We start from the raw sequence: 70,323 nt of genomic DNA on the forward strand, positions 1-70,323 counted from the left end.
CCAAGACTCAAAAAATGTGGTTAAATTATCTAGTTGGACCCAACTTACATTCCACTCCCTGCACCATTTAGCCTAGATACGCCATGATTCAAATAAGTAGATGAAAATGTGGTTAATTGTTTTAATAACCTAGTGGCAGAGGGGGCAGAATGCTAAATTCGTACTCATCAGCCCCCTCTCATAAGCTTCGCCTTAACAGCAGCTCTTCCATGGCGGATTTGCCATACGAACATCTCGACTTTAAGTGGAGCTAGGTTAGTCCAAACTTGTCTCCATGTGCTTCTACCACCACTATCGTTATCCAATTGGTGTCTACAGAACTCTTTGACAGAGAAATCACCTGAGGGGGTACCTTTCCATATAACAGTATTGTGTATTTCTGCAGACAGATGATAATCATTCACCATTGCCGTGAATTTCTTCCATTGTTCTTCCTCCCATCCGAACACCCTTCTACGCAACATTATCTCCCATTTCCATTCATTGTCTTGCCAATGTCCAAACTCTTGTATCTTCCCCATTTTGTTGATAGCTAAGATTGGGAAAGTGTTTTTAAGGATGATTGCTTCGATCCACTCTTCAAACCAAAATAAAACGCTACTGCCATCACCAATCAGTCTACATAAGTTGCTGAAAACCTATATAAAATAAAGGTTAGTAGGGGAAAGGGGGGATAAAATATTTTTCAAGACTTAACAGCCATGGTTTGTTTGTTACATTTTACCGTTGAGCTATTCATTGGTTAGTGTGAAATTTGTTACTCGATACGGTTCATTTGAGTTGTCAAAGTATAAATACTGGAAGAAAAATGAAATCTCTACTTTTTGACCAAATTTTGTTCTACTGCTCTGAATGTTTCTTTGCTTCATCTTCTTCTTTGCTTTAGTAAGATACTGTTTCCATTGATTTACCTGGAAAACTCAGCTTCTATTTTCTTCAATAACAAAAGGAACTTGGCCAAGCTGTCAACTACATCAAACCGTTGAAACTTGTTGAAATTGTTTGATCTGAAGCTGTTAGATTGTAGCACCTTCCATCTGAAAAAAATTTCATTTCCAGTGATGAGAGGGATACAGTAGCCAAGAGCCTGGATAACAAGCATGACAAGAGACTTCACTGCATGAAACAGCATTCTTGGAGTAACGCATCTAGCTATGTGTGCAAAGTATTGGCAGAGTGAGCATTAGAATTCGTAGTATGCCCTCAAAAGTTCTTCGGAAGACTATGTCCTTCGTTTTTTTAATGTAAGAAACTGGATTAGTTTTTAGGCTGAGTTGACTGAAATAAAGGGGGTCTTCCTCACTTCTTTTGCTGCTAAAGGAGATTTTTACAGTTGGATTCACTAGCCACCATGCATTTTCAGGATTATACTCTACAATGACTTCAAACTGACAATCCAGTCCTCTTGCAAGGTTAGTTCCCAACTTTGAGATCTTTGGAAGATATCGAACATCCCTGAAACCAACTAAGTGCATCTTCCCCAAAATCCGGTCATATAAATCCTCAAAGGACAGTGAAATATTGTTGTAGTGTTGACTAGTAATTGTGAGATGCCCTGAAATTTCAATTGTTTCAGTATTAGAATTACATGACCCCTCAATTTGTTTATCAATGTTCCTATTGTGCTGATACCAGTATTCTCCAAGAAGTGAACCTATGGAGTAACAAACTTGGCAAACAATGGAGAAGTTGAGTTCGGACTCATGGATTCCTATCTTTCCATTTTGGTATGTAAAAGAGGATCCCTTATATGTTCAAAAAAGTTCACAAGCAGCCTTATTGAAGTAAATCCAAGGTAATAGGCTTCCATCAGGGATCTAACATGTGTTGGCATCAATAGATTGCTAAGAATCTGAGGAAGCAGAAAGTAGTCTTGAAGAAAATAGAGATAATCCGCTATTACGATTATCCAAGTCTGCTGCATATGCACATTTTTTGGTCCACGCATGCCCTCTCCAGGCTGTAGGGGCACATCAGGATTATCACGAGCAGCAGGCCAAATAAGAAATCCGAAAGTGTGCATAGCCATGGTACTCAGTAATACCTGTTAATCTTTAGAAGCATATCTTAGTTTGAAGGTACCTTTAGACTGAGGCTTGCTTCGAGATTCTGTTACCATCTGAAAAACTCTTGCAGTACGTAGTAAGGCCACTAACAAAAGAACATTTCCGAAACTTTCAAGAACTTTCAACATTCCAGACGCAGGATGACCACAGCCCGCTCTGTAAGCTTCAGGATCCTTTGATTTGAACAGAACTTTGGCACCACAGATCAGTGGAAGACTATATCCGAGGATCTGAAAGGCAAGCATGGAAATAGAAATGTAAGGAACAATGTTTGCTTCTTTCTTCATGTATAAGAGCTGGCTCGATATGATTGCAATTTACCCAGCAAGCATTAGAATGCAAAGAATCCCTTTGAGAGATTCTCGATTAGCAACTGTTCCAAGATAATCTGGATAATGAGTCAAAAGAGCATGAAGGCTAATCGAGCTAAAATAAAGGGGATCATCTTCCTGCCTCTAGCTGCTGATGGTGATCTTGGCAGTTAGATTTCTCCACCACTGTAAATTTTTTGGTGGGTACTGAATTTTCACTTCAATTAAACAATCTTGGCCTCGTTTTATGTCAATGCTCTCAACCAAAGCCATCCTACATCCAATCAAATGCATCTCACCCAAAACACGATCATACAGACCTTCCAAGGACAAGCTGAGACATTTTTGTAAGTTGTCTGCTTGTGTTCTCTCGGGGTTTTGAAGACCAGACGCGAAGACACATTCAAGAACCGGCAGCTTGTGAGATCATCTTCTGTAATGACTGGTTTCTTCTTTAGATTTCGCTTGTCCATATTGGGTTCATACCGTCTAAATAATGGACCTAAAGAAAGCACCTCAATCTCAATGAGGATCCTTGATTTCTGTCCATCAGTTAATTGATCAGGGACTACATAGCCATTTGTAGCAAGACTACTGGACAGTAGGCTTAACTGAGCAAGTGGTTCTTCTGCATCTTTTATTGCCGGATACTGGAAGAGCAACAGCTTGACCATAGCTAAAATTTGATAAGGTAGAGTTCTTCTCCCAAACACGTTGATCAACTTGATTTTCGAATAATTGTATGATCCATTTTCCAAATCTCTGGAGCTTTTCATTGCATTAAAAAATAAAGGATTGTCCAAGCTTATATCCTTTTTCACGCTGGATATGCTTCCAAACAGAAAGCTTCTCTGCTTAATGGAAAATGCACGTGGAAAGTACATGGAAATTTCATAATCACATCCTTCCAATCCTGAGTCAACCGTCCCATGACATCCAACCATGAAAGCTGTCCAGAAGAAGAGTTCCATATCCCCTCAGCGGCTAAAGTCAACCCTGAAAGACCAGTTCTTAATACTTCGAAATGTTGAAAACTTCCTGTGGGAACAGCTCTCAGCACTGCAGAAACCTTTGCATTGCCAGTTCTGTTAGAAGTGGTATCTTGCTCACATTTGACATGTTGAACAATGAGCTTAATGTCGTCATAACTCATACCACCAGTGGCCTCCATCTCCTTCCCGAGCAAGAAAGAACCCAATTTGCCATGGATCTGGCCCAAATAATTGCCCTTGAACCTGTAATTTGGAACAATATTTATAATTTCTCCATTAAGATGGTGATGTCCTCGACAGAACTCTTCATCAGTAAACATCATAGCACCATCTTCCATCAATTCATCTTGGTAAGGGAATGGATCACAAGTTCTTGACCGGAGCAATCCTGAATTAAATTGATACTTCGAGTGGCCACTCAACTGAGAAGATACATAAACTTTACTGAAGTACTTCGACCCTCCTTGTTCATTTAGACTTTATCATTTCTCCCTGGATTGCTCTTTTGGTCAACTCGAAGGTTTTAGGATATCGTAGAACAAGCAAAATTTGATCATCTTCCAAAAAATGGAGCCGGTGGTTACCGTAAGCGGAAATATAGCTGCTTGCAAACTCCGAGAACTCATCACAGTCACACCTGTTAGTGGAAGGTGCGATTGACTTTGAACTTCCTAGCAAACACATCAAACGTTCTCCTCCATTCTCTTCGGTCTCCACATAAATCCCTTCAAAAGCAATCATCATGACAGATGAACCAGGATTCATATGAGGCTCTAAGCCGACACCATAAGGAACAGGATATGCCTAAAGATATAACCCCTCCGAGACTAAATGCGTTTTTAAGGTGCTGGAATGAATTGACATCCTTTACCTCAAAGGAGGCCAACTTTAGTGGGGAGGTGAGAGATTAGCTGCTCGCTGGAATGCCATTGTCATCCAATTGCATCAATGGTGCCCCATCATTTTCCTGCTCCCAATCTCCAAGATAGAAGGAGAGTTCATTCTTGAGTCTACCTCCCATGTTGTCATCAGGTTTCAATTCAGAAGCTGAAGTTAGAAAAGAGCTGCAATGCTTTTCAATCCCAGCAGATCGGTCGTATGCAATGACAACTGAAGAATCAGCCAGAGTTTGGTAGATGTCATAAGGAGATGCAAAACTACTGATAGCACTGGCAACTCTACCAACGGCCAAAAAACAATAACAAAAAGTTGAACCTTCATTTCAGGATATTTCAGTTGCCAAAAAAAGAAAAAGAAGAACTACAGAATACAAAGTTCGAGGAAGAAAGCTGCTAATATATATATATATTGGATAATTAGAAAAAAAAAAAACCCCTTTCAATTGGAGATGCCAGCAATTAGGGTAGCTAAAATGTAGTGCCAAAATGTCGAAGGATCGAATTAAATATTTATGCGTCTGCTGTAACTGTGAGTGGTGCTGATAAACTACCAGCAAGTGTTCTCAAAGCAATAGACTTTGAAGGGATTAAATAAAGAAATAAAGAAGGCTCAAGGGTTGAATGTAGACTAGTGATGTTAAAATTAGATCAAAGGAAGGAGCAGCATCTTCAATGGTGGCAATTTCGATGCAGAAAGACAGATATAACACTTGACAGCCTAGGTGGCCATGTGCTTGGTAAGAAACAAGCCCATGTAACCACATCTCCTTTCCTGATGCGAAAACAAAATGGGTACTAAGTTATAAGCGAATTCAACCCAAAAGGAAACAAAAACAGGGTCACCCTTTGGTTGGGAATAATCTTATAATTGGAAACTACTCCATTGAATTTTCTCAAAACCAATGCAGGGCATCTACTGTTTTTCAGAAGCAAAGTTAGTTAAGTCCGGTTTGACTATCTAAAAAAGAATATAATAAGCAACAAATTAAAGTTATACATATTATATCACATTACAAGTACTAGATAGTTAGTAGCCCCACTTGGGATATTACTTCTTTTTTATTGTTAACAATTTCAGAACTCTTCTTTCAGCTAGCTGACTCCTATATAAATGCATTCATAGCATTTATTATAAATGAAATAAATGAGAGAGAAAAAAAATTTTCTAAACGAACTTTTAACCTTTTCACTGAAAAAATTATACAAATACCTACCATAAATAGGTATGGCTTATGGAGGAGTTCCCTCCAAAAAACAAAAAAAATATTTAAGACCCTCTGTAATTTCGAAAGGTTTAAACTTTTATGTGCTTTCGGCCTATGAATCAGCCTACTCTTGCATATGGGCTTTTGACCGAATCCCTTGACCGCTAGACAGTGCCAACAGCCCACAGCCCATGGCTGGCTTTTTCTTGTTTCTGTGGACATGGCCAGTATCCTATACGCTAGTATCATAGTATTAAACCTTATAAATGAACTTATATGGTAGTGACATGCTTATTAGTTTATTATTTAAAGGAAAGTTATAGAACTAAAATAATATAATTATTAAATAGATACATGTTAATTTTATAAACCAACTTACTATTTAATACCATCTACATATAATATATGATTCAAGATATAAAGAAATTAATAGCAAATGGTTAAATTATTAGTATAAGTTTAAGTACTATATAGTAACAATTATCGAGGTCACTTCCAGGTGTTTACCTTCAAAATCCAATACATCAATAGGTCAAATGGCTTTCTTAAATAAGTGTAAACTTATCTAAACTTTAGTTGGTAGGAAAGGAAATGAGGTGTAGGCTATAGGGAGCTTTAACTGACCAAAATTCTCATTGGATCAGATAAGAATAAAACTGTTGAATTGAGTGGGATTTTATTAGATGAAGTTTTGTATAGACACAGCTGCACGTGTCAAAGGCGAGGTGACACATTTAGGTATATGGAATTTTTGTTATTGTAATTGAAAGTGTACTTTCTGTTGACACTCATGACAACAACAGGTCAAAAAAAATTAAAAATTAAAAACCACATTCCTGTCTTCAATGACACTCTAGTCCCTGCCTTTTTTTTCCGAGTCATCTTTTTGGTAAGAGGCCGACCAAAGATATTCTAATTCCATTCTCCACTCTCCTAATTCAGATGCTATATTTGCATTGTCTATTCTTATCTATGGTCAAACTACTCTATAGTATAGTTCTTGAAAAGGAGTGATGATTCTATGGCAAAATTACAAAAAAAGAAAAAAAAAACAACTTTAATTCATCATATAATACCCTTAATTATGTCATTTATGGATGCAATTGTGTATACCCCATGTTCATTTATGTTTATATATGTATTTTGTATATATGACACAACCAGGGGCGGAGCCTCCTTATGTGATGGGGGGCCATGGCCCCCCCAAAACTTTTAAAAAAAATTTCATAACATATAAAAAATTTTAAATTTTTTATATATTATATTACTAACTCCCTCAAAATAATGTTTTATTTAATAATTAATATAAATAAAAATAATAAAATGATTTCACTTATCTCACTCAACTTTAATTTTTTTAATTTATATCATTATTTTTATTTATATGTATTTATTTTTTTCATTTTTATTCTATTTGTTCATATGTTATAAGTTCTTATAAATATTCTTCCCTAAATTTTTACAAACCATTAACTATATTCTTTTTTTTTCTTTTTTGTTATGTAATATATGATATCTACCTTCTACTTGACATGTTCTTTTTTTTCATATTACATAAATTTTATTTTTTATGATTTTAATTTTTAAAAATTAATAAATTATTATATAATTCTCAAATATAAGTTATAGTATTACATTGTTAGTTAAAATTTCATCAACATATAATTTTTTTTATTTATCTTGATTATGTAAGAGGAAACTAACTTGAGTATATTTTTTTTATATGCTTTACATTTTATGTTTAGTTAAAATGAAATTCTCTCGAATATATAGTATTTAAATAATTCTGATTATATAAAAAAAAATTATTAATCTTATATATCGTTTTTAACTATTTATGTTTTACAAATTATAGTTTTATATTTAGTTTCATATTTCTATTATCAATATTTTTATTGTTGATTGAATTTAACATATTAATTTTTTAAAATTTTTAACTCTTATTCAACTATATTTAGCCCCCCCAATAAAATTTGGCTAGCTCTGCCCCTGGACACAACCGTTGCTATCTAATGATTGACTTCTTGTGCTTAATTATCTTGTTCTAGTTTATTCTTAGTTTTTTTCATTTATGATATAGAAATACTTTTTAATAAAAACTTATGGAATCGTTATAAAATTTTTACACTTTAGCACCTATGGATAAAAAAGGAGTTCAAGAGAAGCACGTAAAATCATTCAAGCTCATGCATGCATGTGTATATCGTTCACAGTAATACAATAGAATTTTCTTTTTATTCCAATGATGTCTATCTTTATCTTTTTTTTTTCTTTCCCCTTCCTTTTTTTCACCCTCTTTTCAAGTATTACAACTTTCAACGTCTAAAATAACTAAGAAACGCACAAACTTTACATTAAGATAAGCATGAAGCATCCAAATAATGCAAATCCTACAGCTAGCTAGCAAGCAATTATCAATCAATAAGCAAGTTCTGATGCTAAAGCAAACTACGACGAATCTATCCTAAATGAATTAGGGAATTTAGTAGAACAATCAGTTTCTCCATCAGCAATCACAGTTTTGATGATTCGCTCTCAAGGAGAAAACCTTACAACCCGTAAATGTAAACATCTTTGGCTTTCCGCAAAGCTTGAGAATATTTCATATCATGCAACATATAAAAGGTCGTTGTTCTTTTCGATTCTTTAATTGATATTTCTTCCTTGTTCTTGAACCAAGTTGAATGGAACTTTGAATTCTGATAATTTTTATTGATAACGAATTGAGTTTTGGATATATAATTGGATTCAGAAGAATAGAATCTTGTATTTCTGTTCTGCGTTTGAAATCCTTTGATTTCTTCATGTTAATAATTCTAAGAATCTAAACCCACTCTCAAAGCGCACTATATAGTTGCATTTATCTGGTCTTTGAACTCTCTTGATCTTTATTCTGTTTAATGAGGTCAATTACTTGATTTAATTGTTATGCATTAGATTAATTGTTTAATGCCTGATGCCAATTGAATTTTTTTAGGTAAGGCAAAATTAAGTGGATGAGCTAATCTCCAGTATCTAAGAAGTTAATTAATTAGGTTAAGACCTTACTATACTATATTAATTACGTTTGGGCTTCATATTCAAATGAATTTTACAACACAACCCAATACATTGCTTGGCAGCTGAGATTTAGGAAAGAAATGAAGAGAAATCAACAGAATGTGAGAAGAAAAAATGTTATTTGGAGTCAAATATATACTTCTATTTACTTTTTAAAGTTTGAGAGAAGTAACTAAGTAATAAATGAAATTAATAATTTATAGGGTAAAATACTCTAACACTCTCAAGTTTTATCCATAATTCTACGCAAGTTCATAAGTTTTCAAAATATATAATCCATCCCAAACGTGAAATGTCTAAAATACTCTTTTTCTTTCTTCATTTATTTTTACTATTTTTTTTCTCAAGCCAACCGATAGTGCTCCCTTATGCTAGTTGAGGGAGTGCAGATCTCGTGCTCCCCAAGGGAGCCACATCCCTTATCTCATGTTCTCCCTGAGGAAGATTCAACTGGAGCCAAATTTAGCGTTCCGATCGCAGGAAGAGAAAGGGGAGAGATTTTTTTAATAGGAGAAAAAAATAAAAAATAAAAATTTATAGTTTATATAGTGAGGTAATTTTCAAAATTAATGAAAAGTAAAATTATTCAAGAAATATTACTACGTCATCAAAATAACAAAAACATTAACGATTGACTAACAGCCAGACTTATGTGTCTAGCGAAAAATATTCTTTTAGACCAGTGTATATTTTGAAAACTAATAGACATGTATGAAATTATGACTAAAACTTGAAAGTGTTAGTTTATTTGACCTTAATTTATAAAATAGGATAACCCGTTTATAGATTAAAAAATGTTAATATGTATTAAAGGACATTCACAAGCACCAGACCACCACCATGCTTGAACTGAATCAATTAAAGGCACCAATCTCATAATCTTCAGTAGAACTTATTGCCATTGTATTAACGCTGAGGTGATGTTTGGTATCTTATAATGCAATCACATTGTAAGGAATTCAAATATAATTGTAAGAAATGTGATTTGCAAAAAATGTGGTTGCTAGAAAAATAATATTGCAACTTTTGGTAGATTAGGAAATTATTGATAAAAATGCTAGGAAGATAAAACTGCAATCTTTGGTTTATAAGCATTATATTGAGAATGTGATAATATTTATTGAAACTTTTTCATTTTTATTGTTTTAGATAATTTTTAAAAGTACATTTCAAATTTCATTATTTTATTATTGTTGTTTTAATTTGCCCTCCTTTTATTGTTGTTTTTCTCAATTTCTTCAAATGTCATTTGCTTTTTCTTTTTTTGTTAATCTTAAATTTTGAAACTGACTCATGACACTTGTAGACCGATTTCCTTTAGACTTAAACCCAAAAACCCTGAAACTTTATTTTTGTTTTAATTTCCAAAACCCCTAAACTCATTTTTTCAAAACCATTAAACCCGATTCATCATAAAACCTAAAACCCAATTCAATTCATCAAAAACCCTAAACCCAATTCGACAAAAACCCTAAGCCTAGTTCACCAAAACACTGAACTCAATTCAATAAAAATCTTTTACTCGGTTCATCAAACCTTACACCAATTTAAAAAGCCTTAAAACCGATTTGCTAAACCCTAAAATTGATTAACTAACCCTTAAAACCAATTCAAAAAACCTTAAACTAGTTCACCAAATCCAGTTCACCACACTCTAAAATCATTCATGAAATCCTAAAACCGATTCACTAAATCCTAAAATTAGTTCACCAAACTCTAAGCCAATTTAGACATAAAATTAATTCACTAAACCATAAAATCGGTTCACCAAAACCCTAAAACCTAGTTAAAAAAAGTTAAACTGATTTATCAAACCCTAAAATCAATTCATCAAACCCTAAAACTAGTTTGAAAAACTTTAAAACCGATTCACTAAACCTTAAAATTGGTTCACACAAAATCCTAAAACAAATTCTTTAAATCCTAAAACCAATTCACCAACAAGTTTACAAAACCTTAATATCAGTTCATGAAACCCTAAACCAATTCACCAAACCTTAAAATCGATTCACTAAAACCTTAAAATTAATTCCCTAAACTTTTAAATCGATCGATAATCCCTAAAATGAAGTTAACGATAGAAAGGATTTGGCCATCACAACTCCATTGCGCCTTGCTCCCACTATGTTGAGATTTGATACGATAGATTGCAAACAAAAGTCAGCTTCAAACATTGGATTTTACAGTGCATGATGTTCACAGGGCTCTCTTTGATGTTATTTTATCTTTTGAGGGTAATCTAGAGTGCAGCGATGATATGTTAAAATTTAGAGGCACAATTCATAGCCTTAAGGGAGGTTTTCCATGTTTTAGAAAAATTAAATCAATAGGTTCATAATAAATTTACTATTAATTTACTGAATTTGTATCATACTAGAAGGCTTGAGCAGTATACTTTAAACTCACTTCCTGTAACATTTGGTGATTCTTTGTAAGCTATAGATCAATAGAGTTAATTCCTTTTGTTAAAAAAAAATTAATCTAAACCTTTTCTGTGATTTAAAACGATAAGCTTTGGATCCAACTTTTTTCAAATCTTCATTGGCATAACATTGGAACGCTTGGCCTTTCAATTGAAGCAGACCCCTCGAACCCCCATTCCTCCCCCCCCCCAAAAAAAAAAAAAACATAGTGGTCCTTACTTCTCATAGAGGCTTTCTATAGTAAAAGGGGGGTTAAGGTAGGCTACAAAAAGTAGCGGATAGGCTGTTCGCAGATACGCTTTTGCCCCAATCTCAACAAACCCATGTGAACCCCCAACCAAAACAACCAATGCATGTACATCTAAACAAAAAGCGCACGTTTAGCTGTTTGTATGCTTACATAATAGCATATGTTAAAAGTGGCAATTAATTTACTCGCATTTTCATCCTGATTATAGGCTTTTCTATTGTATATATAGCACCAATTCAAAATCAATATTTTTACTTATCCAAAAACAAATTAAATCAATTGCAACATGAGCTAATAGTGGCAATTTGTTTTAAATCTAATTATCACAATTTTTGATAAACAAAAGTATAAAAAAATAATTACCTCTCATTATGCAACTTAATTAATCAAATTTTCAAGATAAGATGAAGTACGCCGCATTCAATCTTCTGCCTTCTCCAAAGGCTAATGACTTGACCGACATAACCACTTGCGAATCTTGATTGATCAATCGATACAAACATAAAGCTTTTAAAAAAAAAAATTTAATCAATGAACAAACAGCAAAAAGGAGGTTTACAAATATAGGATGAACTTTTTTCTTTTATCAAAATAAGTTTTTTGAGCTGATAGACTAGAAAACGAAACAATGTGGATGACTAAATTGACAAAAAAAAAGAAAGAAAAGAGAAAGAAGATTATAATAACTTCATGAGTGAGGATGCAAAGTCGCCAAGGAACAGCCGCAAAGGCAGAAGAATTTTATTCTAAATATGGTAAACTACATTGGAAACTCCACCAATTAGTGGACGACACACAATCCAAATCCAAATGTCCCCCTCCTAGAAGAATTTAGCTATGTATTGTAGCAGACGAGTTTCTCTTTTTTTTCTGAAGAAAAGCTATGTACTAGACCACGGTGCACACAACGAAGAACGTCGTGCTTCACGTTAATTAAAACCCCACCACTCCATTTTTATTTTTTGTAGTGGAAAAATTAAATATATACTAGTATTATGAATAACCCAATGTTGTTCTAATTTCGAGAGCCTATAGTCCATTTTTGGGTATTTTGATATTTTTAGTAGGATAATAGAAAAAGAAAAAGAAAGGAGAAGGGGGAGGGAATATTCGGGGCAACATTTACACCAGACAAAAGGGATATTCAGAAGGACGATATGGGGGAATATCAGCGACACGTGTCACGAGGAGAATCTCCTTTCCTTTCCTTTGCTTTCCGTTGCTTTCTCTCTCTTTCTCTCGCACATAATAACAGAGAAGAGAGAGAAGAGAGAATCTGCAGAAAAGGCATGGGTTGGAGTCTTGTACGAGAAGACTGGTTTTAGATTTTAGAAAGAGACCAACCATCATTATTGCCACTTCTTTCTTTCTCTTTTGCTGCTAAGTGCTAAGAACTAGTAAGAGAGAGAGAGAGAGAGAGGGTAAGGGAATTCGATGCAGTCTCTTACAGAGACTTTGCCTTTTACTTTCATGGAAAAGGCATTTCTTACAGTTTTCATCTTTCCTTTGGCTGCTCACTCTGGGTCGGGTCAGCTCCCTTATCTTTACCCGTTTCCTTATTATCCTCTCACTGTCTCACATCAACTCATGCCATGCACGCAGGCCATCAATATCCTTTTTTTTCTCCCTTCAACTATGCATGGAGCATGGTATCCCATGCATGCCCATTAGCATATTTTTTCAGCACTAATAAGTATATATATCTATATTGCATTGCATTATAAAAGTTGTTAATTAAGCCGTTGTGATTACTAAAGTTTTGGGTTGGTTTTTTTTTTTTTTCTTATTTATTTACAGGAGGAAATGGGATAAAGGATTGTTGGGGTTCGAACTCAAGATACATGTCTCACCAACGGTCATGGTGCCATCAAGTCAAGTAGCGAAAGGCGGAGTTTTGGAATTTCTAAGGAAGAGTTTGTTGTAATCTAAAGCCTTTTGAAGATGGTTTGATAATATAGAAACAAAGTCACAGTACCCCACTCACTTTCTCCAGCTTTCTTTTTCTTCTCACTAGAAAAATAGAAGCTTGAGTGTGGCAAGCATATGTGCTTGTCGTTGATTCATATGCTAAATAAGTTTATGTGCATTTAAATAAAATTAATACTCTGCTAACATCAAAAGGTGGCATAATTTTAACAAGGTATATACAGCTTGTAAAACTTCTAAAAAGGGTACTGGTGTGTTGAAGAAATATAAAACACAATGTAATACTGATAGATCTATAAAATTACAAAAGTTCTAGTACTAGTACTAGTATATTGTCTCTTTTTCTTTTTTAAGCTATACTGTTTTCTTTCTATTTTTCTATTTGGTCTTTTTCTTTTAATTTTGTTTCCCCTTTCACAAGTTGCTGCACTGTTACAAAATGAGGGCTGCCATGAAAAGTAAAGCAACGAACCAGGTTTGTTCTCCATTAGGCATGGATGGATCAAGGACAATAACAATTATCCAAGTTTCAAACCAAAAAGACTTGGAATTCTCCACTTACTTTCAGGTTGTGGGCTGGTCATGCATGTTAAGGAATATATATTATCAAATGAAAGGAACTGAAAAGAATTGCAAGAGTCGTCTGAATATATGTAATATATATTCACCAGCAGCTAAGGAATTACTTGAACTCATATCATATCAATCGGTTGGCCATGATAATAAATTATCTAGAAGAAGGAAAGTCATTGGAGAGTCCAAATATATTATGACCCGCCCGGATCCGAGCCAGGTTCATATATATGCATATATGACCCCACAAAGGAAATGTTCTAATTTGGGAGAGAATCTTCTTACCTTCCAACCCACTTCACTAAAGTTAGTAGCAGAAGAAGATTCCCAGCTCTTAAGCTCCTTTATCATTCTTTTGGGATGGGATTTTTGCCTTTAAGCTTTGTGGGTTGTGTTTAGAGTCGTAGAATTGGAACTAAGATATTCCTTCCTTAGAGGCAAATATTATATTCTTTTGTGATGAATGTTTCATTTTAGATTAGATATTCTCTTTCCCCTCTCTCTGAATTGCACTCAATTTTAGGGCAATTATGCAACTTTTGAAACCATAAAGAAAGTTGCATTGGTGGATTGATACTAAACACCTTCTGAATATGTCCTCTCTCTCTCTCTCTCTCTCTCTCTCTCTCTCTCCAATATGGTGGGTAAAAATTACTAGAACGTTAAAAAAAAAAAAAATTGGCCCTGGTATATGCTCCTTTGCAACCTTTCTCAATTAATTAATCATGGTAGAATCATTTTATTTTATTTCATTTTACTTAAAAAGGAAGATAGAATTCTTAGGCAACGATGCCCTTAAGTACTTTTTGTCCGTACACGTGTCTAACATCCAAGGTTTTGTTTGGTGATTAGGTGAGGATTTTTCTTGGTTAAGCTAGACAAACGTGTGGATCCTAATTACCATATAGCATTAGCGTTGCCCACGCAGAATTTCCTTTTTTGACTTTTGCCATCGTTTTTACTTCATTGGGGTCCCATTGGACATGGTTCTAACCCTTTATGAAGTAGAGTCTCAGCCATGCAAAGATTCATTAATGGTGTTAAGTTAAAGAAAATTTTGAGGGTACAGTTGAGCAATACAAAGAATTAAGAAATAGTTAAAATATTGAATTATAAACCTGAATGATGCTTTAAATATCCTACACCGTTAATGAAGTTTTCATTTTAAAAGTAGGAGAAGTGAGGAATCAAAGGTTTATAGCTTCACAACAATCAAAAGTAACAAAAAAATTAAAAAAAAAGAATTAAAAGAAAAAAAAAGTACAAACAGTAATAAGAAGAATCATCTTTTGTATTGGTGATTTTGAATTTCGTACACAGACTAAGCACATGACCCCTCTGCTGTCAGACCTTCTTGATTCCTTCTCTCTCTCAATTTTTAGCTTTTTCTGCCTTTGTTCTTTGCAAGAAGTTACCATCCCTCTGCTTTATCCCCCCCTTAGCTTTTCCTTTTCCTCTTTCTCTCTCTAAAACCCCTACTTTATTCCTCTTGAACTCACCCCTAAAAGACGATCCTCCCTCGATCCTCCTTGTGTTCACAAACAACATACCTTCGCTTTCTCTCCTCATCTCTCTCTCTTTGAATACTCAAAACCTAGAAAGCAAAGCCGACCACACACTCTCTCTTTTGCTCCTTCGTTTGTTTGTTTGTTTGTTTGTTTGTTTTTCCATAGAACAGCCTTATTATTGTTGCTATTATAGCATGAGCAATATTGTTCCAAACAACAACTTTTGCTGAGAAAGAGAGGTTTTCTTGCTGTCTTATACATCCAAAAAAAACAAAACATATATGGCATCACCTTCTGAACTAACCCTTGACTGCAAACCCCACAGTTATTCTATGCTATTGAAATCTTTTGGTGATCAGCAGATTGATCAAACCCAGAAGCTTGAAGAATTCCTTTCTCGTCTTGAGGAAGAACGCCTCAAGATCGATGCTTTCAAGCGAGAGCTTCCCCTTTGCATGCAACTTCTCACCAATGGTACGTATGATCATTTTTTTTTTTTTTTTTTGCATTCTTCTTGGTAAACAGAAAAGGTTTATCCAAGGATCTACTACATGCCAGGATTAATTTTACCTTTGATTCTTGAAATTGATAATATATTAATGGTTTAATAATAGAATCATCATCACCTTAAGATCCAAAATGACAATAAAGAAATTCTTTTCCTAGCTACTGGTGGATATTCATGTTCTTTGGGCTGATGTGTTAGTTTCCAACCTTTTTCTTTTACTACTATCTTTTTGATTTATAGAAGTTAGAGTTAGCTTTCTTATTTGTATATCTTTATTTGCTAGTCCAATCTGTTTGAATTGAGAGGGTCCCGACATATGCATACATTTTCTAAAGAACTAAAGCCAGAATGAAATGTCCAGAAGAAAAGGACTCACTAATAATTGTTTTTCCCTTCTTTGTTTTTCTTCAGCTGTGGAGGCTTCAAGGCAGCAACTACTGGCATGCCGAGCAAATCATGGATCAAGACCAGTTCTTGAAGAATTCATGCCCCTGAAAAACTCAAGCTCGGAGAACTCAGAGAAGTCACAAAACATATCTGATAAAGCAAACTGGATGACAACTGCACAACTATGGAGCCAAGCGGGAAACGAAACGAAACCACAATCTTCAATTACATCCCCTAAAGAAACTGAGATCGGTTTCAATGTTAGTCCCAAGCTGGCCTTAGATACGAAGCCGAGGAACGGAGGAGCTTTCCTTCCATTTACCAAAGAACGAAACTCATGCCCTGGTTCGGCTTTACAGGCTCTTCCTGATTTAGCTCTTGCTTCTGCCAATAAAGATATGGAAGATAAGAAATGCTCAGACACCGAAAATGGCATGTCTTGTCAACGGAGAGAGAACTCTGGCAAAGTTAGCAACGGCGTAGTTGTGATCGAGCAAGGAAGAGGAACGGCTAACACAATTGATGGGCAAACGGCAAATACTAACCCTAGTGCAAACACTACGCAACCTCATAGGAAGGCTAGGCGATGCTGGTCACCTGACTTGCATAGGAGATTTGTCAATGCTCTCCAGTTGCTTGGGGGTTCTCAAGGTATGACAAATTTCTTTTGTTTTCTTTTTTGATAATTGGTTTGATCATTGTTGGTGAAATTATGTAACTGAATTGATCAGTATGAAAGTCAAGCTATCATTATCAAAATCATTGATTCTCTGAAAGTAATGTTCTGATGATGGTTACAGTTGCCACACCAAAACAAATCAGGGAGCTGATGAAGGTAGAAGGTTTGACCAATGATGAAGTGAAAAGCCATCTGCAGGTAACTCTCTCTCTCTCTCTCTCTCTCTCTCTCCAGTACTGAGGCATGCAAGAAAGAGCTTTTGTACTGAACCTGACAAAGCGCAACAGTGCACACAATGTCTGATAAGTTAAAAAATGTCGGTGTAAATCTTTTAATCTTCTGATGATTTTTCTTCTGCTCTTTTTTGACAGAAATATAGGCTTCATACGAGGAGACCAAGCCCAAGTCCACAAGCAGCAGGAGCCCCAACACCCCCGCTTGTAGTCCTAGGTGGCATCTGGGTCCCACCAGAGTATGCCACTGCCGCAGCAGCCGCCTACAGTGGGGCCCCCACTCTGTATGGAACTCACCACCCAGCAGCTGCCCATGCACCACCTCACTTCTGTGCACCACCAGTGCCCCAAGAGTTCTACACTGCTGCAGCAACACCAGCTCCACCACCACCCCAGCTGCACCACCATGCCATCCACCACCAGCTCCACATGTACAAGGCCAACTCACAGGCCCATAGTTCACCGGAATCCGACGTCAGGGGAGCCGGAGACCGCTCTGAGAGCATTGAAGACGGTAAGTCTGAGAGCAGCAGCTGGAAAGGTGAGAGCGGTGACAACGGTGGCGCTGGAGAGAGAAAAGGGTTAGCTGCATTAAGAGAAGAAGGTGAAGAAAGCAATGGTAGTGAGATCACTCTCAAATTCTGAGAGAGTTGAAAAAAAAAAAAAGAGCGGGAGATTTAGGGTTAGGGTTAGAGTTTAGGTATTCCGTGTAATCATATGCTATTAATTGCGTTCAAAATTCCTAAGAAAAAAATTACGTTAAATATGAAGAGAGGGTAAGAAGGGCATAATGGAAAAGTGAGTGGTCGTTTTGTTCAATTGCTTCCTGTGCTTGAATGTCTTTTTCGAAGAAAATATTGAACAGTAGATTATTTGTTTTTGGCGTTTTCTGTGGTTTTCACTTTTGCCACCGTGGACAGATTTGCCCTTGTCTTTTCCGGATAATCTCCGCCGTCACAAGGCTAAGAGGGACGAGGCAAGGTCTTGGTGCCCGGCTGCAGACATAAAACGTCCATGCTTCTTTTCAAAAGCAATCATTACTACCGACAATCAATGGATATTATTAGAATTTTTACAAATAAGAAATTAATCAGGTTATAAAATAAGATTATATGGATAAATAAAAATATATGGCTGGATAATTGAATAATTTTAAATAAATGTGGGAATGATGATATCAATAAATTTTTGACATAATATATAAAAATATTTAAATAAATTTTTATACTTTTATTAAATTTAATCAAGTTTTTATATTTTTATTTTGAATCAAATAAATTTTTATAATTTTTATTTTGAGTTAAATAAGTTTTTATAACTAATAATTGATTTAATCAAATTGTATGACATTGATGTGGTATGTTAAAATAATATAATTGATTATGATGTGACACAATGACCTATCATAATTGATGATGACATTACATGCTAATTGGGCATGATAACATAATTATGTGACATTTTTCAACCTCCACATTAATTTTATGTCAATGTTATATGGATATAAAATGACAAATAATAGTTTTACTAATAGTAATTAGTTAATCATTAATTATGAGTGCTTATTTGACTCGAAATAAAAGTACGAGGAATTAATTAAACGCAATGAAAGAATAAAGACTTATTTGAATATTCTTGAATAATTTAGGAGCTTATTTAAGTATTATGTCTAAATTTTTTCCATTCATTATTGAAATTGTCTTGGAATGGTGAGTTAACACAAAATTAAGAGCAGCTAGATTAGTTGCGCTTGCCCCTAAGATTAAGGAAGTTAAAATTTTGTTTAAGAAAAAGAGGCACCGAAAGTGTCAAATTCCTTTACACCTAGCCAGTCCCCCCATAAACTTTCTTGAATATACATGAGCAACTCTCTCTTTATTGCTTTTTTCTTGTTTAATTTGAACAGCGCCTTTAGTCTTTGACCAATTTCCACAAAAATACATTTTAACTTGGGGTTAAAGCACATATGACATTGAACATCAACTTTCTTGTACCTTCCCTTTCTGTTCAACTAGAATTTGTATGCTTGTTTCTTTTTGAAAATTCTATGAAATAAAAGCGAATGGAAGAAATAACTCCTTGGACTTTAATGGAATTTATGATTCTCCTCTTCTTACATTTAGGATGAATTTCTAATATAGCAGGATCGCAGGGTTTAGGACAAGAATTCAGAAGAAAATGGCAGGGGCTTTTTGGGCAGGCAAATCCCAAGGATTCGCATATTGTTTACACTTTACATATCATTGCATCGCGCTGGTCTTCAACATTGCCAAGGCTGGGCATGACTACTTTGTTTATAAAATTATTACTTCAGACACCATGGTGAACAGTTGACCCAGGGAAATATTATCATTGTTGAATTGACATTTTTTGACGTGGGATCCCATCTGCCTTTTTCTTCCAAATTGTCCTACAACAAAAATGTAAAAGTGACAAAAGTTGTTAGATACCCACATCATTCCTTGCATAACACAGAAATGGAGTCCCCATATTCCACATTCGTCTGTATATTTAATTCAATTGTCAAGACTCGAGACCAAACTTCCAAGCCAGAGGCTCTCTCTTCGTCTTAGATAAAGACATGGCCTGTTATTGAAACATCTTGGGCTGGACGCCTAGACCTGCAGGTTAGCACTCATCTCATAGGGTGATGGGTGACCGTTGGGCCATAGGCTCACAGCCCCATAGTCGATTCAAATAACCTGGTTATGAACCCCGTTTGGACGTATGGGGTCCAATGCTGTTTAGGAGGCCCGTAAGCTGGAGAAGCGTTCCCACCAAACTGCCCCGTACGTCCAATCAGCTTTAGTCACTAACCATCCACTCAGATAGAATTTGCAGCAGCAGATGACATACATTAATAACAATCAGAAAGTATGGTCGAACAACACTCCAGATATCAGTATATACATCTAAATTGAGGAGCTAGCTTAATACTTCAATCTCCTGATGCTCTATTTACATAAAGGTACAAGTAGTCCAACCAAAGGGTAAGGCTGCGTGTGTCATCTTTAAACAAATGAGACATCAGAGGATTACTAAACTTCAACATAAAATCAGGCAATGCCATTTGCCAAAGTACCACCCCGTACAGCCACATCATCTTCACTCTCTAGTATTGCTGAATCAACAAGAGACTGCAAGGAAAAGTTATAGTGAGTATGATGAGTGCTGCTATTTCTATCATGAATGATTGTAAAGACACTTTTTTCTAAGCTCCTTAGATACTGAGACCCTAATCCTGCTAATCACCATATGGAACCTCACTGCTTCAAATAACTATTGAGCTATATTCGTTCAAAACCTTTAACTACAGAACTAAGACCTACTTCAGCTGAGAAAGCTACATGTAATACAAGGGTAGAAGCATTAATGTATGCAAGTTCCCTATGTAGGGCATGTATGCAGTATTTATCTTAGCAATGGGCAAAATTGACCAACCAAAAAATTGATACATAAGACAAACAATAACATGCAATTATGTGCTTAGTAATATTGCCACAATCATTCAAGTATTTGGCTCCAGAGCATGTTTTAAACCAAACAACAGAATAAAATAGCAATTGCACATAAATCATGACCAACAGAGTGAAGAGGCTAACCTGAAGTTCTTGTTCACAGCTTTTAAGTTTTTCCCTATACTCCTTTACTTGCAGGAAACATTTATGCAGCTGCAGGTCATTCATTTGATATAAAAAATTTTGTACCAAAAAGAAAATTTTAAATTTTATTCCAACCATATTGCAGCAGAGTATCTCAGAGGACTACCTTGGTTAACTGCATTTTGCGCCGAGAAGAGAGCTTCTTTGCAGAAATTAATGAATCCTCCAAGGTCTATATGAATCGGATCAAATTCTTAGTGATGAAATGAACCAGGCCAAATAAACTGAAACCATGGGTAATATGATAACTATACCTTAGATTTTTTCTGTAAATCCAAAACAATTTCTTGTCTCTCTTCTAACCTCCCTTCCATCAGCGAAATCTGACAAGTGAATAAACATTACTTTTTCTAAATATGTTTGTGTGTGTGTGTGTGTGTGTGTGTGTGTTGGTTTAAGTGGGGTAGGGGTGGTAAACAACTTTGTAAACACCACTCAGAAGGTGATATTCTGACTATAGTGATTGCCATGGTAGTGCAAGTGCAAGAGTGTGTATGCACCTTCTAAGTTTCAGAGCAGGATATTTAACATATGCATAGACTATGCCTAAATTCTATTATATCTATCTACCTATACAAGATGTCTTAGAAAATCGCCACAAAAAATTCTAAATATGTAGCAAACCTCTTGTTTAAGTTCTTCCCGACTTTGAATCAATCCTTCAAGCTCATTTTTCATCTGGAAACAAAACATAATTAGCAAAGGCGAAAGAAGAAATTGAGATTACACAAGTATGCATCACAACAAAGTTGAGATTACCTGATTGTAATCATCACTTGAATCTGATGAAAGCCCTCTGCTATGGTGATCATTGTTTATAGAGCTGCAAAATAAAAATAAAACATTTTATAAAATATTAGAGAAATAAAACTCAAGCCACTGCTAAAACTGAACTAATTCATCTGAAGGAAAACAATGCGACTTAGCTCATATCAGAACAAGGTCAAGATGGCATGAAGGATTAATTGAACAAACATATTATATGTGGAACTGGAAGATTTCAGACTGAAAACCATTGACATAAAAATACTAACATAGATTGATATTGCAGCCATTCATACAAACTACAATGGAATCAATATCAAGATACTGAAGAATTCTATTACTCGTCGGATATTGTAATAAAAATCAATAAGTATTAAGTAACCAACTTTTGGCAACCCCCAATGCAAACAATTCTTTAGAAAAAGAAAGGGAAGAGAGTGTCCTACCCATTCCATCTCAACTGTTGCTCTTTGTCCTCATCAAGACTTCTATGATAACCATTGGTTCCACTTCCATCAATCTCCCTATTCTGATCCAAACTGAGCACATGACTCTCCCAATCCTGAATATGGTCCCTGCTTTCTCCTCGCACATTATCCTCCACATCTCTGTTAAGATCTCTATCCAATGAGTATTCCCCGGCTCTATCATGATCATGACGCTCGTATCCTCTTCCTCTTCCAACATCATGGTCCCGAGACTGATCATGCTCTTCGGACCTATCACTATATCGATCCCGATACCGTTCCCTATCACGATCATGATCTCTTTCTCTCTCACGTCCCCTATCCCACTCACCCCGTCGAGAGCGGTCACGATTGAAATTCAATCTGCCCCCTCTAGTTGTCACTTCATTCACTCTCACAACTCGACCATCGATAGTCTAATTAACAATTTCAACAATGTCAAGTTTCAACAAGTTTGAAAACAAGAAAGAACAAAATCATAGCATGTTCCATGGAACCAACAAGCAATACATACCCGGCCATTCATATCATTGATGGCATCATAAGCTGAACGAGGATTTGTAAAAGTAACAAAGCCATAGCATTTTCCTCTAGTTGTATGATCATTAACAATCTGCAAGCCAAACAACAACGGCACGCTTCAATTTTTAAGAACACCCTAACGCTAGTTGAAGCAAAAAAAGTTTGACCAAACAGAACACAAACATTTGCCTTAAAGAAACAGGGACAAACATGATTAACTAACTTACTACTAGAAACAAGGAGTTACTAGAAGGCAACAATTTCATCCCGGGTTTATATTTTCTAGTAATCCCAAATTGACTCCCAAATACTAATACTTGGAAACATTTTTAAAAAATAACAGTAAAATTACTAGAGATTTTCCATCAACTATCTTGCTGCTAAGCTATTTGGAAAAAAAGAAAAGAAAAGACGGAAAAAGTTTAAAGAATTAAGAACGAAAAACAGAAACCCTAAATGAGTAATAGAAAGTAAGTTAAACGATGAAGAGTCAATGCGTGGACTTGAAAATTAAACGGACAGAGGAAGACCTTCACGGCGACGACGGCGCCGTATAGGCTGAAAACACGGCGGATAGAGGCTTCTGTGGCGTCGTAGGGGAGTCCTCCCACGTATACCGAACTGTCGTCGTCGATCGTCATTTTTCCACTTTTACTCCAAACTAAGGCTTCTAACTTTTCAGGGTCTAAAGTACAGTGGAAATAAAACTAAAAGGTTTTTCTATCCAAAATTGTTTATTATTTATATTTTTGAAATACTTATATATATATATATATATAAAGAAAAAAGGATAAGTAACAAAAAGAAATACCATGTGGTTTACTTAACTACATTATGGTATTTTCAGTTACATTTTTTTATATTTTAAAAATAAAATGATTAAAATATGTTTTATTTCATTAATTTAAATATTAAAAATAAAATAAAAAATCTTTAAAATTTTTAAAAATAGACATAACTGTGTTACATAAAAAAAAATCTAAAAATACATCAGATAATTAAATGTAAAATTTTAAACTTAAAGATGCAAATTAATTCTACTTCAAACTACAACATATTTTTTTATAATTTATTTTTTAAAAAAAGGGTTGATATATGCAATAATTTTTGAATACAGATATGCAATAATGTTACTACAAAAAAATTTTCAATAAAATTATAAACCTCAATACATAATAATAACATAATGTATTTTTTTAATTACATTTTCAAAATATGTCCTAAACATAATTAGTGTCAAGTGCGATAACGTCTTTCTTAATTGATAAGAGAGGCAATAGTAGATTATATTTAAATGAGTTTATATTTGACATATTATTGATGTATAAATTTTATACATTATTAACGAATCAAATGTTACAAGAATTAAAAATCAAATATTTTTAAATTATGAATATTTATTTTTTAAAATTTTTAATTTTTAAATTTAGTTATTAATAAAATGATAATATTTGATTCAATAATACATAAAATCTATACACTTACCCCACATCTATCTAAATTTTATTTAAATTTGCTCACTATATAGTACCCTGTCAGCGAGAACATTGCTCTTTTGGGCTTACTTTTTGGGCTAAGAAAACCACGTTAGAGAATAAAAATTAGGGTGAAGAGGTAACAAGAAATTTGACACTCGAAAGGAAGAAAAAATGAGAAAGTTTTGATAGGAAGTTACTTGGTCGGTGGTCACTTTTATAGACGTGTGAGTATATTGATTATTATATAAACAACAGGTCTGCTAAATTGTTTAAGGAATAGTTATTAATTCAAGGCTTCCTTTTTATGTTCAATGGAGCTGAACTGAGGGTTGTTTCATGGGACCTTAATGCTTTAGTGTATCTCTGCTTGTTCTACATTTGTCGTCCGACAATCCTGTGTTTCAGCTTCATTGATTGCTGGTCTGTTAATGATTTTGCAGAATGACTGTGGGCCTAGCTGAAGAATGCTGTGAGAAAGATTAGGAACAGAATCATTGGTTCATGAAGATTTTTGGACACTTGGAACAAATGATATGGAAACAAATCATTGGTTCAATGCATCACCTACTAATCATTAAGTATCCATACAATTCTACTGGCTCACAATTTGGGTTCACATTGACAGATATATTGCGACTTTGAGTTTGAGTCATTTTCTTGTTCTCATGGTTGAATTTTATCCTTGATGGAAAGTAAAAGTAATGAAAGAAATTCTTTTGTCACTGAAAATATAATACTTTAGATAACATAACGGTCAATAAAATTATATGTAATTTATAACATTTTAATATTAATATAAGAATTTATTTAAATAAAAATTATAAAACTCTATTAGCTCATGTTAGCTTAGACCTTAAAGGCCTCGCTGTTGCAAGTTCATAAGAGCTTTAAACGTTTTATTTACCCGAATTTGTCTAATAATCAGATTCTGAGACCTTGGAACATTATTCACTGAGGAAACATGGACACCAGCATGTTACTGTTTATTGTGGACGGTGGAGATTTACTGTATTCATATGTTGCTGATGCTATGCTTACATGTTTGCAGAACTTGTCAAATTTCATCTTAGAATCTTTGGCTGTCGGGTTCAGACACAAGCCTGTACTGTTCCTAATTGATCAAGTTTTTACGTGCTTGTCTTTTCCATTTTAAATTAGCACACAACATCGTGAGCCGTTCTATCCTAGCTACCTTAGCTGCATTTGCAAAGTAGCTTCTTTTATGATTGGGTGATAATAGGAATTAGGGAGGGGGCACCCCCAGTCTAATTGCAGTAATAAAGTTGAAAAGAGGTAGGCATGGTGGCGAGTCACCTCATCTGTTCTTTGATTCTGTTCCTTTACTTCTTTTACTTTTAATAGGGTAACATATCACTTATGTGAGATCAGGCATAGTATACTAGATTTCGTGATGATAAAATTACTTTAAGGTTTCATCAGGAAAGATAAGGGTATAGGTTAAGTTTGATATATTGTTATGAATGTAATTATTGAGAATATAAATTTATAATATTTAGTAAATTATAAAAAAGTGATGATTATAAAAAATATAATTATTAAAAAAATTATATTATAGTATCTAATTTAAAAATATTTTAATAAAAATATAATATAAAATTACCTTTATGTATAAAATTATAAAATTTAAATATAATTTTAAGCTGCTTGGCATTTTCTTTATCTCATGATTGCGAGATCCAAACATTTTTCTTTCTCAAATTCTCTCAACTTTTTAATAAATTACTTCGATTATAAACTATTTAAAGTGTTTCTCTTTCAAATTTTGATATCTAAAATACAAATTTTTCTTAAACATTTTTAAAATTTTTGAAAATTTGAGTTAGGGTTTCATAAAACTTTAACAGTCTCAATCTCTCCAATTTTTGAATTTAACAAAAAAATTTGATCCAAATGTACCAATAACTAACTACCCTTCCTACAAGTGGCGAGAAAAAAGAAAGAAGAATATAATAGAAAATTAAAAAGAAGAATCGGAAGGTCAAGTTAAGGAAAAAAAAATTTTTAACTTTCTTTTGCTAAAGAAAAATAACTTTCTCCTTGTGAAAGTGAGAGGTGAGAGATGGGAATTCATTGCAATCACATTATAAATAGGAGAACTTTCTCATCATAAAACACTAATCAAACAATGTAAAGTAATTCCCTAAAATTTAATTACAGGAAATATTCCTCGCTTGCCGTTTAGTAAACGCCCCCGTTGAGGTGGAGGAGCAAGCATTCATTTGAGTAAAAGGTCCGAGGTCTCTGCAAGTTGGGGCAAAAAGCTAGGACTAAGAGGGAACTGCGAAAAGAATGTACTAAATAGTAGATCCTAGGAGGACCTCGGAGAGCGGGGGACTCCTGACCTGACGTATGAGTGCGTAAAGAACAGAGTAGAAGGGCCCGCCAGATGGGCTAGGCGGCTAGGCCTAACTCTAGGTCGTTCTCCTTAGTCCTTAAAGGCCTAACCCAACTTTGATGGACCTACTCTTTCTGTCTTTTGTTTATTAATAATTTTGTTTGTTGATACGACTACATTAAAGCCTTCCAGGAAGAATGACAGAGGCAGGCAAGCAGCGGTAAAAGAACAGGAGAGGAGAGCCATATGTAGAGGCATGCAGTGGACAAGCAGGAGAAAAAACCTTGCTGCATTCCTGGCTCGGCAGCAAGGGTGTAAATCAGAGAAAATTTGTACAATCCTGTAACCATCCTGCGGTGTTAACAAGATGCATGTTTATCTGAATTACATCACGGGAGATAATATTCACTCATTGTTTTTTGTTGGTGGCCTTCTTTTGACAAGAATGATGGAACAAAGTTACAAAATCTTCATCCCCATTTTTTGCGCTCTCAATGTTCCACGTACAAACAAAAGAGTGGAACAGTATAAACATGTAGCTGATCTGGTTTTGGGGTTTTCTTGTCTCCACCACACAATGATTACAAAATGTCTCAACCAGTCACCAGTCACAACAGTGTGGCATTTCTTATCTTATCGTTGCTAGCAAAAGGAATGTCGGTGAAAAGGGGGGAAAAAAAAGAAAAGATGAAAGCTCAAAAAGTAATAGGTATTGCACGAAATGTAAAATGTTTTACCCATCATAGTATTGGCATCGATGGTCTCGTCCCTTTCCTAGTAGAAACAGACAAACTGGATTTGAATTATGTGGGTCTAATCCTTAATAATGCTTTGAAAAGGAAATCTTCTAGTCTTAAAAAATGCAGGTTTTCCTTATGATTCTGAATATACCGGTGTAAGGGAGCATCTTCCTCCCTGATTGGCTATGTGGTTATGGTGGGATCAAATTACGACAACAATTTTAGTCTTTCTAAGCATTAACTTTTTATTACTATCCCAGCACATTGCCATGGTTGCTCATCACTATACTTTTTCAACATTTCACATGTCTCAAGTGGGGTTTCTTCAAGCTTTTTGATGGATCATCTTCAATGAAATAGACTTATTCAGGTGGAAGGAGGAATGGGAGGGTGATTTACAAGCATAATCCTATTGCAGTTATTCCACGAGAGCAATTGGAATTTAGCTCTTGGCTCCCACGAATACATGTATGATGCCAATTGCAAACACTTCTGTTTGGGTGCTTGTCACAAAATTCAATGGTCCTTCATCTCCTTTTAAACTCCAATCCTTAAACCAAAAAAGGACATATTCATTCCATCTCTATGCCCTAACCGAATCTTGACATTCTTTTTTTCTTTTTTCCTTTTTTGTTATAATAAGAATTGGTGCTCAACATATTTCAAGCAGCTGACTAGTACAATAATGGAAATCAAAACTATTCTTCTCTAACATATACTGGTAGGCATCATGCCACAAGGCCAAGACCTTGCTTGTAAGAATTGAAGCCCACTTCTCCCCTTATTTTGTTTTTCTTTTCAGTTTTTATTTTTCTTTCAAACATAAGAAAAACAACAAGTGGAGTATCTATTAATTTTGACATACTCATATCCAAATCCGATTGTAAAATCTAATATCTATACCCTACTCAAACTCAATTAACAATATCTTACTAAAACTCAAACTTATTTATTTAATTAAAAATAATATAAGTACTCGCTACACAACTCGATTCAACCAGAATTTAATAATAAAAATACAAATGAATTATTTTTATTTTTTTAAGTTAATTAAAATTAAGTAATAAATTCAATTTAAATATTATACTTATGAAATTTATAAATTAAAATAAATAATTTGTCAATTATAAATAATATAACAATTAAAATAAATTTTAAAAATATATTATTTATATTCCAGTTTAGATAACAGAGACTCTAAAATTATTATCTGTACCCTACCCTAAATCGTTTATAAAATACCCCTAATTTTAACTAAACAAATTAAATAATACTAAATTGCCATTTACGTGATACTCATTGCCAAGTCACATTTCAACGATCTCTTACTTTTTCACTTTCTCTGCTTTTTAGGTTGAGAAAACTTTTTGGGTCTTTTATTTTGACTGGGTTAGCCCGTCCAATCTTTAGCCCATCATTAATCCAAAATCCGTCCTCACTTTCTCCAACTATGGCACTAGAGCGCCAGCGGCTGCGCCCTGCTTCTATTCAGATTAATTCAAAGGGGACTTCTTTTATAAAACGTCACGTGAATTGCACTGGGTCTAAATCCAATCATGGAGAGTGTCACGATTTTAACGAGGAGAAGTCGTGAATTTCACATAAAAGTTGTACGTTTTCACAAGAAATACAAAAACATTACACTTTTAACAAAGAATCATAAAAAAATTTTTGATACGAGAAAAAAAAATTTTTTACAAGATAAAATTATTAAGTCAACGAATCAAAATAAATAATATCTTACAAATAAGTGTGAATTATAACACAAAACCTCTCAATTTGACCAACTCAGTTGCCTGGTGCAATTTTTCTATTTAATTAGCTTACCTCCACTACTTATTTGCAATTCTGAATTGAGCATTGTTGTCTTCCATGCATCATGAAGTATTATTCTTGGGCTTGGCTAAAGCTCTTTCTTAAAATAACATTTGGTATGCAAGAAGTGAGAGTACATTTCTTACAAAATGCTCAATTAAATTGTATTGTAATATTTGTTTTATAACAAATTATTTTAATATAAGATTGTAATACAGTTCAAAATTGCATTGTACTCTGAATATTGTTAAAAATATATTTGCCCCTCAATGTTGTTGCTTTGTTCAAAACATTTTATAATGTTATAATTTGGTTTTTTATATAGATTTTGAGAATATCTTTTTATTATTCTCAATAGTTATAGAGACTATTAATAAAATTTATATTATCTTTTAAAAAAATTAAAATTAAAATATATAATACAGAAATTATGTTAAGAAATAAAATAAAATATATAAGATTACAATAAAAAAATAAAATATATGACATTAAAAATATATTTAAAATATGATATTATATAAAAATTAACAATAAAAAATACAAGTATATTAAACTTGCATTTTAATAAATAAACATAATTCTAAAAATTGACATTATATTTTTAACAAAGTATTTATAAACCAAACGCTGCAATGATATATTTCTTATATTTTGATTATTATTTTACTTATATACCAAACACTATAATGTTATTTTTTCACAATCATATTACTTACAATCATATTACATTGTAAAGTATCAAACATTACTTAAGTGTTTGTATGAAATATTTCAGATCGAAATTCCCGTTCTACTATAGTTAAACCACACTTAAATTAGCATATATACATATTCCAATGCTATTCCCCTTTCATGCAAGATTTCTTGCCAACCAGTTTTATTATTATTATTTGTTGGATCGAATTTCAAGTACAAGTGACAAGTCTCCTGTTTTAGTCAAAAGATCTTCATGTACACTTATCGGAAAAGGACTAATTTCCAAGCAATCCTACATATCTGCGTAAAGCAAATTTGTATTATCAAAACTTTTGCTGAGTAGAGTTATAAAAGTAAGCGCCCAATTTAATCAGATGCATGGTGTCGCCATATTCCATTTCTGATCCGAAATCACTTCATGCCATCAGTTTTGTAGACCATGTCATGTTATGACCAACAAGTTAGTACCATGCTTTCCAAGTTGTGAAACGTTTTGCAGAGAGACCTGAGGATTCTTTGATATATAGGGCCATCAAGAGTTTGATGAACCTTCTCTATACGACCATTAGTACTTTGCCCCAGTTGGCATGGTGAAAGATTAATTGAATGTCACTTTTATGTTATGTATAGCTAAGAACAAAATCAATACACTACATATGAACAAAGTAGTGTATTCATAATTCATAAAATAATTAATTGAACATAATTAGGATATATAAAAATGAATTAGCAAGTGAAATCATACTTTTGCTTGTGTTGATATTAGACGTCACAACCAAATTCATACTATATATAATTCACTGTCAATTTGTCAATTATAAATTTATACTATATTTTAATTTTATTAGGAGGTGCAAATCAAAGCTCTCTAGTTTTGCTCAATAACATATTCTTACCCATTTTGCACTAGTATTGGTGCTATATATATATAGATATATAGATTGGATCTAACTTTGATGCTTTTAAACACATTATACAATCAGATCCACCAATCATGTAGTCTTGAACTAAGGGATAACACTAAGGAAAGAACGAGGAAAAGGAGCCTATAGCTAAGTGCCAATTATATATGTAATCTTGAACAAAGGAAAAAGACATTGGAGATGCAGAGGAAGGACGCTTATGGAGTCTTGAATTAAGGAATAAGACTTTTTAATTAAAAGAAAAAAGAAGTAAGGAAAGGAGCATAAAGAAGAACATTATCCAAATCTTATGGTATTATTGTGGGTAGTTATTTGTCATGCAAAGCAAATCAATCATTATAACAACTGTTGAAGAAGTTGGAATCAACATGACGCAAACCACTTTAGGGGCTGATGATTACCTATTCATTTTATATATGATAAGAAAATAAGGCTTAAATTCGAGTTTAAGCTGTCCAACCTCAATCTTTTCTCCCCTAATTGCCGCCATAGAAAAGCACTCACCCGGAAAGAAAAAGAAACAAACGAAATTTGCCCTACGGGTCGATGTAAATAGTAGTATCCATTTTTTGTTGGCTATGTAATTATATGTTTTTTCACTTGTAAATCCATAATTCATCACGTAATGCTACTCAGTAGTAGTAGTAGTAGTATATAAGAGCCTCGAAAGGAGAACCTGCCTTCTCTCCTTTTTTAAAGACCCAACTCAACCTTTTGCTTTACACCTCTTACTCTCTCTGTCTCACATACATATCATCCTCATCTCTCTCTTTTCTCTTTCTCTTTCACCGGAATCTCAAATTCCGGCCACATATCCACCCCCCAGAACCTGACACACTCTCTCTTTTTTTCATCAATTATTCAACGATCTTTTCTTTATTCATATACGTCAGATCTTCAAGGATTAGAAATAAAAAACCAGCTTGGAAAAGCACTGAAAGCCTTGCCACAGAGATAGACTAGTCCACCAACACCCACCACTACCTCTGTTATCTTTCCTTCTCGGTCTCAGAGTATGGAATCTTACACCTTTTATCGATTTGTTTTAGTTTATTTTTAATTGGTTTAATTTCAAACGTTAGCTTTGCTATGCTTTTTATTCAAATCCCATTTCTCTTTTGCTGTTTATAAATGCAAAAGTTCATCAGTTTTTATCAGTTGCACGCTTTCATGCTCGAAGAAAGAAAGAAACAAAGGCCTAAAGCTCCCCCCATCTCAGAAAGCTATTTCCCACACTCTTTCTCGTTTAAAGTTTCCTTTTCTTAAAGGTGGTGAGTGTTTGCTGATGGATGGAAAGCTGAGAATCATTATTATAATAATCTAAGGAAACAAACCATTCCCAAAAATACTCGACCCCCCATAATCTTTTCATACCCCTTCTTCACAGCTTGCGCTTCCCTGGTATATTCGTGTGCTTCGTTTTCCAAGAAAGACATTCTTTCTTTTCAGCAACAGTTTTTAATCAAGTTTCATTATTTCATCCCTGAAAAAAAAAAAACACTCTCTTTCCTGGAGCTTTCCTCCTCTCAACTATTAGCAATATCATGATTAGGTCAGGATTTCCTTCTAAGATCAAGTTTTTTTTTTGCAAAGTGCCACTTCATTAACTCTAAAATGGGTATTAAGCTTTCAAACTCTCTCTTTGGTTTTGACTCAAACCCATGCACATTGTTGATCTTGCTTTACTTTGACAGCTTGTGCTTTAATGTCCATATCTCTTGCAGGCAGTTTTACTTTTAATCTCATGCATTAAATCTCTCTCTCTTTCTTTTTAGGTCTCTAGATCTTGTCTTTAATTTGTTATCCTCGTACATTTCACCTCCCAGGGTCCATGTATCTTCTTTTTTTTTTCACAATCTTTCGACTTTCATAGCTCACTTACCCAAAATACTCACTATCCAGCACCTACAAAACTTGCCGACCACTAGTATACTACTATACCAAGGACCCCAAATTCCATGTGGCACCATTTCATCTGCTTTCCATGTCTCTGATATCTGAATCTTTAGCCATAGTACAGTAAAGATTTGGCCTATGCTACACAAAACCCGTTTCTCTTACTTTGTATAGCTATATAGCCGCAGTTTGCTGCACATATATCTAAGCTTTGCCAATATCTCCAGCCTGATCTTTCTTTCTGTCACTAAATAATCGATCAGCACTTAAAAATATATTCTTTGCAGAGTATGGGCGCTGGAATTTCTGGTTGTTGAGAAAGCTGATGAGGAAATAACCGCATTTATTGCTAACGTGATGTTCCATAAGGAAACGTAAAAGCAAAAGGTTCGTTGCAGATTCACCCTACTTACCTCCCTCTCTCCTTCAATAACTACTATCGGCGTTTTTACAGACTTTTGCTTTTAACCCCTCAAGGAGGAAAGTACAAAACTTACTCTCTAGTCTATATCAACTATAATTGTTAAGTTGTATATTTATTTTTCATAGCATTTAGGAGTAAAAAGACAGTAAAAGTCGGATAAAAATATAAGAGTTAAATTTGGAAATGAAAATAAATATAATATTTATCCTTACTCTTTGACTCGCTCTCTCTCTCTTTCTCTCTTTCTCTCTGTTTCCTCTCTTTCCATATCTACGTTTCATGATTGCTATGGATGTTGGTATGGCGCTTGGCGTTTGATTCTCAGCCATATCTGCGTAGCAGAGGAGAATTACGGATATTCCTCTTTGATACATAGCCATCACCTAGGAGAAAAAAAAAAAAGGTGTGGGTTTTTTTCTTTCTTGTTTTTTTAAAGGGAAGCTATCCTTTTTGGTCATATTTCGGCTGGTCCTAAGCTTTTTCTCCTCACTTTTCTTTTTCGTGATCAATAGTAATGGTTTTGTTAGTGCTTTGAGCTTTTCGTTTGTATTTTTTGTCTTATCTTTTTAATGTTTTTCTCTTTTTATCGTTTTGTAGACAATCATATGTTTTGAGGATCGACAATGTTGGCTAAATATCTTGTCAATATATATATATATATATATGTTTAAATTCATAGGTAGTGACATCGGTTTTGATGCACAATGAAGGTATAATATACTATAAAAATGTGCAGAAATTGAGGTATAATTGTTCCTATTAATTATGGAAACAACATTACTTTTTAAGTAAATTGGCCTTTTTTTGCCTTAAAACTTTCAACGAGTGTTAAAATTTAAACTCTTACCAAAGCAAAGAATAGGGGGAATTGTGGGAATTTCTATGAAAGAACATAAACCCAAAGATTAGGAAAAAGAAAATTTCATGAAAAATGTACCTATAAGTAAAGTCTATAGATGGTGATGGTTGTAGAATAGGATTGGCAGTGCCTGCCTAGTGATTCTAAAACCCAAAAAAGCCAAAAACCCTGTATTATAGTCAATGAATCTTGTTCTGAAGGGCAGCTCCACGACACAACTGTACTGCTTCATGCAGACAGCTTGGATTATCTGGGAGACTGTCATTTTTGACTTGGATTTTATTACAAAGATAGTACAACTATTGGCTATTACTACTTACCTTTTTTCTTTTCTTTTCCTGCAAAATTTAAAGTATATATGAGTATAAATGGTACTACTCCTTAATTTGTTGTGATTTCAAGTTCAGTGTTTCCATCGCTTAGACCTAAAGATACTTTAAACTCTTGTATGTTCCCTTTAGGTCTTTATACCTTTCTAAGTAGATCAAATCAGACTGCTATAATTTCATGTTGTTGGCTTCTTCATTTGCTTGGTTCAGCTAGCTGTCTGCCTGTACGCTTTGGGCTGAGCTCAGGTGTACCTTAAGCTTTTTTTTTCTTCACACTCTGCAATTTTTAAAAAGAAAAGGCCCCTTTGGGTTGGTAAAGTTGCCTGCATTTGCAACCAATTGTTTGTAGTTTCAAAACCCTGTAAATTCCTGGGGTTTATGAAATTCAGAATCTTGAAACTACTTTTTCATTGTGAAATCAAATCATAATTTAGTTTCCCGAATGTGAGATTTCTTGTTGCTTTTCTTTTCAAATAATTATTTGTATAATTGTTTTTCCTTCAATGGGCCATACATTTGAGCCCAAGTATTAGCTAAAATAAGAGTTGAGGTTGGACCATTTATCTCCACTGAAAGGAAAGGGACATGTCATTTGATTGTTCTTCATGTCTTGTAATAATCCCACGGTTGGTAACTATGGCATTTATCCTCACGTTCCAAATTTTCTATGCTGAATATAAATGCCTCCCTGCCAGAAAAAGGTGCAGCTGACAAATTGCAGCTAAACTTATCCCAAAGCAAAAGCGAAAAAAGTTCAGAACAATACAATGTGTCCGGTTAATAAACAACAAGGAAAACGACATAAGCTGCAAAGTATTTGAGGACTTTACTGTTTTGTTTTAGGGTTGAGCCAAGAGTTATCCGAATCTACCAGTTTTTAAGCCTAATTGTTACTACTGTTATCCGTTTGAGGCGCTGATTTTCCTATCTGTTGTGTTTCTGTTCTGTTCTTTGTGTGCTGTCTGGTGCTTATGTTTAGTCGCTGTTGGTGGGCTTTGGGAGGAGTTAAAGCTCCTTTATACTCCTCTGAAAAAAGCAGTTTATACATGCTAGATTACAAGCTGTCCCGCAAAGAAGTTGGAGAAAAATACAGCCTTCAATGCCACTAGGACCACAGGCGGCACAATTGCCGCTATGATCAGGATTAAACCCACAATGTCAAATTGTGGTCCTTCTCACTGAACTATGTTTTACTTCCACTGGAGAAGCTGATCCAAATTCTTCATTCTTTTTTTCCCTTTGAGTCCTAATATTGAAAGCTAAGATGATTCCACAGGGAGAGGGAGGGAAGATATGAGAAACCATACATGTAACAATGGCTTCACAGCTACATGGTATATAACATTAAAAACCATGGAGATGGCGAAAGCTAGCTGCATATTTTTGTTTGCTAATGGAAATGTGCTTGTTTTTGTTTTTCATGAACTTGTTTATGAACTTTTCATGAGCCGACAAATGGCTTGTGTATGAACTTGTCTTTAACTTCTTTCACACTTGGTAATTCTTTGTTTCTTTGTTCATTTCTTTTCATGGTTGGAGGTTTTTCTGAATCTTTGCTCCGTGGATTCTTGCTTTTTTGCATGTTTGCATGTCTCTTTTGGTCATCCTATTCAGAGAATATGCAGAGCTATAGAGTAAAACACTATCGATATTTGATGCTATATACATCTCCTCTTTCTTTTCTTTTTCTCTTTCCCTCCTTTTTTTAGCTTGCTGCAACCGTTACACTGCTTCGTGTTTTCCCATTTGTTTTCACGGTTCTCTAAAAACCAATCCCTTATGGTAAGATTCTCGCAGAAAACGTGTACAATGTTAAGCCATTACCTTTCAAAGGTAGTTTTTTGAGTCATCACTTTGTGATCTGTCTCGTCTTTTGGTGAACCCTCTCTCTCTCTCTTCATTGAGATAGAATTACTTAAATCAACTAATTGAATATTGTTTGTTCTACAGAAATGCCTCACATGCATATGAGAGACCTGAAGGAGAACCATGTGGTGTCAAGGGAACCTCTAAAGAGTTCCATGAATCAGAAGAAATCACCCCAAATGATCATCAAAAGTGGGGATAGATTTGAAGATGGCAAGAAGAGTCTGGGAAGGAAAAATGGAAGGAGAAGAGTCAGAGGACATAAAGTAGATAGGTTACAAGATGCAAAGCTTGAGTCAAGCATGGGTTCTATTCCATGCAAGAGCCTTATGTTCCACAGAAGGCCTGGCTATGGCCAGTTGGGAACTAAGTGTATGGTTAAAGCCAACCATTTTCTTGCTGAGATACCAGGATCTGACTTGAGTCATTATAGTGTAAGTTTTGCTCTATTTAAAAAAAAATACTACTAATGGTTAACTAGGTGAAATGCTGAGACTTAGGTTTGACAATTTATTGTTGTGTAATGTTTCTTGGAACAGGTAGAAATAAACCCGGAAGTTGCTTCTCGTAAACTGAACAAAGCTATTATGACAGAGCTAGTTAAACTTCACAGAAACAGCGACTTGGGGATGAGGCTTCCTGTTTTTGATGGAAGGAAAAACCTATACACAGCAGGATCACTGCCTTTTACCTCTAAGGAGTTCAATGTAATATTGGCTGATGATGATGAAGGAACGGGCAATGCTAGGTAATTCATCCATTAAAACTGGTTCATACTAATTTTCTCCTTAACTGGTTCATTTTAATTGGAATATATCCGGGATCTGTTTCAACTACTGAAGGTTTTGATGCAAATACTGCTAATTTAATCAGGAGAAGGGAATTTAAAGTGACAATAAAGTTTGTAGCTCTCGCTAGCATGGCACAATTGAGCAACCTGCTTTCTGGGATTCAAGTTGATACCCCTCAAGAAGCCCTTAATATTATCGATACTGTGTTAAGGGAACTTGCGGCTCAAAGGTGCATCTTTTTTGTTTTAACTTTTTCTTCTGTTTCTTTTGTGAGGTATGATCCCACTGACAGCAGATTCTAACTTGTCATAATCTTTATTTCGATGAATATAGGTACATATCAGTTGGAAGGTTCCTTTACTCTCCTCATATCAAGAAACCACAAGCACTGGGAGGTGGCTTAGAATCATGGCGCGGCTTCTACCAGAGTATAAGACCTACTCAGATGGGATTGTCACTGAACATTGGTAAAATCCTGCTAGACATTCTCAATTGATAGAAGCATTGCTTTTATCAGCCTTTTTTTTATGCTGGAATCCAATAGTCTGCTTTGTTCTTATCTTGTCTTTTTGTGTTAGATATGTCAACGACTGCATTCATTGAACCACTACCTGTCATTGATTTTGTTGCTCAAATTTTGGGTAAAGATGTGTATTCAAGGCCAATGTCAGATGCAGATCGTGTTAAGGTATTGTACTGTGTGGCTCATGATGGCTTCCCTCCTTGCAATGCATATAAACATGTCATTGTTGGCATTCTTGAAAATTATAAGTAGATCCTGTAGTTTAACATTCGAACACTGTAATAGTTATAACACAGGTTGCAAAATCTTCACCATCTCCAGGTAAGGATTGAAATTCTGAACTGCAACTTAAAAACAGGAGTTTGTTGCATCCAAACCAGATTTATAAATTCAATTCCCAAGGCCGTGATGTAACCCTCTTGCTATTTACATCTAGTTCCTGATAGAGTGATAGTGGTCAATTTCATTTTGCCTCAAATGTTGTGCAAACTCGGATACCATTATATGACATAAAAAACCATAATGTCAAGTCCTGGTAACTGCTTCAACAACATATCCATGTTTCTTCTAACGTTTGAGACAACACTATGGTACTTTGCCACGTAGCTATAGTCTAATGGCATTCTCATCACTATTCATTGTGGGCTTTTAGCTCTGACAGCTTCTTCTGAAATCACATTAACATGTAGGAAGTTTATATCTATCCTTCACTTAGACTGGCAAATTGCAATTTATCTTTTTGGGAATGTTTTTTAGGTTAAGAAAGCCCTCAGAGGTGTAAAAGTGGAAGTGACTCACAGAGGAAATGTACGCAGAAAGTACAGGGTTTCAGGGTTGACAACTCAGCCAACAAGGGAGCTAAGGTATATTTTTTCTTGAACTTGGCCTCCTGTTTCTCAAATTTGAAAGTTTGTCTTTGCTTCTTCCTGGAAATTAAATTTTTTTTGTTTTCCTTTCATCAGTTTCCCACTTGATGAGCATATGAACATGAAATCAGTTGTTGAGTACTTTCAAGAGATGTATGGATATACAATTAGATATGCACACCTACCTTGCCTTCAAGTAGGAAATGAGAAAAAGGTGAACTACTTGCCCATGGAGGTATGCATTGCCCAATTTTCTTTAAGCTTGTATGCAGCATTGAGGGTTCCAACCAACGTAATATAAATCCTATCACAGGCTTGCAAGATAGTTGAAGGACAGAGATATACAAAAGGGCTGAATGAAAAACAGATTACTTCTCTGCTAAAAGTTTCCTGCCAAAGACCTCGTGAACAAGAATTGGATATCTTACAGGTCTAAAGCACAGTTCCTTGGATTATTTGGTGTCTTTTTCGAATAAACAGATGAATATAAAACTTAAAGAATATTGTATAGGCTACTTTTAGTTAATTGCTTTCTTGCTGTGTTGTTTTACTTCAGTCACTGAACCATAGCAGATAATAATTATATTCATCAACATGGAAATTAGCAAGTTGTCTTATTTGTCATCATAGTAATAAAGGATAACAATAGCAAGGTGGATGAAATTAGTGTGCATTTCAGTTTTTGCCTGCCTGGAGAAAACAATGATGACCTAAAAGTTTTTTGGTGTCTTTACAGACAGTTCATCAAAATAATTATGATCAAGATCCTTATGCAAAAGAGTTTGGCATCAGCATAGACAGCAAGCTTGCATCAATTGAGGCTCGGGTTCTTCCTGCTCCATGGGTAATGTTGAAGTCACTGTTAATTCATTTTTTTTTCCTTCTTTCTTTCTGGCAGTCATTGTCAATTCTTCTACATGATACAGCTTCTTACTCTCTAACATTTTGTTCTTTTGTCCTCTTTCTTTCTAAAGCTGAAGTATAACGATACTGGAAAAGAAAAAGAATATTTGCCTCAAGTTGGTCAGTGGAATATGATGAACAAGGTTAGTCTATGTCAAGGTGTGAAAGATACCAAGACTTCACCCGAAATGGCATCCTTATATTTTACTCCATGTTACTTCTATCTAAAGAAGGGCAATTCTTGTTGCTTTGCTGCAGAAAGTGATAAATGGAAGCACTGTAAGATACTGGGCTTGTATCAACTTCTCACGAAGTGTTCAGGAGAGCACTGCTCATGGTTTTTGTCAGGAGTTGGTTCAGATGTGCCAAGTCTCTGGCATGGTGAATCTTCCTGACCTTTTTTTCGGCTAAATTGAATGCTATCTCAGCAATTATCTATAGTATTGCTTCCAATAACTGAGCAAAAAAAAATAGTATTGCTTCCAATAGTCTCCTTCAATGCCTGAACATCAATTGGACTTTATTTCAGGAATTTAATCGAGATCCTGTAATTCCTATATATTCAGCAAGACCAGATCAAGTTAAGAAAGCACTGAAATATGTATATCATGCTGCTGAAAACAAACTTGAAGGAAAAGAACTGGAATTACTCATTGCCATTCTTCCAGACAACAATGGCTCTCTGTATGGTATGTTCCACCTTGCAACTATATATCTGTACACTCAATTTGATTATGTTTAGCTGGATAATATTGTATGAATACAGCCTGCATATAGAGGTATATACATTATTAATATTTAAATCATTAATTTTTAAACATCATCTTCAAGCTTTAACTCTTTCACTCTGTTTAAACAGACACCCTCCCGCTGTTGAGATTAGATATGCCGCTTTTGTTTTGACTATGAGTAATTTGTTTTGCATTCAGGTGATCTTAAACGAATTTGTGAAACAGATCTGGGTTTGATTTCTCAATGCTGCCTCACAAAACATGTCTTCAAGATTAGCAGACAATACTTGGCAAATCTCTCCCTTAAAATAAATGTCAAGGTCAGTCATAACTGAATGATCTGTTCTCTTAACTAATCATGATCACAGAAATTGTTAGGTAATGATTTAATTTGCATTGTTCTTCTTTAAATCAAGACTATTTCTCAAGATTTTTATTTTTTAGATGGGGGGAAGAAATACTGTGCTCTTAGATGCTTTAAGTTGGAGAATTCCTTTGGTTAGTGACATTCCAACAATAATATTTGGGGCTGATGTAACTCATCCAGAATCTGGAGAGGACTCTAGTCCATCTATAGCTGCTGTAAGTAAGTTGAATCCTGTATGTTAAAAGCTGATAACATGTTGCTCCTTAGCCTTAATGATTGCTGGAATGCAGGTTGTGGCCTCACAAGACTGGCCAGAAGTGACAAAGTACGCTGGACTGGTATGTGCTCAGCCTCATAGGCAAGAATTAATTCAAGATCTGTTCAAAACCTGGCAAGATCCTCAATGGGGAACAGTTACTGGAGGCATGATCAGGTTTGTTCATTTAAGATTATTTCAGCCCATCAATCACTTATTTGGTATGGAGTCATATAGATGAAGTCATAATTCCAAGTCATAGCTTGTTGGTCATCTTGATCATCTTCAACTTTGTCTTATATGAACAAACTGCCCGATAAATTTTGAGACAATGGAGTTTAAAGTTGTGAACTACGTCAGTACGTGGTGGTGCCACATTAAGTGGTTTGACTTGAGTTTGGTAGTGGACTCAGTTTACGGTTTTAAGGTCTCTAGATGCATTAACATGGTCAATATCAAGTTTCAAAAGCTTTCCTGGCTAAAATTTCATTCTGCAAAAGCTTGCTTACTTGAAAACCAGTCTTTTTTGAGGTTACTGCATGCTTTTTTTCATCATATCATGTCCTCCCATGCTCTGTAACACTTATTAGGTAACGAGGGTGGATCCATTCCGTGCATTTTTTATTGATGTGCCAATATACTGATGGAAATTTAAATAAATTCATGGTCATGCAGGGAGCTCTTACTTGCATTTAAGAAGGCCACTGGACAAAAGCCACTGAGGATAATCTTTTACAGGTCTGCCAGCTATGACTTGCAATCTTTAGTTTCATCCTGATAAGTTTATTTATTTATATTAGATGAGATGGCAAACAAAAAAGACTAATTTACACTTAATGAATAGCTACGCTTCAAACTATTCTAGTTCAAAGTTTTCTGATGTCCTCCAAAATTTGTGTAGAGATGGTGTCAGTGAAGGCCAGTTCTACCAGGTTCTACTGTATGAACTTGATGCCATACGGAAGGTTGGTTAACATAAAGACATATTGTGCTTATTAACTATGTTAATCCTATGCTTATACTGTGGTTATGTGCAGGCCTGTGCATCACTGGAATCTACTTACCAACCTCCAGTTACATTCATTGTGGTTCAAAAGAGGCATCACACTAGGCTGTTTGCAAGCAATCACAGTGACAGAAGCAGCACTGAGAAGAGTGGGAATATATTACCTGGTAAAAACCAGTGCTTTTTGTTCGTTCTGGGATTCATGGTTCGCTTAAGTAAAAATTAAGAACATAAATGGTGTCTCCAGTATCTAGCCAATTCCTTTCGAAAGAAACTAGGATTTCTGGATAAAAATAAACAGATGACTACTTAAAACCTCTTTCTGAGTTTATCAATCGAATTCCATCATGAGGTAGCTAGCTTTTTCCATCTATAATTAAAAAATGTTAAGATAAATATCTACATGAAGTTTCCAAATGCAGGGACGGTGGTGGACTCTAAGATCTGTCATCCAACTGAGTTTGACTTCTATCTGTGTAGTCATGCGGGAATCCAGGTATGGACTATAATCTTAGAGGTTTTTGCCTTATGGTTTTCAAATCATAATGTGTGAGGAAAGTTTGGCATTACAAGCCCTGCATATTAAACATGTTTACCTTCAAACCGGAAATTGACAGGGGACAAGTCGACCTGCTCACTATCATGTTCTGTGGGATGAAAATAACTTCACAGCGGATGAGATCCAGTCTCTGACCAACAACCTCTGTTACACGTAAGAATATTGATTTGTTTAATGTTACATGTTGCCTTTCTAGTTATCATGATTCAAATTAATGGATCATTTGATTGCAGGTATGCTCGGTGCACTCGATCTGTTTCTGTTGGTAACTCCTAATCTACCACTTACATGATTACTACATCCATTAATTTCCAAATTATCTTACAGCATGATTACACCATCTGTTTCTGTTGGCAATAGTGCAGCGGAGTGTGGTAAATTCTGTAAAAGTATGAGAAATCTGTAATGTATATTTGCTCTTTACGTATGCAGTGCCTCCAGCATATTATGCTCATCTAGCAGCCTACCGAGCTCGATTCTACATTGAACCAGAGGCAACCGAAAATGCTAAAGGGAGATGCACACGCACGAGCAATGGATCATCTGTCCGGCCCTTACCAGCATTGAAAGAGAGGGTGAAGAATGTGATGTTTTACTGTTAAAACAGGAGGAAGAAGCTGAGATGATACAGAGACCAAGGTGAAAGGGAAACTGTAAACAACATATGTACATTTGTTGTGTTTATATTGTAGAGAGGATTGTGCATTGAAAATTTTGAGAACGCAACAAGCAGCTTTTCTAACTGACTGTAACAGTTAACAGAAGATTAACAAAATTGAGTTTAGATGCATATATAATAGTTTATCTACCATTCTATATCTAAACGCATATATGAAGGCAGCCAAGTCTTTTCGGTACCAAGTTTAGGCAATGCTACCTTATAAAAGAATTATCGATAAGATCTCTTTTATTATAATCTTTACTAATATGTATTTTCACCTTATCATATTCTTTATAAATTTTACAATGATAAGATTATATGATATTGTATGTATCTCAAAACTATACCCATTTATTTACATTAAGGCCACTACCCCAATAATAGAGTCAAAACATTTTGTTACATCTTATAATCTAGAACAATTATGATAAATAAGGAATTGAAGTACTATATATAACTCCAAGCTTAATAATTCATTAACTAATTACATAAATTTTCTGCAATACAACCAAATAATATAGGATCATACCATATTTAGTTTAAATAAATAAAAAATGTATTAAAACATAAAAAAATAATTAATATAATTATTTATCTAATAAAAGAAATAATAAAATCGGTTTTAACAGCGTGCTATTAAGAAATTCCCCTCACACAATTTTGTACTTCGGAAAAAGCCATCTGGCACGAGATAACACCATGGAAGTTTGAGCATGTGACTGGTGTCCTTGCATCTTTCTTTGCTTTTTTCTTTATAATGTATAACTCCCATTGAAGGATAATAATTATTTCATTAGGTGAAACTTGGGTTGCTAATAAGCCAGGAAACCTGCTGACTGATATAAACGAGAAGCTGACTAATTAAAGACCGGCGGATAAAGTGAGAATCAACTGCACAGAGCTCATGAAGTATCCCAAAGGTACTTCCTCAAGGAATATTGAGGTCTAAAAACATTCAAGACTTGGCTGGGACGAAAGCAGGTTCAGTGGATGATAAGTCTTAAAGGTGACTGAGACTAAAGGGTGGTCGTGAGAGGGTAAAAATACTTAGCTTTATATTAAAGTAATTTGGTTTTTGGACCTCAATCTGTTATACTTCAAAGAAATGCTACTTTAACCTGAAAGTTTGAGACTCCATTTCCACCAGAGAATTTTCTTGCAGGTTTCATCTGATTTTTCATTGTCGAATTACCAAAAAGCTAGAATCTGGTTTAAAACTACAGTAACTATAGCCACTGGCTTCATGTTACACTGAGCCATGACAAATTTAAAGCACCAAACCAGAATACCCTACAAGCTGGTTTCCAAGCTGAAAAATCAACCACAATACATTTTTACTGTGCTGGGACGACTTTTGAACAAATGATAGCTGTCTTATAATTCAACGTAAACATCAACATTCGACAGTTGAACAAGTTTGAAAATTGATGCGAGCTGAAAAGAACACCACCAATGTATAGCAAACATCACAGTGTCCCTTTCGTCTCCCAGATTCTCAACCGCAAATCTGAAATGAAAAGCATATATCGTTGTCACTGACCCAAAACGCTGTAAAAAAGAAAAAAACTTGCTGGGTCAGTTTGGAAATATGAATAAATCTTCTTCAAGTCTTCAACTACCCACCCTTTTCCTGAAAGCAGATAGATGATAAATCGATTAATGGTTTAAAAAGTTTCAATTTGAAAGGGGGCGTGATGAGGTGCTATCCTTTGTATGGTGGAAACGATTGTTACAAGCTACTGTCATTGCATGTCTCAATCCACAAAGGTTGCTGTCTTTCTCAGTAGGGAAGAGTTCAACATCCATGCCTTATGCAATTACGTGTATGTTGGCTTGTTGATTTGATTTTTCCCTGGTCAATGACAAGAAACTGGAATCTAGACTTCTCACCCTTCCCCATTTAATCCATTTTCCATCCTTTAGTCCTGTTAATTAATTAATTGTTTAAACACACACACACACAAAATGCTTTTGAAATTATAGAGTTGAGACCACATTTAAGGAGATGAAAGAAAGTTAGAGCAGCCCCCAGCATTGACTACCGAGGTGCTAGTGATTGATTATTGAAGTTTATAACAATCTCCTTGAGGTTTGGTAGAAAATACACCCCTCTCTTGAAAAAGTTATGTTGTTAATTATTACAGTTAATTTTAGACTAAAAAACAAGCATACCCCCTGCTAATTATTTTTTTTCTCTTTTACACGAGACCTTTTTTTAACTACAAAATTATGAGATCTAATTAATTTTAAAATTAATTTAATTATTATGAAAGTAAATTTTAATTACTTTATATATTCTAATCCAATTACATATTAAACTTATATTTAATTCAATAATATATCAACTTTGAGAAAGAATGTAAGAAATTATCTTTAGTTAAAATAAATTAATTACCATTAATTTGTAAAAAAAGGTTTAGTGATAAAGAAATGGATTAAATAAAAAATAAAAAAGGAGGGAACAGTAGAAAAAATAAATATAAACAAAATGTGAAAATTTTTAGTATTAATTCAAAGAAAACTTTGCAAAAATGTTAATTTGACTAATGTTATTCTAATATCAGTTACTTTTTTAAGAAAGATTAAAAAAAATGTTTTTCAAACTAATTTGAAAAAAAATATTTTCATAAGTATTTTTTTAATATAATTATATAATTCAATATATTAAATTTGACGTGATCATAAACTAAATTTGATAGTAATTAAAGAAAATTTTCTAACTAATTAAATATTTCAACTGTATTTATAACTAATTAAATCTAAAAAATTTGTAAATAAAAGCAAACAGTCTTGGACAAAAGGGAAAAGAGAAAGCAAAATAAAAAAGAATTGAAAAAAATAAACAATAAAGGGATATACTTGTCTTTTTATTTGAAATTAACTTGGTAATTAACATTATTACTTTTTCTAAAAAGGTAAATATATTTTTAACGAAACCTTCAAAGAGATAAGAAGTTTCTTTTCAAATTAACGAATATAAGTGTATTTTTTACTAAACTAATCCGATTTTTATATTTTAGACATAATATCTAAAAAAATTTTAAATAAGTCAAAGATTGATAACAGTTAAACTTCAAGTTTCAAAATATAACATAAAAAAATAAAAAGTGTTAGAAGGCAAGAGAAAAGTTAGGTAAAATGTTTAAAAGGTTAATCTTTTCGAAAGTGAAACACGCTATGAGAGAGAAACATTAGAAAAATCAACATGAATTAATTAGGTAAAGTCTTTTCACTCCTTTGTGTCAAACCTTAATTTTAATAATATTATTTCCAAGGAAAGGAAGGTAGGCAAATGCAAAGCGAAAAAGTTTTTTTCTTTTTATGTGTAAGCCATCAATTTCATTGCTGTGAAACAATTAATGTAGTATAGTTAGCAATTTTAATAAAAAAGGACCACATTGGCATAATGGCATCGCCTTTACGTTGCACGTGGGACCTCCAATTTGATGGTGAATCTTTAATTTAAGACGGGTCAATTTCACTTCATATTGACCTTGCACTTCTTTTTCTTTTTCTTTCAATATTAAATTGTGGGTCCCCACAAAATTGACTCATTTTACTGACTCGAGTGAGAAAACAGGAGAGATATGTGACATCGCTGTCGACACGTGGGAAGAAATTGACACGTGAACATGCTGGGAAACCAGCATTTGTGGGCCCCCACCGTTGTGGCCTATTCTGGCCCACTTTGATTTCCCAAGATCCGAATTATTAGCACGTGAATCATTTCCACTCGGATCCGGGTTCTGTCATCTCAAAGGGTCACGCCCTCACCCGCTTGTTTGACTCTCTTTATTTAGCAGGGCCTCTTGGGCTGACCAACTCCCATCTTTCTTTGTTTAAGAAACGTCAAATTATTAAGCTAAGCAGTACAGACTTGTAACTTATTTTTTCTTTTTATGGGAGGTTTGAATCTTCGATTTTATAGCCTGCTGGAAATGGCGAGCCAAAGGGCAAAGACCCTTTTCTTTTTATGTAACTTATCATTATTCAGTAAACCTTTTTATTGTTCCTTGTGCTGATTGTTTCATCAATTTCAGCATTATAAATATAGGGTTCACTGAATTAACGAATTATAGTAATTAATTTTAGATTCAAGTTTTGTGGATAGTCTCATGTTGATTATGGTAATTTCCAAGTGTATAATACAACTTATTTTAACTCGCAAAATTGAACGATTTGTTTATTATTAGATTTTTTTATAAATTAGAAATCGAATATTATTTTTTAAAAGGTAAATTCTACTTATATTTTTTATGATTTTAACTTTTCTCATTTTGTGATTTTTTTTTAATTAGCACCTTGTGAATTTTGTTTTTTAATTTGCACCATATGGTTCTATTTCAGGAGAGTTATATTGTTAATTTTATCTTTAAAAATACCAAAATACTTTCAATTTAAATTTAATTAATTAATTTATATTTAATTTTTTAAAAATTTTATTTAATAAAATTAGTAACCTAACACTTGTGGAAACAAAAGTTAGCCACAAAAATTGAGAAAAAAAAAATCCACAAATGTACTAATTGGAGAAAAAAAACTTTAAAGTGTCATGTAAAAAAATTAAATCATAAAATATATAAGTAAACTTTACCTTTTTCTAAATCTGACTTTTCCTAAATCAATATGAGGATAGAAAAAACCAAGCGCATTTTAGTTCGATAAAATCATGCAAGTATCAACACTGATGAAATACCAAACATCCGATCGGAAGGATAGTTGAGTAATAATTCTTTTAAATCTAAACTCGCCTTTGTATATCGTTTAGGTCCAAAGTCCAGTTTGATTCATGATTAAAATGTTTAAGTACTTAGTGTTTCATTTCTTAGTGCAAGGCATTCATTTAAAATTTTAAACATAATTGATAGTGATGTACTCGAGTATTTAATTCAATTATTAATGTATGATTTTTAAAATTTAAATTCCTTATTTTTCAAATTAAAAAAAAAAGAATTTAAATACAGTTCAAACACCCATTCATGATGTTAGCCAAGGCCTTATAGTAGCTCACCATTAATATTAGTTGGTAGCTATGTGATTTATAATTAAAGACACCATAATCAGATACAGCAGAAGTAGTGTTTAGCGGATGGTGGGTGATGTGCTAGTGAGTCAGCGCACAGTGAAGGGAACGGGACATTACAGTTTGCAGGGAGAGACAGATCTCTCATGTGAGTAGTCTTCCTCTCTTTGCCATCTCTGGCTCTGGGGGGCTCTGTCTCATTATTTCGGTGAGGGGTCCCCGGTTCGCTTAATTTCGTGCCCTTTACTATTCGGTTTGTTTCAGAAAACCCACATGCATGATGCATCAGCTTCAGCTCCAGCTCCAGCTCCATCTCTCTCTCTTTCTCTCTCTCATGCTACATTACATTACATCTTTTAAATACCTAAGTAAACATAGTAAAGGAAGAATCAACCCCATTGGGCAGTGGGCCCCCACTCAGTTGTTTCTTGAAAAACATAAGCCATTGCTTTCACGTGTGCTTGTCATGCATGCCTGCCATTAAAAGTACTAACTCACACTTGCTTAAGCTTTTTCAAGTTTCCGTTGCTTCTAAATCCACTGGTTAGACTCGCATTTGATAAAATACAACAAATTTCTACTTTGTTTAGCTTGCAAGATGCAGTGCATTATTCTAAATCCATATGCTTTTTCCGTTTACAAGGCAAATTAAAGCCAAGGGGTATATATATCCAGCTTACAATTCTTTCTTATTAGAAAGATATACTAGTAGAAATAACACAGTGGAAAAAGTAGCTATTCCTATATATGGTTACTTTTGCAGAAGATTTGCTAGATTCAATGGCCTACCCACCCATCCCATATATTGCCACAAATGCCGGCAGCACTGATCATCTCCTGAGAAAATAAAGGAAGTTTTGGTGGTTGGATCAAATTTGGGTCATATTTGGTCACAAGCAGCACTTAAAACCTGAAAAAGGTCTCTGAAGAAATTCCCAGTTTAGAAAGTGTGAGGTACCAGCTGTGTGCCTCAGCCTTTGGCAACGACATGATTCCAGACACACACAATACTCAAAGACAAGTGCCAGCCTCTCATATGAGTTATGTTCATGCCAGATCCTGGGTTTCATAAAAGCTTAACAACAATGTAAAATCACTCCCCCTTCTGCAATTCTTTAGTCCCTAATGTTATATAATACCTCTTGGTTATAGTTCAAGCTTAGTCTTCATACCCTTTCTATTCATATTTCCATAATCAAAAACTTTGGTTTAGATACGGAAATGCATTGCATAATTTGCACCTTTTCCCCATTTGATTAATGTGCCTATTTATCAGAAAACCAGAAAAATGTCATTTTCTATCATAAAATTCAACTTTAATAAGGGCTATAAATGAGGATAGCAATTGATAAACTGTTATAATAGAGACCTCTAATAATTTCGCCTTTTCCATGTCTTTTTCAAACATTATTGTTAAGTTTTTTTCCTGCCTAAATTAGAATTTATATTTGAAATATAGAATAACATTCAAGTTTAAACTGAGTGATATTTCTAAGCGAAGGGTGCGGTTTATATAGTTTCTAGCTTCTAACATTCTCAAATTGGTATAATTAACAACATTCCTCTAAGCCTAATATGCTTAACCACCAAAATTAAATTGCTATGATCCTATCTGGCTACCTCATCATCCTAATAGGGACCAAATTCCCCGATTTAAGGATACTACAGAACAAGGGTAAAAAATACAAAACATCCTAGGAACAGATTTCTCCTGAAGTAAAATCTCATTGAAAACAGCACCGATAAAGCTGTAATAAAGAAAAAAAAAAACGGAAAAGGAAAAGATTTTCCCGAAAATAGCCAAATTACCCCAAATTTACAGCAAGCTCTTAATTATTATGACTCTGCCCTACTTATGATGGTTGATGATCCATCCCAAGCCGGGATCTCAGCTGCCGCATCCGGTACGGCATGCCAAGCCGAAGCCGAAATGAGAGGGCGGCTATGCCAACCCAGAGTCAGACACCCTTCATTTTCTTCGACCAAATACCCTTCCGCCGAGAACAAAGTCAATAACATGCTAGCTTGTTTAAATGCGTTGGACCCCAAATGTAATGGCCTAAATCCGGCTCCATTAAGCCGCGTCCTCCACTTAGCTAACGGCTCGTGTCTTTCTACTCGAGCCGAACCTTCACAGCTCACGACGTTGGCTATTTCCCTCTGAATGTATATCTCGGCTAAAGCTTTTTCCGGTTGAACTGTGCAAGCTTCTAAAGAATCGAACATAGTCGAATAATAATAAAGTGCTTCAGTGAACCGGTCCAGAAAACCGGGTTGGTTGTGGTTGGCTTCTTGTTCAACGACAGTCATAATTTTCGGGTTTAAGCTCCGGATCCAACTCAAAACCGTTTGGATAGGAGAATTCCGTGTCGGGTCAGCTCCTAGTAAGCGGTGAAGCTGCATGATTGAGTTCACCGCCACCGCTTCTTTTGGATTAACCTGAAGCATCCACGGCTTAACGTCTTCGAGCCTGGAAGCCGCGACTCCACGGAAGGTGAAACGGACGTTGACGGAGCGAGCCAGCTCGGCAAGCCGTAAACCTATTTCGCGAAGCGAGTCACGGCCGTCTGGTGATGGCGGTCCAATGCCGGTCAAACGAAGTAAAGGAGGTCCACCGGGACGTAAAGCGAGGGCTTGTATCAAAGCCGGCCATTGTAAGCCGTGCATCAAATTGAAATCCACCACGTGGACGCAATCGTGACCGTCGAAAGCTTCCAGAATCGCCTGATTGGCGGTGAAGTGAGCGAATTTCAAGTAAGGACACGCTTCGTAAAAATGATGATACAAAATCTCGTTCTCATAAGCGGAGCCACCGTTGACAGGGCCTCCGCCAAATCCTTGGAAAATCCGGCAGCTCAAAGCGTCGATAAAATGTCCTGCAACTTTTCCGATGCCACAAACGGTGTTGACACGCATCAATAACCGTTGCATGTCGTCGATTAAGGAAGTAGCCAATGGGAGGTCGCCACGTTGGACGCACTCCGCACACATCATCAACATGTGGACCAGCCTTATACCGGAATCTTCTTCCATGGCCGTTACAACCGTCAACTGATGATTCAAACTTTGTTGTTCGAAAGAAATATTCTGGTGCACCTGCGGCGTATGAGGTTCGGTGGTAGTCCACGCGTTGTTTACCACCGCCTGATTGGTTACAGGATCCATGATGAATTCGGAGGGGCAAGTAGGAGGCTGAGTGCACTCGGAAAGGAGCGAGTCGACCCAGGAGGCGAGATCGGAAGGGTTACGGTGGATAGCATCTGAAGCGAGATGAAAGAAATCTGCGGGGGAATTAACCATGGCGATTTCGAGTCGTTCCAGTCTCTGAGCTACTTGTCGTAACTCCGATGACCGGACTTTGTATCCAGCTCCGGCGAGTAGCCTATCAATATCTTGCTGCTGCTGCTGTGGCGGCTTGTAGGAAGATGATGATGAGCTGCCGCTGCTACTCCCCGCTGACGTGGCGGAGTCGTATGGCACCATGGTTCAAATTCCTTTTCTTCTTTTTGTAAACAAGAAATTAAAGTGCGGAAATAATCAAATAAGAGGCAGATTTGTCATGCCCAGGTTTTGGCCAAAGAGTGAGAATTAGCAGAGAAACGGATGGGAAAAGAGATGTAAAGAAAGGGAAGAGATTTTTTCGTTGAGAGAAAAAGAGAAATTAGAGGGGGAATGACGAGTACTCCTGAGGATGAGGTGTATCCATCTTTTGGACAACGATTTTTGCTGTCACCCTCTCTTTTTTTTTTTTTTTTTTTTTTTCTCTCTCTCTCTCTTTCACGTTCTAGTTTCATTAACGTTAAAACTTAGTTAAACAAGTGGTATTCATTTTTTTAATAAAAATAAGATTATGAAAAGTTGAAGTGAAAGTGATGTAGGAATTAATCAAGAAAAAAATTCAAAATCGAACGGAGGATATTATGTTTCAAGGTTAGATTAATTTAGGTTGCAATTAAAGAAAACTTGGTCCGATTTGAAAGATTATGAAATGATAAACACAGCCAGGAAATAACTAATACTTCTACTAGTATGATAGGGTCAATGAAGATGATATATATATATATATATATATAATATAATATTAAAAGGAGGATCGGTTTTTTTATTGAAAATGGCCTTTTAATTAACAATCAAATTAAAATTTAAACAGTATATTAATCAATATACGGAGTCACTCGTTTGATTGTTTTCAAGCTTACAGCGGGCACATATTATTTTGGTTCTCCAGCAAGACTAAAGATCTACTCAACTGGTTGGCCGCTGCTCTTTCTCAGAGAATTAAGTCTCCCTCATGGAGTCACTGTTTCTACCTACAAAAATTCGATGCATGTTGTTAGGTAGCTCAGATGTTTCATTATTATTATTATTATTATTATTATTATTAATGAATTTTTCATTTATAGAAAAAGAAAATTATATAGAGGAGTAAAGGCAAATATTTGGCCGCGCGAGAGACGTGTCGCAAGAAGAAGACATCAACAGGTGTCTTTGTTAATGAATTATATTAGTAAATTCATTAATAATAAGTAGTGAGAAAATGAACAAAAAATTCAGTCTATGTCAGTGGGAGTAGCATAGGATTAAACTAGTATAGTTTTCGGTAATCCAGTTGCGTAATTGAGACAGGGAAACCTTTGTTGTTTATTCGAGAGATAATATATATCTGCAACTTGGTTGTTTAGAAAAATAAAAAAACAAGTGGAAGGGAAAACCCTATTTTAATTAAAGGCAAGTACATTGATCCCATATCTGCAGGCACCAACACATTTAGCCTTGAGGGGACATCCATTTAATAGTCCAATGAGTCAAAATAGAGCTAGAATTAGGTCTGCGCCCATTCCTAACGCCTTTTGAAAATTGGTGGGATTCGCTTATTAATTTTTGTGCTATGCCACACATTGCTCTTTGACCGTTTACGGAATCAATGAAACTACATCTTTATTACATCAAGGAAAATAACCTTTCATAAATTTACTATTACAATCCAACAATTACGAAGATGAATTAACTTTTCTTTTTTTTTTTTGTCAAGGCCATGTAGTATAGTCTTTTTTCATTATTAACATTCACAAAATTTATTATCATGACATCCTTGAATTTGCCAAAATAGACTTTTGTTTCAATTAGTGAGTAAAATTCCTCAGATGAGAGTGTCAAAATCTAGTAATAATTATCATAACGTAGAATGAATTGGGTAAATGGTGCTACATGCCTTGACACGAAAAAGTAACACATTCTCTCTCATCCCATGTCTGAGGAAGTCAAAAAAGGTTGCAGAAGCAATAATTTATTAATATGTGCAATTATTCAGATATAGAGAGAGAGAGAGAAGGGAGGGAATTAGGTGTTCAAATACTGATCATTGCGGTTTGAGTACAAATGTACATAAACATATTACATTTGAAAAAGTTGTTTATTTAAAATCACTCAACCATTTACAAGTCATCCAAAGTACACAAACTTGTAAAGAATCGTATGAAGGGCTGATGCGGTCCATGATATTTAAATATATAAAATAGTAAAATAGTCAGTCCGGGAGTCTGGGACCATTTCAAAAGGGCCCAAAAAGCTCAAATTGGGGGATTATTGGTTCCCACTATATATTTTAAGAGGTTTTGAAGAATTTTAAAAGCCCTTTGCATGAGAACACCAGAAACTTAAACGAGATCCAGTCCAGAGGGAAACACAAGATTTTGCCTATGTTAAAAAAAAAAAATTGAGTGGATCCACCATCCATAAATTAAAACAAAAAAAAAAAGAAAGAAAAAGAAATAGCTGTTATGTGGTCCAGTAGATAACATGGAATTTGGGACCAGTTTGCTAAACCCGAAAAGCTCGAATTTAAAGAGTTAAAAATTGGAAAACAGAAAAACAAGTGCTGTAACGTATTCTGAAGGGAAATAGGATGTGGACGCATGGGGATTTTGCGGGCATCAAAAAACACAAAAATGAAAAAAAAAAAAAAGCGGATTTATTTTTTTTTTCCCTTTTTTCCTTTTATGTTGGGGCTGGCTGGCTTTGAGGAAGTGCAAGGAAAGGGAATTGGGACCAGCATTTTCCTCAAGAGAACATGTTGTGTTTAGAACAGACACCTAAATTGTGTCCCATTCCGTTCTTTTAGCTGACACCATCACGTTATGGCATCTGTGATTTTATGGCAACATGATTCACGAAAGAGAGAGAAAGAGCTCAAACCTGTCTGTGGCTTCGCTCGCCCCACCATCTTTCACAGTTTACAACAACCCCCAAATCCAATTACCAACCTTCTTACTGATTCCGCAATCTTTTCAATTCATGATTTTCTTTGGATTTCGTAATACCATGAATTCCATTTCCATACAAGCATAAACATTGGAGGGATTGAATGTCTTTCTTTTAATTGAATGAGTACAAATGCTTAAGACCAAATAAATTAGTAGTGTTAAATGATAATGAGACGAAATTCTCAACATAAATAATCTTATCAGATAAGGTTATGCTATTACATTAATTTATCAACATCTTAAATTGCATTGGATAGCGAGAAGGAGAATTTTAATCCTATAATTAGCAAATTGATGGGAGGGGAGAGAACAAAGCTGGAGTTTTGTTTACTTAGATGCAGCCCTCAATCTATTTACAGTGGGCCGCATTACGTTTAGCTGACCCTATTTTTGTCTTGTGCTATTAACAATATTTTAGATCTCAATCCTGAGCGGCAAACAATTAAAAAGGGCTGTGTGATTCAAGTTGTTTAATATATTGTTTGGTAAGATGAGAATTACATTGGATATATACAATAGCCTTGGAAATGCTTTAAGTTATTTCATCCATATCAATTGTCAGTACACGATCCGGACTCTCAGACCAAACACGAGACTATTTGCACTTTGAAATATTTTCTTTCCATTTTTACACAGTGCCCACCAACTATCGCCCATTTGCAACTTGACCCACACCGTCGAGATTTTGAGGCCCATTAGGGAGGCTTGAGATCCCGTTTGTTAAGCCCGTAATTTTGCTGTTTAGCTGAACTCCAAATTTGTACAAGAAAAGTTTCCTTGGATAAGGAACTTCACGGCTAACAAGTCATGATCAAACTCTTACAAAACCAATGCTATTATATTCATATAAAACCCCCAAAAAAGAAGACAACAGTACAATCTGAGAGCATCCTCTTTGATGCTCTCAATCCAGCAGCCGTTTGGTAGAGTCTCATGTTAGATCATGCGAGGGAAAGGCCTGAGGAGAATGTGATTCCAGCCAGGTTGGAGCCCTTCATCTTGCAATCAGGCAATGGGACCAAAGTCCATACACCCCTCTCTTTTTCATAAGTCAGCCAAACAATGTCCCATAAACCCTCAAAATTAGACATCAAAACCACCCTAATTATCCCACCTCTTGCCTCTAAGCACCCTATCATAACTCCATAGGGCTTCCCAAGTTGCTTCATTATGTCACTTGGAACGTTTGAAGTATACTCCCAATTCCCACTGTTTAGGCTTATGCCCCACATTTCCATGCTACTTAACATCTTCACCCTCCTATCCGTGTTGTTGTCGATGCCCCTCGATCTCATGATCATCATGTGTCCATCACCATACACATGTTTCCGATCACTGATGTTCACCCAGCTGAATACAGTAGATCGTTGCTGCCCTGCATTTCTTAATCGTGGCCGTAGAATCATTGGGGAGTTGTAGTATTCAGATCCAACGGCCACCACTAGGCTTTCATAAGGTCCATTAAGAGCATTGAGAAACATACAATCGATCCCTAGAAAGTTCCCGTAAATCTCTCTTGCCTCGGTGGACTGCCACTCGTCAGTCTCTGAATTGTACTCAAACAGAACCGGACGGTTCTCCAACAACTCAACAAACACAAAGCGAAAATGGCCCGAACCGGAGGGTTCGGGTACTAACTTCATCCCTGATCTTCTCCAGGAAGAAGTGCCACGTGGACCCAATGGACATGGAGGGATCTTTTTAACTGCCTTACTAACCAAATTAACGGCAATAACTGCCTTTTGGGTATTGGAAGCAAACAAAAAAATATTGCCACTCGCTGTCAATAAGTAAATATCTTCACCCGGATAAAAAATCACTTGCTTCATCAAATCATCAATGGAAATCTTGAACCAACCGTTGGATTGATCGGAGAAACCATGAATCGTCGCGTCACGGCGCCACCGTTTCTTGTAGACAAACAACCAAGTGGCTGACCTTGATCGCAGGTTGCACTCCCGGATGAAATTTTGGTCGGATATAACATAAGCAAGAAACTTGTTGACTAATTTCATGCGAATGATTTCGGGCAAAGCAAGGGAGAAGAGGATGTTTTGTATGAGCTCCGAAGGAAGATGGCAGAAACCGAGGGAGTTGGTGTCGGAATTTTGACATTCATCCATGTCTTTTAGCGCAATAATTTGATCTTCAAGTGTATAATTATATATACAGCGAGGGTACTTTCAAGCATGTAAGTAGTACGCATTAAAAGAAAAAAAAGGACAAATCGTCCAGCAAGGCTTCCCATGCGGATAACGTCATGGTCGGGGAAACGGACGGTGGGGATGGTGGAAAAACTTGAATAATTTTTTAGTCAAGTCGACGCATTTGATTGTCGTTGAGTGTATAAAAAATGACAAGAAAGTATTCAATTTTTTTTTATTTTTGAAAAGCAAGAAAGTATTCAACTAAGCTCATGGTGGGGAGGTAATTATACATGAGTCAAGCAGGATAGCACTTAATGGCTTAGTTATTTGAGAGGGGTGAGTCACGCTGCCTGTGTGATGAAAGGGAGGCCTCCATGGCTGATGCATACCTTTTTATTCGGTTTGATTGTCCAGTCTTAGACTTTGGTGTGTTAAACCAATTTTTTCTCACAGGGAAAATCACATCATCATTCACGTTGATAGAAAATGTTAGTTAATCAATGATTATTAATACCGTGTAGTATAATTGTTATTTTTACGTTAATCTAAGAATATATATGAACATAAATTATAAAATAGAAAATTTTTTGAATATACTGAAAAAAACTTATTTAAGAAAAAGGAAAAGTTTCATAGATTTATTAAATATTTAAACCTTTTTAAAATAAAGAAAGAGAGTATAAGTTCTTGTAACGGAAATAACGAACTACAGAGAAAGAGATGGATGCTAAATAAACGACAAGAGCATTAACGACTGGGTTTTTTTTCGGCTACTAGACATGTCCCTTATTGATGCTCACAACAGACGTGAATATGTTCCATGTTGAGTCATACCTTGGTTGGATAAGGCTTTCATGTTATTCTGGCCGGTGAGGTGCAATTTGAGGGTGATGGTTAATCTGTTTCTTTCTAGCACCTGTTTGGGGTGTGCTCTTTTGGGCTTTGCCAAGTGAGTAGACGTTTGCATAAAGAAGTTTTGGGAATGCAGATTAGACGGGTGAAGCCAGATGCAATTAGTTGTACTATGGCTTTTTTGGTCGCAAGCAGTTATGCTTGACTGCTGGATGCAGATACTTCACACTTCAATTCCACGTCCAATAGAGCCGCACCCATGGCATTCACAATCACACACTAGGGCGGAAGAGTTGCAATTGAGCATGCTGATGTCACGCAAGAGCAGTTCTGTTTGCAGACAATGGAAAGAGGCTTCGTAGAAGATAAAACAAAAGCGAAGAGAAAGAAAGAAAGAAGTGGATGAAATGACAGTCAATGAAAGCAAGCCAGTTTGTTAACCGTTTCTTGACTAGAAGCAAGACCACTGAGGATAAAGGAGACCAGGCTTTGCCCAGTTAACCCTCACGGTTAAAAGTTAGACATTGGTTTTGGGCTGATAAGTACTAGGCTATGTTCTTTAAGAAACAATGGAAAAATAGCTATGGAAGTGGAGTAGTTAGAACATGATTGTTGCAAAATTATAAACAAGTGTGTCCTAGAGCGCAAATATTATCTACTTTTAAGGGTTTTCGACATAGGGATTACCGCAACCAGGCTTCCTTCCGGTGTCGACCGGTATCTCACAGACACGGAATCCAGCCAAATAAATTTCACCAATTTCATAACTTATTGCAAGGCAAGCAAGTTTTAATTCTTTATTTTTAAAATCTCACGAGAGACTTGCTCATCACAACAAACAACAAATGAATAAGGACCCAAGTCTGATGCCATAACCATCCATGAAAGGATTCTTGATCAGATAAAATTTGCGAATTTTCATCCATCTGCAGAATGCCCATTTACCACAAAGGAACAAAATAAAATTGAATAACATTTGAATGCAAGCTATAAAACTAGACATATAGGAAGAGCATCAAATCAAGGTTCTCTCATGTATGGTAAGAAAGCACCAAATAACAATCAAATTCATCTGAGTGTCTGAGTTGAGAGCTTAAAGAAATTACGAGAAAGGCAAGAAGCAATTAGGACAGGGATAAACTAAAAGAAATTGGCCACTGATCCAGTCTATCATGTGCATGACAGTGAACTAGCAAGTTCCCAAGACCAATGCCAAAATGGTAGAAACCATATTAAGGAACAAAATAACAAAATAGTTCAGCAGCAGTTGATCTTAGAGATGAATTGATGGCATTTATTGCAATATGCTGATCAGAAAATCAGTTAATCGCACAAAGACTCAGTGCCTTCTTCACTAGCACCCACCAATGAAGCTTACCTCAATTTGAGTTACAAGACACATCATAAGTCCAGTGTTCAAGCTATGACATAAGGTTTGTAGTGTACTTTCTTTTCTCCTTTTTTCTCCAGGAGATACTACACTGGTATTAAGAATCAGAATGGTACTAATTCAGAAAAGTCCTTGAAACTAATCTGGGACACTATAACTGGTAGCAACATCAATATCTAAACCAAGGTCACCAGACTATCTGTGAGAAAAGAAAAGGAAAGAGAAAACAACAAAATACATATTCCTCAATTCTGATGAGCCAAATACCATATATAGCAAAACTGCAACTACTAGTACATGAAGCAACAAAGAATGCCAACATATTGTCAATAATGAGCCAAAAGCACAATGGTTTATAAATTACCAAATAGCTAAGGGCTTACCATGTTTAAATTCTAAAATATGGGATTGTGAGATCTAACACAGAAAAGGTCCTTCCAAAATTACGGATACTAGAGATTCATACATCCCAACAGTCTTCTTCAGAGGCTAAAACCATGAAAAGTAAAAAATAAAAATTATCATATAGAAGCATGTTTACCCAACATACTCTTTCCTTGATTCTCTTCAACATCATCATTCTCATTCTCATCATTTGTCTGCTTGGGTGTGGTTAACTCACGTGGTGGTCCAGTAACTGACTGCTGATAAAGAACCCCTCCTGCCAGTGTGAAAAGGAGGCAAACCAAACCAAAAGGAGTAGCGTGCTTATCCCAAATCAACACATTGATCACAACTGTAAGAAACTTATTAACCACACCAGTCACGGTAAATGCTGTGGCAGAGATAGCCCTCCTAGCCGCAAAACCAAAGAAACTGATGAGCAAACCAAACAAGCATGACAAAGATACTGCAGTAAACGCCACAGGTTCAAACCAATTCCCAGCATTGGCTCCCAAAGCAGCGAACACCTCTGTGTATTCTCCAGTCAAAACCCAAAATATGGGTGCCATCATCAATGATAACAAGTTGTTGTACAATACAAAACCCCAAGTGTTCAACCCAAGATTCATCACCATATGCTTAATATAAACCATCTCAGTAGTAATTGTCACCAAATATGCAAACGCCCACGAATACGCAGTTAAAGTAAAGTCCGAATCAGTAGCCACATACCCAACAGCACCACCCAGAATGATCAACAGAGACATAAATGTTAGCTTTGACGGGCATGGTTGCCTCCTAAAGGCTGTATCGGCTATGGCAACCAAAAGGGGTGTCAAGGATCTAAACACTATAAAAGTATCCACATTTGCGTGACGCAAAAGATTGGTGTTTGTGAAGATTGCAAGGTAAAAGACAATAGCAGCAGGCAAAAACTTCTTGGCAATATCCAATGTGAAAGGATCATGATGTAAAAACCCAAACTTGCCTAAAACCCAGACCCCAAGAGCCGAAGTTAAGTACTGTAATGAAGTTAATAAACCAGGGTAGTTGAATTTAGTTATTGCAAATTTGTTGATGACAGCAAGTAAGCTTGAACAAAGTGCATAACCAATGACCAAACTGCTTGTAGCATAGTATTGTCTAGTGGAATCAAATCTAATTGCTGACATTTTTTTTCCTTTTGGAAGAGGGTTCTGATTTTATGTAAATAACAAATACCCAGAAGTTAAAATCAATAGATCTTAAAATATTTTGGCAATGGCAGATGCATTTGTGGAAATTATAACAGGATATGAGCTAGAAAAGGACTTCATAGGAAGAAATGGGATGTGGGTATTTAAGACTTCTATTGATCTAACAATTAAATGAAAGGAAAAGCAGATTTAATTAAAGTATAATAAAGAAAATAAAACAGATACAACAGAAGGAGAGAAGTCACCGACAGGAAACAGGAACAGGGAGATCTTGGAGTGTTGAAAGAGGATTGTCGTGGAAGCAGAAATCGAAATGAATGGTTGCGAAAACGCGAGGGCAAGGTTCATCAAGAGATGAAGGATGACTGGTTGGATAGAGACCGTAGGGAGATGTACTATAAAGAAAAATCTGCGTGTTTGATTTGGTAATACAGGTAACAGGGACAGCGAGGGAGCCAGAGCCACTTTTTCCCAAAGCTATACGTTTGCAATTAAAATCAAAGGGGAGGACGAGTTCAGACTTCTGATTGCTTTGAATGGCTAAACGACAGCGTCTAGGAAGGACAAGGATAGTGAAAATAGTAGTGGTAGGAATCTTTTCTCATTTTATCTAGATATACTTGCACATTAATTAAGACGATAAGATAATATTTTGTATATTACTACTATTTTTTTCTTTAAAGTAAGGATAAAAGTGATAATTTCTTTAAAAAATAGTGTTCAAGATAAATAAAAGTTTGTAAAGGAACATTTTAATTATTAAAACTTGTTCTTAGATAATTTTAATGATTAATATTTGAGATTGTAATTAATATTAGAAAAAATAAAATTTATTTTTTTTTTGAAAAGCCAAAAGATAATACTTATAAAATGAGAAAAACAAATGAATGAAAATTTTTATATTTTATTTAATAGTTTATCGAAACTGTATAATTTGAAAAAGGGAAATTTCAATTTAATCAATTGGGATAGAGATACGTATTTCTATCCTTAAGTAAATTAATACACAAAGTCAAAAGTGATGTATGAGTGATTCAAACATTACTTTTACTTTTGCAGTCCAACATTTATGATAGTTTGATCAAAATGCTGGTCCACGTTTTTACAGGGATTTGCATTTAGTTGACCCAACAACAGGCCAATTAGGCTTAAAGACCACTTATAAGTAATAATTAAGCTTAGAGGAGAACACATAATGCTATACCTCAGACATATTAACAAGGGTTCATAACGTTAAACCCAGTTTACTGTCGTCAAGTAAATTTTAGATTGGGCTGCTGGTATCATGAATTGAGGAGTCTACCTCTAGTGTACTTTTGAGAGCCGAGGCCCATGTATCTGTTACACTATAAATGCTTTGCTTATTTGATTCCAAATAGGCAAGGCTCTGATGATCACTCAACGGCGGCTTCAGGTATTTCACTTCATTTACCGCCATTACTTTCTATCAAAGCCACGCCTTTTCTCGTTTCACTCTCGTTCCCCTCCGCTAACCAAACAATCATGCATCTTTCTTCTCAAAAACTGCAAATCCATGAACCATCTTAAGCAAATCCAAGCCCAAACCTTCCTACTTGGTCTCCACCAAGACTGCCACACTCTCAACAAACTCATAGCTTTTTGTACGGACTCATCTATTGGAAACTTCCGATACGCTGAAAAAGTCTTCAGTCTCATCCGCAATCCATCTTTGTTTATATACAATGTGATGATCAAGACGTTTGTAAAAAAGGGTAGTTATAAAAATGCCATCTTGGTCTTTGGGAAGCTGAGGGAACAAGGGTTGTGGCCCGATAATTTTACCTATCCTTTTGTTTTTAAGGCAATTGGAAGCTTGGGTGAGGTTTTTGAAGGTGAAAAGATTCATGGGGTGGTGGCAAAATCGGGGCTTGAATTTGATGCTTATGTGATTAACTCACTTATGGATATGTATGTACAATTAGGCCGGGTTGTGTATTCGAAGAAAATATTTGATAAAATGCCTGAGAGAGATGTGGTTGCCTGGAACGTGTTGATTTCTGGTTTGGTTAGGTGTGGGATATTTGAAGATGCTGTCAATGTTTTTGGGTTGATGATAAAAGAGGGCCTGGTTAAGCCTAATGAGGCTACAATTGTTAGCACTCTTTCGGCTTGTACAGCATTGAGAAGATTAGAACTTGGCAATGAAATTGACCGTTATGTGAGGAAGGAACTTGAATTGACTACTATTATGGGGAATGCGTTGTTAGACATGTATTGCAAGTGTGGTTGTCTGGATATAGCCATAAAAGTTTTTGATGAGATGCCGATTAAGAATGTTAATTGCTGGACTAGTATGGTGTCTGGCTATGTAAACTGTGGTCTGCTGGATGAAGCTAGAGAGTTGTTTGACAGAAGTCCAGTTAGGGATGTTGTTCTTTGGACGGCTATGATTAATGGTTACGTTCAGTTCAACCGTTTTGATGAGTCAATGGAACTGTTTAAAGAAATGCAGATTCAAAGGGTTAAACCAGATAACTTCGTTGTGGTTTCTCTCCTCACAGGTTGTGCTCAGATGGGAGCTCTTGGGCAAGGGAAATGGATTCATGCATATCTCAATGAAAATAGAATTGTTGTAGACACCATTGTTGGGACTGCTCTTATAGAAATGTATGCAAAATGTGGATGTGTAGAGGAAGCTTTGGAGATTTTCTATGGGTTGAGTAAAAAGGATACTGCCTCTTGGACTTCAGTTATATGTGGGCTCGCGGTTAATGGGGAGGCAAGCAAGGCACTTGAGTTATTCTCACAAATGAAACAAACCGAAGAAAAACCTGATGATATCACCTTTATTGGTGTTTTAAGTGCTTGTAATCATGGAGGATTGGTTGAAGAAGGCCGTCAGTTTTTTGATTCCATGTCTAAAGTGTATCAGATTGAGCCAAAATTGGAACATTATGCATGTCTGATTGACCTACTTGGCCGTGCTGGACGGTTAGCTGAAGTAGAGAAGTTGATAGACGATATACCAAGTCAAGATAATGAACTTGTTGTGCCACTTTATGGTTCATTGCTTAGTGCTTGCAGGACCTATGTCAATGTTGAGATGGGAGAATGGGTGGCTCAACGGCTAGTAGAAATTAAATCAAGTGATTCCAGTATTCATACACTTCTGGCCAATATCTATGCCTCTGCTGATAGATGGGGAGATGTAATAAGGGTTAGAGCAAAGATGAAAGATCTTGGAGTCAAAAAGGTGCCTGGCTGTAGCTCAATTGATGTGAATGGTGTTAACCATGGTGCAATAACTTGACAAATAAAGCAGTCTTTTGAGGATATATTGTCACAATCGGGGATTGCATTAAAATTTGGGAATTTTGGAAATGGCACAAAGCTGTATGTTGCTTAGCTAGTGAAGAAGCATGCTGGAATTCCGAAAATATTTGCAAGTAGGGAAATAAAGTTGCTTTTACATCAAAATTTTTATGAAGAGGCAATTGGACTGCTGGTCGGGTATCTTGTTCAAGCAGGTTCTTGAAACAGTTACTGAGGAAGCTTCAAAATTTCTGTCAAAGAGTGCAGTTAAATTTTTTCTAAGAGTAGTCTGTGGAGGCACCCACATCATTCAACAACTTCATTAGGTTGGAACCAACAGAATCATTTCATGCAACACATTAAAATTTCATATCAAATTCAGAAATTAGGAGATTATAAGTTATTAACACAATATTACAACGACTATGAGTTTACAATCGTCAATTAACTCTGTGCAGACAATAACATCTTGTTCATCATTAATAAGAATTTCTCATATCCCCTTTACCTCAATGTATTCAAATTTCCCCCTTCTCATTAAATTTATTTCTTAGATGGAAAAGTTTGGAAAACTGGGTTTCCAGCATGTTCAATCGATATACTCCCCTACTCTGTTGAGTATTAACTGAAATCTGAAAACTATTGTCTAACACCAGTAGATCCATTTTGGAGTAGTATTAGCATGCACATCTGCATTGAAAACAAATTTTTGTTAAGAGTTTTTTTGCAAATTTCATAAAAAATTCATGTCATATTTTAATGTTTGGTTATGAATATCTTTTCAGGGTTATATTCATTATATTGCTAATATTCATGGATCTCTTAACAACTGCTGGTCCTTCCTAGCAGGTGTCTTTCTCCTTTCTGTTAATATATATTTGAAGATATGTTTTCTAGAATCCTCCTAACATATTTGTAATTTCTTTAATTTGTACTGTAGTCTTTCAAATTAATTCTATGAAACTGATAATAGCTATCAGACAATTGGATACATAGCCCACCTTTCATGTTTATTTTTGAAAAAAATAAAAACTGCATTGCCAAGGTCTTAGACATTCCTAGTTTGTCTTGTTTCATGATTTCAAGGTTGATGCCCTATTAACATGGGAAATTAATCACAAGGAAACAACTTTTGCCAGCATGGCTGGCTAGCTAGGATCGAGTCTGCACACAATAAGGTGTGCAATATAATAACACTTCCACCGTGCAACAATATATAATAAGCTCTATTTGAAGTGGTTATTACTTGAATATTATCTTTGGCTTTAGTATAACTTAATAGTATTGATTGGACCTTTTGGGCCTCTTCAAATTTGTAATTAATTTGCTTTGGTGACTGACTTTACTGATATGCATACCATAACAGCAGCAGACAAGAAAACATTCTCTTTAAGAACTGGCCGGGTTGTGCTGAAGAACAAAACTCGCTTCATATTCTATCAAACACAAACTGCAATAATATTATTTAATATCCTCCACGACTACATAAGCAAAGCTAGTTTAGTAGTTAATAATATAATGATGACCGTCTATCATTATCATAGACATATAACATGATTAGTTTATAAATGTCACTGGTTGATAGAGTACCAACGTAGATGACATAAAATACATCTCACGTTTTCCTTAAATATCTTCTAAAATGATCCTTATAAACCCATCGTCTTACGGTGCTTTAAATCTGCACATGGGGTCCGCTCATGCATATACTGATAGACATTACTCCATACAGTAGAACTGCAAAAATGTTGGTTAAAAACCCCCATGATTAGGGTTTTGATGCTTCGAAGAATGAATAACATAACGACTAGCTAATTATCTATTCATGCAGCCGAAGCATAATCATAGCTGCCATCATCATCATCATCATCATCATCATCACCCTCGAGGGATGCTGCAGGGGTGCAGTCATAGTCTCCGTCATCATCATCACCATTCCCTTCTATGCATGCTGCTGGAGCGTAGTCGTATCCATCATTGCCATCATCATCTCCATCTGGATGCTTCTTGTACCACGAGGCAACAATAACCTTGGAGAGAAGAGACATTTTCTTTCTACTGCTTCTGGACCAAAGGTGGAGTAAGAATTAAAAACGGGGACTGGAACTTTGGTTAATTGATTTATTTCTATGGTCGTTGACCTGTAGAATAAGAAAATGAGTAGAGCTGATGTAACTGTGGCTTGTTTTGGGATTAAATTAGTGACTCCGTAACGTATGTTTTTGAAGGGATGCCAGAAGTGATTACATAGAAGGTGATCTTGGTCAAGATGGTGGATAGCTCGTTCTGCCACAAGGCAAGCACGTGAAGAGTGTGGAATGAAGACCAAAGGTTGTGCTATCTTGTGCACGACCCAACGCCGAGCATAGGTGGCGATACGTGGTCCAGCCACATAAGCTGACAATGCGGCAAATTCTCCTGCGTTAGTACTATTGTTGATGGCCTTTGATGTATAGTAGAGGCATCTTGGGGTCAAGTGTGAGATCTTTTGGCAGGGTGGTGGGCTAGTGGGAAAAGTGAGGCTCATTATCTTCTTCATGTGGTTTGGAACCAGCCAAAGAGTGGTGCCATCATCATGGCAACACCCTGGTATCCATCGGAATCTCATTTTTCTCAACATTTTAAATTAGGACGATCGAAATTGTCTCCACTGAAGCAAGATTTTAGTAGTAGCAGCAAGCTAGGCTACAAGGATCGGGTCAGTGTTGGAAACAAATATCACGTGTGTTATGGGTATGTTTATTCTTTTAAAATAAAAATTATATTTTTGAGGATGGGATCTTTATACTCATGTCGGTCATACGTTTTGGATACAAATACTTGATGAAACATCAAGAGCCAAAGCAACATGCATGCCAGCCAAGCGTATAACTATAACCTTATTTTGAAGGTATTGGAACTACAAAATCTTTGGGACGACTCTAGATTTTGCATGTAATCAAGCCGAAGCTAATTAACAAGGAAATACTCCTTGATTCCACAGATGATTGCTATAAAGCTTGTCAAGTATAATTAATGCTTGATACTTTTGTGATTAAGAGGAATAAGCACATGTGTTTGCTATAACCGATTAAAATCTTCGCCGTATCTTTCAACTGAGAGGAATAAATCTGATAAGATAAAACTATCTTATTAATTATTCTAATTTTATTTAACAAATTGGAAAGCAGTGGGGTAGCAAAGGAAAATGAAATTTATTAGTTTGGACATACAATTAATATATAGATTAATATTCACCGGCCATTCGCTTGTTGGTATTTTTTTAATATTTGATACCAGAAAAGAGCATCATAGTTCACACTCAACCGACTAAACGAAGTTGAAAGTGGGAATATCCTTGAAAGATATTGTTAATCCTGAATTAACAAGTGTTTTCATGCCTTGCGTAAACTTGTCTGCGTATGTACAGTTGCCTTAATTAACTACGATTTACTTTTTCCTTTGATTGTTTTCCTACTTAGATTTTTACCAGCATAATATATTTGTCCAGGAACAGCGTAGTAGCTCATGTATGTAATGTTGTGCTTAGCTGACAAAATGTTGACAACATGACGCCATGCTTTAATTTGGGTTCAGGTCCTGACATTAATTGTTATCAGCATTGTGGTCATATTTTCACACACACAATGCACACACATTTTATTCTTTCAATACAAAATTAGAAATATTTATTTGACATATGGATTTCAGCAATTTATTAACATTATAACTAACCTTTGCTTAAATAAGTCAAAATATGAATGAAAATAGCTAGGCTCGCCCCATCATTAATATTTATGAAATCAAGAGATTGTACAGAGAAAACTAAAAGTAAACTTCAATTCTCTTTATACACACCATTCTCCATATGAATTATGTAAACATGTTCCAGCATTCTGGTATGATTGACTTGTTTGAATGCTTCCTATCCTTGACAGCCTACCCACTACAACAATTTTCATTTATATTGTATATTTTTAAGATTAGTTATTAAAAAAATTTTTAGTAATATTTTTTATAATGCTTTTGTAAATTTGACTGCACTATACAATTTTTTAATATTATAAATAAAATATAATTATAAAAATTATATATAACAATAAAGGCTACACTTTTAATATTATTATTAAATGTGAAAAAATACAATTAAAATTTTAAATAATTATTTCATTATAAAAAGGTATGATACTTAAAAGAAGTATAATTAAAATCAAAATTTGTGGTACACGACATAGAGTTTGTACGAGGATAATGTCGTGACGTGCGGGTCCGGGAATCCGTCCGTCAGACGCGGGCGAAAATTAAAATCTGTTAGGAGTCGTCACCAATCTTTTTTTATCTAAGGTGTGATTGGTCACCTATTAACCCGATTCTTAATCGACGAAGTCCTAAATTAATTTTAGATCCGTCGAAAGAACGAGAACTGGTCCACGTTTTTTAGATATGGGTTCGGGAGTGCGGTTACGCACGGAGAAGGGTTAGCACCTCCGTGACGTCCGTTCTACGAACGGTACCATTTAATCTTAAGTTATCTTAATATAGCCTTTTCTTTGTTTAATCCCTATTTTATTAATTAAATTTTTATTGAATTGTCAGACTGAGTTTTTCACTTGGTTTTACGTATGCATATGATGCAAGGGTAGAATGATGTCATGACTTGTTTATTTTAAATGATGGAGTCGGTAATCTTTTATTGGAAAATTATTCGAAGACTATCCCAACGCTTTGGTGAAGTCTCGAAATCCTCCTCACCTAGAGATATCCCCGGAAGAACTCGTCTCTACAAGCTCCTCGGGGAAATCCCATCATCGGGATTCCCGCGCCATTTGCAAAATAAGAGTGGCATGCAATGACAGTATAAAATGATGGAATCTATATGATCGTATTTATTAATTAATTGATTGGTAATGCTTAATAATTTCAGGTAATTTATTGACTTATTCATATATTTATCGTTATTATGTATCATTATTATTTATCATATATATATATATTTTAAAACAAACATTATTCGAACTAATGGGTATAGGGGTATAGAATCCGGATTTATCCCGACGTTTCGATGAAAATTCGTTTCAAACTCCGCACTTAAGTGACCTACCCGAAAGAGACAACTCTTTGCCCCTTTTAGGTGGTAATACTCAAATAATTGTTCTATTTATTTTATTTATTATTTTTTATTATTTGCAAGGCTCTAAATATATTTATAATATTTTTTGTTAATATTTTTATTTATATATATATTTTTCTTAAAAAAAATCTATAGGTATTATGAATTTTCTTTTTGTTTATTTATTTATTTATTTTATGTACATATATTTATTCTTCTTTTACTATTATTTTTATTTACTACTATCATTATTATTTTTTAGCATTAAAAGAGACATTTATATATGGCTAATTTTCCTAATGTGGTTTAAATCATAATAAAAAATGTAAAATTTTTTAAAACAAAACGGGCTAACTTCAAATCAATTGAAATAGGCCCAAACCAGAGACAATGAGTTATACCTTACTGGGCTCGAATTAGCCCAGCCCGCTAGCCCGCAGAAGCCTAACTCTATTGCACCCGGTCCGCTTCTTGAAGTCCACAAAGCAAGGTTCAAAACGCACCGTTTGGTGTCCGCAGAGCCGTTCAAAACGACGTCGTTTGGGCTTAGATCTTTTGGCTTCTACCACTCCACTAAAACGACGCCGTTTTGCTACCCGAAACCTAGGTATTTAACCCCCTTTTCTCTCTTTCTCTCTTCACTTTCATTCCTCACTTTCTCTCTCTAGCGGCGGCACCCTCCGCCTTCTCTCTAGCTTCAACCGCCGGTCAACTCCCTCTCTTCTCCCTTTCTATCGCCGGTGCCCCTCCTACCTTTCCTTACTGCTAAAGATCAGCGAACCCAGTCCCAAATCTCCCTTTTTTTGTCACAAATCGACCGATCTAAACCTCCAAGAATTTCCCCTTGTTTTGCCGACCACTCACTATCCTTCTCTCCTTTCACCGGCTGCCTTCCACACTCAGCAAATCACCATCTTTTCATTATCCCCCCTAACCCACTGGTTTTCCTTTCTTCTTTTTATTATTTTTTTTTGTTTGCTCTCTGTTTTTTGGTTGCTGGTTATTGCTTTTGGTGGTCGATTTTTTGGTTTTTTCGTGTCCCCCTTCTTTGCAGGTTGCAGGTGGACTTTAAGGAGCCGGGTTGTCCAAAAATTTGGACAACCCGGTGATGGGGTTCTGGCACCCCCTGGAGTTGGTGGCCAGAACCCCCATCACGCGTAGTGGGTGGGGGATGGGATGGCGAAGGGATGGCTGGGCGTCTACAGATAACAGGGAAAATGCTGTAAATTAATTAGATATTGCTTCTTTCACGAGTGTTTTTTTTTTAGTTAGATTTTCATGGGGAGTTCTATGTTCATGTATTGTACGTATACTTAACATTCACAGGTAGAAATGCACGGAGTCATGAAATCTCCAAAATTAATCATGCATGATGTTAGTAATTAAATAATTAACATTGCATAAGCGCAGTCTTGTTGGAGTCATTAATCAAACTGATGAAAAAAAATATCTTAATTTGCGGATAGGTTGATTAAGTTTAGTGACGTCCCTTTGATATGTTAGAGGTCCATCCATTGATTAATAATTTATTCAAAATTCCTTGCTCAATAGAAACGCAAGAATTTATCTTACGTAGTTGATCTTGGTATTAAGATATAATATCTCATCTATATTGATATAGTAGAAAGGATAATGTGATGTAATTAACTAAATATTACATCATATTACAGAAACATGCTCGTTGTGTACCTACAAACTTATCTCTTAAACAAAATAAAAAAACACACTGAAAAATTGAGCAAACCATATTCGTACTATTAAGATTTTAACTAAAAACCTTAAGCTGCCGGAGCAAAATCATAATCGTCGTCATCATCGTCATCTCCATCACCGTCTACGGATGCAGATGGAACATGAGTATAGTTGTTACCACCTTGGACCAATGACTTTGAGTTAGAAACATATCCATCACGACAACCTTTGTCATCATGCACATCATCATTCATGATGTTCTTTGAGCTGCTTCCGATCTTTTTAATATTATCCTCGTCATGCATGATACACTTTGAGCTACTCATGATCGGAATATAAAAGTAGTGTTGTTTTCTCTTCTTCTTGAAGGGAACTTTGACTTGTAAGAAACAAAGGAGACTTTGGTTTGCTTGAGGAATGAGGGAGAGGGCAAGAGTACTTATATAGGGAGAAACTTAAGGATGTCCCGTGCGGGGTCGTGGCAGAAGAAATTTGGAGCGTGTGAAGCTTGTGACAAAAAGTGCCACGTAAAA

The 70,323-nt window shown here is 35.3% G+C and overlaps 7 protein-coding genes and 2 pseudogenes across 10 annotated transcripts; 3 read left to right on the forward strand and 6 right to left on the reverse strand.

Moving 5' to 3' along the window:
- Positions 1 to 1,711: 1,711 nt before the first annotated feature.
- On the reverse strand, positions 1,712 to 2,650 carry LOC148760657 (uncharacterized; annotated as a pseudogene).
- Positions 2,651 to 2,661: 11 nt separating this feature from the next.
- LOC148760658 (uncharacterized) lies at positions 2,662 to 4,134 on the reverse strand (annotated as a pseudogene).
- Positions 4,135 to 15,201: 11,067 nt separating this feature from the next.
- LOC18588678 (Homeodomain-like superfamily protein) lies at positions 15,202 to 17,907 on the forward strand. Its single transcript, XM_007013247.3, has 4 exons — positions 15,202 to 15,687; positions 16,133 to 16,759; positions 16,909 to 16,985; positions 17,159 to 17,907. The coding sequence occupies exons 1-4, from the start codon at positions 15,495 to 15,497 to the stop codon at positions 17,663 to 17,665; spliced, it is 1,404 nt and encodes a 467-aa protein (XP_007013309.2). The 5' UTR covers positions 15,202 to 15,494; the 3' UTR covers positions 17,666 to 17,907.
- Positions 17,908 to 19,854: 1,947 nt separating this feature from the next.
- Positions 19,855 to 23,150, reverse strand: LOC18588679 (RNA-binding (RRM/RBD/RNP motifs) family protein). The gene is made up of 9 exons (XM_007013248.3): positions 22,967 to 23,150; positions 22,429 to 22,527; positions 21,894 to 22,330; positions 21,442 to 21,505; positions 21,307 to 21,360; positions 20,937 to 21,005; positions 20,789 to 20,854; positions 20,623 to 20,691; positions 19,855 to 20,157 (listed from the first exon to the last, which is right to left on the reverse strand). Exons 1-9 carry the CDS (start codon positions 23,075 to 23,077, stop codon positions 20,077 to 20,079), a joined length of 1,050 nt encoding a protein of 349 aa, XP_007013310.1. The 5' UTR covers positions 23,078 to 23,150; the 3' UTR covers positions 19,855 to 20,076.
- Positions 23,151 to 31,149: 7,999 nt separating this feature from the next.
- Positions 31,150 to 42,644, forward strand: LOC18588680 (protein argonaute PNH1-like). 4 transcript variants are annotated; one of them, XM_018128412.2, is made up of 24 exons: positions 31,150 to 31,457; positions 32,628 to 32,727; positions 35,903 to 36,252; positions 36,358 to 36,566; positions 36,692 to 36,838; positions 36,943 to 37,076; positions 37,188 to 37,297; positions 37,889 to 37,995; positions 38,095 to 38,233; positions 38,312 to 38,428; positions 38,735 to 38,842; positions 38,973 to 39,044; positions 39,160 to 39,282; positions 39,431 to 39,590; positions 39,831 to 39,952; positions 40,077 to 40,214; positions 40,290 to 40,432; positions 40,931 to 40,993; positions 41,157 to 41,220; positions 41,293 to 41,428; positions 41,684 to 41,757; positions 41,879 to 41,973; positions 42,054 to 42,085; positions 42,253 to 42,644. In XM_018128412.2, exons 3-24 carry the CDS (start codon positions 35,905 to 35,907, stop codon positions 42,420 to 42,422), a joined length of 2,811 nt encoding a protein of 936 aa, XP_017983901.2. In that variant the 5' UTR covers positions 31,150 to 31,457; positions 32,628 to 32,727; positions 35,903 to 35,904; the 3' UTR covers positions 42,423 to 42,644. The 4 variants fall into 4 exon arrangements, with proteins under 4 accessions (XP_017983901.2, XP_088666262.1, XP_088666263.1 ...); XM_088810136.1 differs by lacking the exon at positions 31,150 to 31,457 and adding an exon at positions 31,843 to 31,996; XM_088810137.1 differs by lacking the exons at positions 31,150 to 31,457; positions 32,628 to 32,727 and adding an exon at positions 32,999 to 33,167.
- Positions 42,645 to 48,992: 6,348 nt separating this feature from the next.
- LOC18588682 (protein SLENDER RICE1-LIKE 1-like) lies at positions 48,993 to 51,201 on the reverse strand. The gene has a single exon (XM_007013253.3). The coding sequence runs from the start codon at positions 50,985 to 50,987 to the stop codon at positions 49,341 to 49,343; it is 1,647 nt and encodes a 548-aa protein (XP_007013315.3). The 5' UTR covers positions 50,988 to 51,201; the 3' UTR covers positions 48,993 to 49,340.
- Positions 51,202 to 54,269: 3,068 nt separating this feature from the next.
- LOC18588683 (GRAS family transcription factor family protein) lies at positions 54,270 to 55,985 on the reverse strand. The gene has a single exon (XM_007013254.3). The coding sequence runs from the start codon at positions 55,888 to 55,890 to the stop codon at positions 54,709 to 54,711; it is 1,182 nt and encodes a 393-aa protein (XP_007013316.3). The 5' UTR covers positions 55,891 to 55,985; the 3' UTR covers positions 54,270 to 54,708.
- A 2,412-nt stretch (positions 55,986 to 58,397) lies between these two features.
- On the reverse strand, positions 58,398 to 60,224 carry GONST4 (golgi nucleotide sugar transporter 4). The gene has a single exon (XM_018128444.2). It carries the CDS (start codon positions 59,710 to 59,712, stop codon positions 58,678 to 58,680), a length of 1,035 nt encoding a protein of 344 aa, XP_017983933.1. The 5' UTR covers positions 59,713 to 60,224; the 3' UTR covers positions 58,398 to 58,677.
- Positions 60,225 to 61,126: 902 nt separating this feature from the next.
- LOC18588685 (Pentatricopeptide repeat (PPR-like) superfamily protein) lies at positions 61,127 to 63,522 on the forward strand. Its single transcript, XM_018126710.2, has one exon. The coding sequence runs from the start codon at positions 61,127 to 61,129 to the stop codon at positions 63,005 to 63,007; it is 1,881 nt and encodes a 626-aa protein (XP_017982199.2). The 3' UTR covers positions 63,008 to 63,522.
- The last annotated feature ends 6,801 nt before the right edge of the window (positions 63,523 to 70,323 follow it).

The sequence above is a fragment of the Theobroma cacao genome, chromosome 9, assembly GCF_053813885.1.
Source record: "Theobroma cacao isolate CCN51 chromosome 9, ASM5381388v1, whole genome shotgun sequence".
Taxonomy (NCBI): domain Eukaryota; kingdom Viridiplantae; phylum Streptophyta; class Magnoliopsida; order Malvales; family Malvaceae; genus Theobroma; species Theobroma cacao.

Bases quoted from the DNA above. Each gene is read 5' to 3' on its own strand.
- LOC18588683 (XM_007013254.3), bottom strand. From the start codon at position 55,890: ATGGATGAATGTCAAAATTCCGACACCAACTCCCTCGGTTTCTGCCAT.
- LOC18588685 (XM_018126710.2), top strand. From the start codon at position 61,127: ATGATCACTCAACGGCGGCTTCAGGTATTTCACTTCATTTACCGCCAT.
- LOC18588680 (XM_007013249.3), top strand. The intron at 36,567-36,691 runs GTAATTCATCCA...TAATTTAATCAG, and splicing joins GAAGGAACGGGCAATGCTAG to GAGAAGGGAATTTAAAGTGA. The intron at 40,433-40,930 runs GTTTGTTCATTT...ATGGTCATGCAG, and splicing joins GTTACTGGAGGCATGATCAG to GGAGCTCTTACTTGCATTTA.
- LOC18588678 (XM_007013247.3), top strand. From the start codon at position 15,495: ATGGCATCACCTTCTGAACTAACCCTTGACTGCAAACCCCACAGTTAT. The intron at 16,760-16,908 runs GTATGACAAATT...TGATGGTTACAG, and splicing joins GTTGCTTGGGGGTTCTCAAG to TTGCCACACCAAAACAAATC. The intron at 16,986-17,158 runs GTAACTCTCTCT...CTTTTTTGACAG, and splicing joins AAGTGAAAAGCCATCTGCAG to AAATATAGGCTTCATACGAG.
- LOC18588679 (XM_007013248.3), bottom strand. From the start codon at position 23,077: ATGACGATCGACGACGACAGTTCGGTATACGTGGGAGGACTCCCCTAC. The intron at 22,331-22,428 runs GTATGTATTGCT...ATTGTTAATTAG, and splicing joins TCAATGATATGAATGGCCGG to ACTATCGATGGTCGAGTTGT. The intron at 21,506-21,893 runs GTAGGACACTCT...TTTATTTTGCAG, and splicing joins CAACAGTTGAGATGGAATGG to CTCTATAAACAATGATCACC.
- GONST4 (XM_018128444.2), bottom strand. From the start codon at position 59,712: ATGTCAGCAATTAGATTTGATTCCACTAGACAATACTATGCTACAAGC.
- LOC18588682 (XM_007013253.3), bottom strand. From the start codon at position 50,987: ATGGTGCCATACGACTCCGCCACGTCAGCGGGGAGTAGCAGCGGCAGC.